This window comes from Mobula birostris, unplaced genomic scaffold, assembly GCF_030028105.1.
Source record: "Mobula birostris isolate sMobBir1 unplaced genomic scaffold, sMobBir1.hap1 scaffold_2407, whole genome shotgun sequence".
Classification (NCBI taxonomy): domain Eukaryota; kingdom Metazoa; phylum Chordata; class Chondrichthyes; order Myliobatiformes; family Myliobatidae; genus Mobula; species Mobula birostris.
Genome location: NW_027275456.1, coordinates 1 through 58441, shown reverse-complemented (window position 1 = coordinate 58441; position 58441 = coordinate 1). Strand labels below are relative to the sequence as shown.

Sequence of the window (58441 nt, the reverse complement as noted above, 5' to 3'; positions counted from 1 at the left end):
AGACGAGATGCAGGAGGGGGGGAAGAATGGGAGAGGCTGGGGTAGGGCAGGGGGGAGAGAGAGGGGAGATGGAGGCGAGAGGTTGAGGAGGAGGGTGTGTGGGTGGAGTGAGGGAAAGGAGGGAGACTTTACGGCGGGAGATTGGCGGGGGCAGAGGGAGGGTGAGAGAGGTGGCGGCTGGGGGACACGGACAGGGAGCCTGGTTTACATTGTTTACGCTGGAGCACTGCCAAATGCATCAGCCGGCACTCCCTCAACAGTCAACGGCTAAACTGCTCAAACCCTTTCACATCTCAGCTCTAGAACTGCTCTCCCATGGGAGGGAGCCTCACCCTGTGCGTCTCACCCCGGGACTGTGTGGAAGGAGATTCACTCTGTGTCTGACCCCGGGAGAGTGTGACGGGACAGTGCGGAGGGAGATTCACTCTGTGTCTGACCCCGGGAGTGTGTGACGGGACGGTGCAGAGGGAGATTCACTCTGTGTCTGACCCCGGGAGTGTGTGATGGGACGGTGCGGGGGGAGATTCACTCTGTGTCTGACCCCGGGAGTGTGTGATGGGACGGTGCGGAGGGAGATTCACTCTGTGTCTGACCCCGGGAGAGTGTGACGGGACGGTGCGGAGGGAGATTCACTCTGTGTCTGACCCCGGGAGTGTGTGATGGGATGGTGTGGAGGGAGATTCACTCTGTGTCTGACCCCGGGAGTGTGTGATGGGACGGTGCGGAGGGAGATTCACTCTGTGTCTGACCCCGGGAGTGTGTGATGGGACGGTGCGGAGGGAGATTCACTCTGTGTCTGACCCCGGGAGTGTGTGATGGGACGGTGCGGAGGGAGATTCACTCTGTGTCTGACCCCGGGAGTGTGTGATGGGACGGTGCGGAGGGAGATTCACTCTGTGTCTGACCCCCGGGAATGTGCGATGGGACGGTGCGGAGGGAGATTCACTCTGTGTCTGACCCCGGGAGTGTGTGATGGGACGGTGTGGAGGGAGATTCACTCTGTGTCTGACCCCTGGGAGTGTGTGACGGGACGGTGTGGAGGGAGATTCACTCTGTGTCTGACCCCGAGAGTGTGTGACGGGACGGTGTGGAGGGAGATTCACTCTGTGTCTGACCCCGGGAGTGTGTGATGGGACGGTGCGGAGGGAGACTCACTCTGTGTCTGACCCCGGGAGTGTGTGATGGGACGGTGCGGAGGGAGGTTCACTCTGTGTCTGACCCCGGGAGTGTGTGACGGGACGGTGTGGAGGGAGATTCACTCTGTGTCTGACCCCGGGGAGTGTGTGATGGGACGGTGCGGAGGGAGACTCACTCTGTGTCTGACCCTCGGGAATGTGTGATGGGACGGTGCGGAGGGAGATTCACTCTGTGTCTGACCCCCGGGAATGTGCGATGGGACGGTGCGGAGGGAGATTCACTCTGTGTCTGACCCCGGGAGTGTGTGACGGGACGGTGCGGAGGGAGATTCACTCTGTGTCTGACCCCGGGAGTGTCTGATGGGACGGTGTGGAGGGAGATTCACTCTGTGTCTGACCCCCGGGAATGTGCGATGGGACGGTGTAGAGGGAGACTCACTCTGTGTCTGACCCCCGGGAGTGTGTGATGGGACGGTGCGGAGGGAGACTCACTCTGTGTCTGACCCTCGGGAATGTGTGATGGGACGGTGCGGAGGGAGATTCACTCTGTGTCTGACCCCGGGAGTGTGTGACGGGACGGTGTGGAGGGAGATTCACTCTGTGTCTGACCACGGGAGTGTGTGATGGGACGGTGTGGAGGGAGATTCACTCTGTGTCTGACCCCGGGAGTGTGTGACGGGACGGTGTGGAGGGAGATTCGCTCTGTGTCTGACCCCGGGGAGTGTGTGATGGGACGGTGCGGAGGGAGATTCACTCTGTGTCTGACCCCGGGAGTGTGTGACGGGACGGTGTGGAGGGAGATTCACTCTGTGTCTGACCACGGGAGTGTGTGATGGGACGGTGCGGAGGGAGATTCACTCTGTGTTTGACCCCGGGAGTGTGTGACGGGACGGTGCGGAGGGAGATTCGCTCGGTGTCTGACCCTGGGAGTGTGTGATGGGACGGCGTGGAGGGAGATTCACTCTGTGTCTGACCCGGGAGTGTGTGATGGGACGGTGTGGAGGGAGATTCACTCTGTGTCTGACCACGGGAGTGTGTGATGGGACGGTGTGGAGGGAGATTCGCTCTGTGTCTGACCCCTGGGAATGTGCGATGGGACGGTGCGGAGGGAGACTCACTCTGTGTCTGACCCCCGGGAGTGTGTGATGGGACGGTGTGGAGCGATGACGACTGTGAGATATTGAGTTAAGGTTGAGCAGTTGAAAAAAAAACTTGTTCAGCCTGAAAGTCCAGCCATCGTTGCCAAATTATCTGACCAAAACTCCCAGTTTCAACTTAAATTTCCAGCATATGAGTCACTCACAGGGATGTGTTACACTTTGCATAACCAGGCAGAGAGCTGGAACGTTCCCAGCCTGCACAGCACTTCCAAACACCAGTCATTCCAAACTACAACACCCTCACACCAAACCCCTGACTGGATTGAGGGATGTAACCCACTCCCAGGGATCTGTTATTCTATATATAACCCCCACCCCGAACCCCCGGATCAGATCTCAGTCTGTAACCCACTCCCGGGGATCTGTTATTCTATATATAAACCCCCCTGAGCCCCTGGATTAGATCCCAGTCTGTAACCCACTCCCGGGGATCTGCTATTCTATATATAAACCCCCCCCCCGAACCCCTGGATTAGATCCCAGTCTGTAACCCACTCCCAGGGATCTGTTATTCTATATATAAACCCCCCGAACCCCTGGATTAGATCCCAGTCTGTAACCCACTCCCGGGGATCTGTTATTCTATATATAAACCCCCCCGAACCCCTGGATTAGATCCCAGCCTGTAACCCACTCCCGGGGATCTGTTATTCTATATATAAACCCCCTCGAACCCCTGGATCAGATCTCAGTCTGTCACCCACTCCCAGGGTCCTGCTATTTTATACACAGTGAATTCCAGTTAACTTGGCCGTCGGTTTATTTGGGACAACTCTTAAAAGAACAAAAACTAATGGAGAAAGTAGCTGGGATTCTCTTCGCTTATTCGGGATGCTGTGCCGCTTAATCGGGTCAGGAGACTGCCGCCAAACAGGTTCCAACGAGCGTTGCTTGTATTTGTGTGATCATCAGAGCGTGCTCTGAACTGTGCTCAGAGCAAACAGTTTTGAAAAAGTCTCAGTTACAGGTATTTGTGTTCAAAAAGCAGTGATTTTTGTCACTGATAGTTGGTGAGAAGTCAGTAGTAAGATAACTTTGCTCACCGCAGTTTCAAATATTCGGGCTTGGTGATGCCAGGAACGACCGGGAGTGAAAATGAAATGATTTCACTAATTCAACAAGTCAGCAACTACGAATAGTTTGAAGGTAACGTCAATCACCTTGAATGTTCCAATGAAAAGGAAGATTTGGAGGGTGCCGTCGTCGAAAGCATTGAAGGGAGGCAGAGCATTATCGGTACAGGGCGCCTGCGCTAATTGAGTTCATTCACAGTCAGTCAAAAGAACACAACGGCGTACTCTGTGTGAATTCCTCTGTCGATAACCGTCAGGAACCAATGCACAGTTTTCTGGTACTGCGGTAGTATTGACAGTGGTCTGATTTGTTCGGTATTTCATCTTAAAATGGGATTTATTCCTCAGCTTGACCTTTCTAACTGTGAAACTTCCACGACCTGGGCAAGCCGCTTAATTGGGCCAATATGTACCAACCCTGTGACCCAATGAACCTGAATCCACGGGGTACATATATAACCCCCGCCCCCCCCCGAACCCCTGGATTAGATCCCAGTCTGTAACCTACTCCCAGGGATCTGTTCGTCTATATAAAAACCCCGAGAACCCCTGGATTAGATCCCAGTTTGTAACCCACTGCCGGGAATCTGTTATTCTATATATAAACCCCCTGAACCCCTGGATCAGATACCAGCCTGTAATGGAGGGCAACAGAACTTCCTGTTCACCCCCACTGTCTGCACTCAGATATGCCCCCACCTGTGGTTTCACTCCCTGTGGGAGCACACACACTCTCCCCACCATTTCCTCTGCTGACTGATCCCAAATCTCTCTGGAACGGTTTTGCGATGAGAATTCACTGAGTCACATCGAGCATGAGAGACAGAGAGAGAGAGAGAGAGGGAGAGAGAGAGAGCGAGAGAGAGTGAGAGAGCGAGAGAGAGAGCGCACACTCAAAGACACACCCGAGATTTAGGATTTGCAAATGTGAACCAGACTCAACACAAGAAAAAGTCCTTCCGCCCCACCAAACTGTGGCAGAACAGCAAAACTGATCTGTCTGTATCCCTCTAAACCTTTCCTATCTGTGTCCCTGTCCAAGTGTCGTTAATGTACCTGCCTTGACCACTTCCTCTGGCAGCTCGGACCACAGACGGACTACCACCTGGGTGAAAAAGATTCCTTCCCCCCCCCCACCCCCCCATCTTAAACCTGTGCCCTCTGGTTCCTGATTCCCCGACCCTGGGGAAAAGTCTGTGCACACTCACCCTATCGGTGCCCCTCGTGGTTTAACACACCTCTGTAAGGTCACCCCTGCACTCCAGGGAATAAAGTCCCAACCTGCCCGACCTCTCTCCGTAACTCAGTCCCTCGAGTCCCGGCGTCATCCTCCTAAATCTCCCTCTGCACTCTTCCCAGCTCGACGGCATCTCTCCCACAGCAGAACAACCAAAACCGAACACAGTACTCCAAGTGCGGCCTCACCGACGTCTTGTACAACTGTGACGTGACCTCCCGTCTCCTGTACTCGGTGCCCTGACCGACGAAGGCCGGCGTGACAAACGTCTTCTTCACCGGCCTGTCTACCTGTGACCCCACTTTCAGAGAACTGTGTCCCCATACCCCTGGGTCCGTCTGTTCTACAACACTCCCCAGGGTCCCTGTCTACCTGTGACCCCACTTTCAGAGAACTGTGTCCCTGTACCCCGAGGTCTCTCTGTTCTACAACACTCCCCAGGGTCCCTGTCTACCTGTGACTCCACTTTCAGAGAACTGTGTCCCTGTACCCCGAGGTCTCTCTGTTCTACAACACTCCTCAGGGTCGCTGTCTACCTGTGACTCCACTTTCAGAGAACTGTGTCCCCGTACCCCGAGGTCTCTCTGTTCTACAACACTCCCCAGGGTCCCTGTCTACCTGTGACTCCACTTTCAGAGAACTGTGTCCCTGTACCCCTGGGTCCCTCTGTTCTACAACACTCCCCAGGGTCGCTGTCTACCTGTGACCCCACTTTCAGAGAACTGTGTCCCTGTACCCCGAGGTCTCTCTGTTCTACAACACTCCCCAGGGTCCTACTGTGCACTGTTAAATTCACATCCTGGATCTGACTTCCCCAAACACAACACCTCACACTCATCTAAATTAAACTGTGTTTGCCGTATCTTGGCCCAGCTGATCGCGGTTCCCCCTCCCCCCCCCAGTAAATCACGATAATCGTCCTCACTGGAAACGACATCAGCTGTTGTGGAGACATCTGCTAACTGATTAATTGCAGCTTCTTTTCCACCCTGTCTACCTCTCGGTAGGACAACCAGGTTTTATGGACAACTCTCACTATTTAACTGCATTTGCCACCTTTCTCCCTGGATCTGCAGCCCACTGTGTCCTTGGGGGGTGGGGGGGGGGAAGAGAGGTACCTGAACTGTCCACAGCACCACCAACCACCGATCTTCCAGTGCATGATAGAGGACTGAGGCCAGACTGCGTACGTGCAAATATCTGCACGAGTCTGTGTGTGTGCACACCTGTGTTCATGAGCACGCGCGTCTGTCTGTGTGCATGAGCACATCTGTGTCTGCATGTGTGCGCGTTTGAGTGCATGCGTGTGCATGTCCGTCTGCGCGCGTGTGCATGCCTGAGTGTGTGGGTCCGTGCGTGCCTCTTTCTGTTTCTGTACTGCACATGGCCTCTGTGAACAAATCCAGTCCGGCGTTTAATAATTAACTGTTATCTCCGAATTGTGTGAGAGTGCCTGTGTGTAAACCGCTGTACGAAAGTCCACTGCTCTCAAACCCCATCGTCAGCTCTTCTTCCCTCCCCCCATCCGGCTCTCCCAGGCTCCAAGTCCACTCTGCCCCCTCCCTGCCTCCTATCCCCCCGCCGGTGAGAGTTTTCTGCCGTCTCAGTGTCACGCCCCCCCCCCCCCCACCGTCTCTGTTTGGAGTGAACCTGGGGCTGGGAGGGACAGAGAGAGACAGATGGGAAGGAGAGAGAGAGGAAAAGGGAGAGACAATCAGATGGGGAAGAGAGGGAGGGAGGGGAGACACATAGAGATGTGGGGGAGAGGCATAGTCATTGTCATACTTAACTGATCCCGGGGGAAATTGGTTAAATTTCCAATTTCCAGAAGCATCAGATGACCAGACAGGGTCACCCTCCCCCCCACCCCTTCCTGGGGCTGGGATCTTTCTGTGTCTAGCCAGACAAGTAGAGTTGGCAAACGCTGACCTCAGCAAAACCTCCACCCTCGCCCCACCGGAAGGGCAACGGACAGGAAATGATTCGGGAAAAAGGCTGCCAAGCGAGGGCATGCCTGGATTTGGGGGACAACGTGGGCAATTGGGACAGGTCCAGGGCGGCCAGCACAGCCAGGTCAGGCTGAGTGGCCTCATTTCCGTGCGGAGTGACCCTTTCTCTGCCCTCCTCCTCCTCCATTTCCCTCTCCCACTCCATTCCTTCCAGGTCACTCACCTCTCCCTCACTCTCCCCTCCAAGTCCTCTTGCCCTCCCTCCCATCCTCCTTCTCCCTTCATCCCGCCCTCCACCTCCTCACTCAACCCCTTCGCCCGTCCACCTCCCTCACCCTCCCTCCCCACTCAGTCACTGCCACCCCTCAATCCCTCTGAACCCCTCCCCATCCCTCTCCCTCCCTCACCTTTCAATCCCCTCCTTAATTCTTCCCCTCTCCCTGTTCTTCACTCCCTCCAGCTTTCTCCTTCCTCTCCACCTCCTCCCACGCTCCCCCTGCCCTCTCTCCCAGTTACCGCACCCCTCACCCGCCCCGACTCCGAGGCAACTTCGCCCCTCTCACCTCCTCGCCGCCCTCCGCCGATGTCCTATCCGGGACGGACCAGCCGCCCTGCCGATGGCTTGCTCCGGCCGGCGTCCACTCGGCCCGTCCTTGCCCTGCAGGCGGAGCCCGAGCGCTCCCTCGGGCGGCGGAGCGGGCACACTCACACACAGACACGGGACGGGGTGGGAGGGGTGGAGGCGCTCCCTCGGCCGGCGGAGCGGACACACACAGACACACGGCGCTCCCTCGGCTGCTGGACGGCGGCGCAACTCCGGGGCTCCGGGACGGGACGGGACGGGACGGGAGCCGCCCCGCCTAGCCGGGGGGGGGGGGCGTGGCCACGCCCTTCATTTGCATAGCACCGCCCACCTCATCTGCATCCTCACCGCCCACCGCTGACGTGCCTCGGCTCCCTTCCCTTGCCCGCCCCCCCCCTATTTGCATGTGCCCGCCCCCCCAACACTTTCACTGGCCACACCCCCTCCGTGGGCCGCGTCACCGACGCCACTCTCCGCCCCGCCCCCATATGACGTCACCGGCGACGCACCGCCCAGCCCGGGGGTGGAAACGTCATCACGCCAGCCAAGCCCCGCCTACCCTGAACCAAAAACAGGTTCTTCTGCACGCAAATATGATTCTCTGCCCAAAGGAACAACAAACACGACAAGGCGCAGGGACGGGGGCCCAAACCCCCGCTGGACAAGGCAGGAAGAGACACTCCTCCCTGCATCCGCCAGCACCCTTCCTGGCGGGGTGCAGATCCGGGAAGGATTAAGAGAATTAAAAAGCCCCCTGAACAAGGCGGCGTGCGTCATTACGTCAGGAGGCGTGCGTCATTCCGTCAGGCGGGCGATGACGTCACCGCCTCCTAACCGGCCCCACCAGGGGTTGGAGAGACAACTAACAGCGAAAAAAAAAACAAACACGCAAAGCTGGCAGCGCAAAGCAAAAAAATATTTTTAAAAAATCACCTCGGATAAAGCGGCTGGAGGGGGGGAAGCGAGCGCCGTGACGTCACGCCCAGCAACGACCCCTGACCCCGCCACCCCAGGATTGGAGGAGGAGGGGGTGTTAACAGAAAAGGAGAGCGGGGCTTTTCCAAAAACGCCCCGTTTTGTGTGTGAAATCGGAGAGAGAGCGGGTGGGCGGGGGGGAAGAAAATCAGAGGTCAAGGCTGTGGCGGGCGGCCGGGCGACGTCACTTCCGGTGGCGGGGGGAGGGACAAGATGGCGGCGGCCGACGTGCTGGAGTACAACGAGGTGTTCCTGGAGCAGAAAGGCAGCCTGGTGCGGCCCGGCCGGGACCCCGCTGGCCCCGGGGCCGTCCGTCCGTCCGTCTGTGTCCGGGTCCCCCTGGGGCCGTCCGTCCGTCTGTGTCCGGGTCCCCCGGGGCCGTCCGTCCGTGTCCGGGGGGGGTCCGTCCGTCCGTCTGTGTCCGGGTCCCCCAGGTCCGTCCGTCTGTGTCCGGGTCCCCCCGGGGCCGTCTGTCTGTGTCCGGGTCCCCCGGGTCCGTCCGTCTGTGTCCGGGTCCCCCGGGGGCCGTCCGTCCGTCCGTGTCTGGGGGGGTCCGTCCGTCCGTCTGTGTCCGGGTCCCCCGGGTCCGTCCGTCTGTGTCCGGGTCCCCCAGGTCCGTCCGTCTGTGTCCGGGTCCCCCAGGTCCGTCCGTCTGTGTCCGGGTCCCCCTGGGGCCGTCCGTCCGTCCGTGTCCGGGGGGGTCCGTCTGTCCGTGTCCGTCCGTCCGGGTCCCCCCCGGGTCCGTCCGTCCGGGTCCCCCCCGGGTCCGTCCGTCTGTGTCCGGGTCCCTCGGGTCCGTCCGTCTGTGTCTGGGTCCCCCCAGGGCCGTCCATCTGGGTCCCCCCGGGGCCGTCTGTCTGTGTCTGGGTCCCCCCCGGGGCCGTCTGTCTGTGTCCGGGTCCCCCGGGTCCGTCCGTCCGTGTCCGGGGGGGTCCGTCTGTCCGTGTCCGTCCGTCCGGGTCCCCCCCGGGTCCGTCCGTCCGGGTCCCCCCCGGGTCCGTCCGTCCGGGTCCCCCCCGGGTCCGTCCGTCTGTGTCCGGGTCCCTCGGGTCCGTCCGTCTGTGTCCGGGTCCCCCGGGTCCGTCCGTCTGTGTCTGGGTCCCCCCAGGGCCGTCCATCTGGGTCCCCCCGGGGCCGTCTGTCTGTGTCTGGGTCCCCCGGGTCCGTCCGTCTGTGTCCGGGTCCCCCGGGTCCGTCCGTCTGTGTCCGGGTCCCCTGGGTCCGTCCGTCTGTCCGTGTCCGGGTCCGTCCGTCTGTGTCTGGGTCCCCCCAGGGCCGTCTGTCTGGGTCCCCCCGGGGCCGTCTGTCTGTGTCTGGGTCCCCCCCGGGGCCGTCTGTCTGTGTCCGGGTCCCCCGGGTCCGTCCGTCTGTGTCCGGGTCCCCTGGGTCCGTCCGTCTGTCCGGGTCCGTCCGTCCGTCTGTGTCTGGGTCCCCCCGGGGCCGTCTGTCTGTGTCTGGGTCCCCCCCCGGGGCCGTCTGTCTGTGTCTGGGTCCCCCCAGGGCCGTCCGTCTGGGTCCCCCCGGGGCCGTCTGTCTGTGTCCGGGTCCCCCGGGTCCGTCCGTCTGTGTCCGGGTCCCCCCGGGTCCGTCCGTCTGTCCGTGTCCGGGTCCGTCCGTCTGTGTCTGGGTCCCCCCAGGGCTGTCCGTCTGGGTCCCCCCCGGGGCCGTCTGTCTGTGTCTGGGTCCCCCCCGGGGCCGTCTGTCTGTGTCTGGGTCCCCCCCCCGGGGCCGTCTGTCCGTCTGTGTCTGGGGGGGGGTGTCTGGGTCTCCATGGCCGGGTTCAGCTCGCCCCAGGGCCGTCAGTCTGTGTCTGGGTCTCCCTCATCACTCAGTCTGTGTCTGGGGGGAGTGGGTCGGTGTCTGGGTTCCCCTGGTGCGGCCCGGCTGGGTTCAGCTCGCCCCGGGGCCGCTCAGTCTGTGTGTGTTGGAAAGACCCCTCTCACCGTGAGGAGGGGTGTCAGTGTTATAGATTTGTGTGTGTGTGTGAGAGACAGGGACTGTTCAGTGTGTGTGACCCCTGTCACTGTGAGGAGGGTGTCTGGGTCACTCTGACAGTGTGTCGTCAGTGTTACAGATCCGTGTGTGAGTGAGTCTGTGTTTCTGGGAGGTGGTGTTCATCGTAGAAACGCCGTTCAGAAACCTGGCGGAGGGGAAGAAGCCATGCCTGAATCGTTGAGTGTGTGTGTGTGTGTATTCAGGCTCCTGAGCCTTCTCCCTGATATTAGCTGTGAGAAGAGGGCATGGCCTGGGTGATGGGGGTCCTTAATGGTGGCACCATGGTGAGGTGGTGTGTGTTTGTTTTCGAGTGTGTCTGGGGACAGGATGTGAATCTGTGCAGTCAGTTTTCTGATGTGTTTCTCTCTCTGTCTCTCTCTCTCTTGCTGCGACGGTTTCTTTGCGTCCCGGTCGTCCCCCCCGCCCCACTGGCTGCGATTCAGGTGGACGGACGTCTGCGTCTCAGCCGCCAGAACATAGTCTTCAAGAACAGCAAGACGGGGAAGGTGGACAGCGTCCCCGCGTCCGAGGTCCGCGACGGGGTCTGGAGGAGGGTGGCCCGCGGGTATGGCCTGAAACTCCAGCTGCACAGCGGAGGCCTCTACAAATACGATGGCTTCCGCGAGTCGGTGAGCAAGGGGAGGGGAGGCCGCCACGGGCGCTGTGGGATGCGGGACGAGTACGGGGAGGGCAGAGCCTTTCTAAGCCAGACCGCACTTGCAGTATCGCGAGCAATTTTGGGCCCCCTTATCGACGAAAGACGGATTTCGGAGTGGAGATGCGTCCCTACCAAAGGAGGTGTGAGGCGCATCCTCCCTCCGCAAGCCGGCAGGCCACCCGCGGGCGAGGTGTGGCTCCTGTTTAGCCGCCCGATCAGGGTCACCAGAAGCCGTGGGAGCAGGTGGTGGACGGTCGTATGAGCGGCCGGCGCAGATCACAAGTCCGGGTTGGGCGACCTCTGACCCCAGGCGAACAATCTCCAAAGAGTATTGACAATGGCTGGGGTCACCCGTCTTGTAAAAAAAAAAGTAACTGCCCAGAGGGAGGCAACGGCAAATCACTTCTGTAGAAAAATGTGCCAAGAACAGTCACAATCATGGAAAGATCGTGATCACTTATGTCATATGACACGGCACATAATGACGATGATGAATTGTGTGTGGGGAGAGGCCTGGGGGGGCCACTCAGTCAAACCCATTGCCTATTGAAAGGATTATATAGAATGGATGTGGAGAGGACGTTTCCTGTAGTGGGGGAGTCCAGGACCAGAGGACACAGATAGAGTGGATGTGGAGAGGATGTTTCCTGTAGTGGGGGAGTCTAGGGCCAGAGGACACAGATAGAGTGGATGTGGAGAGGATGTTTCCTGTAGTGGGGGGGTCTAGGACCAGAGGACACAGATAGAGTGGATGTGGAGAGGATGTTTCCTGTAGTGGGGGAGTCTAGGACCAGAGGACACAGATAGAGTGGATGTGGAGAGGATGTTTCCTGTAGTGGGGGAGTCCAGGACCAGAGGACACAGATAGGGTGGATGTGGAGAGGATGTTTCCTATAGTGGGGGAGTCTAGGATCAGAGGACACAGATAGAGTGGATGTGGAGAGAATGTTTCCTGTAGTGGGGGGGTCTAGGACCAGAGGACACAGATAGAGTGGATGTGGAGAGGATGTTTCCTGTAGTGGGGGAGTCTAGGACCAGAGGACACAGATAGAGTGGATGTGGAGGGGATGTTTCCTACAGTGGGGGAGTCTAGGACCAGAGGACACAGATAGAGTGGATGTGGAGAGGATGTTTCCTGTAGTGGGGGAGTCTAGGACCAGAGGACACAGATAGAGTGGATGTGGAGAGGATGTTTCCTGTAGTGGGGGAGCCTAGGACCAGAGGACACAGATAGAGTGGATGTGGAGAGGATGTTTTCTATCGTGGGGGAGTCTAGGACCAGAGGACACAGATAGAGTGGATGTGGAGAGGATGTTTCCTGTAGTGGGGGAGTCTAGGACCAGAGGACACAGATAGGGTGGGTGTGGAGAGGATGTTAGTGGGGGAGTCTAGGACCAGAGGACACAGATAGAGTGGATGTGGAGAGGATGTTTCCTGTAGTGGGGGAGTCTCGGACCAGAGGACACAGATAGAGTGGATGTGGAGAGGATGTTTCCTATGGTGGGGGAGTCTAGGACCAGAGGACACAGATAGAGTGGATGTGGGGAGGATGTTTCCTATAGTGGGGGAGTCTCGGACCAGAGGACACAGATAGAGTGGATGTGGAGAGGATGTTTCCTGTAGTGGGGGAGTCAGGGACCAGAGGACACAGATAGAGTGGATGTGGAGAGGATGTTTCCTATGGTGGGGGAGTCTAGGACCAGAGGACACAGATAGAGTGGATGTGGAGAGGATGTTTCCTGTAGTGGGGGAGTCAGGGACCAGAGGACACAGATAGAGTGGATGTGGAGAAGATGTTTCCTATGGTGGGGGAGTCTAGGACCAGAGGACACAGCCTCAGAATAGAGAGGACGTCCGATAGTAAGTTATTTCTATAGCCAGATGGTGGTGAATCTGTGGAATTCGTTGCGACAGGTGGCTGTGGGGGACGAGGCATCGGGTAGAAGGGACGAGGTTGATGATAGATTCTCAATTAGGGTGTCAAACGTTCCCTCTAAACTGTGCGCACGCACATTTTTTACCCAGCGCACAAAGTAAACCAATGTGTGCGCAGGAGGTCAGTTACCTAAAATAATGTCGTCGTTAATAATTATACTTATTGAAAATCTTTTAGCTAACTGTTTCTGTTAACTAGTTAGTCGGTTTTTCAAATACCCCACTGCACGTCACTAATTTATGTCACCTCACCTATCCTGTTCCGGTTTGTACAGCTGCATCACGGCAGCGGCCACGTTTGGCGGACAGTGTTCATATCGTACAGTTTACAAAGGTTCATTTCAAATCCTGTAGATAGCTTACTGAGTTTTTACTAGAAAAAATGTTGATTCACTATGTGGAATTTAAAAGATGTGAAGGGCAAAGGAACTGCAAATTTGTTTAAATTTGAATGGCTTAACAAAATGGTAGAAGCTGTTACACGGAAAGCTCATGAGGTCACGAACGTTCAGCTGCGAGAAATATTTACGTATGATTCGGAATCAGGATACTTGGTAGTGTGGAGGAGCAGAGGGATCTCGGGGTACATGTCCACAGATCCCTGAAAGTTGCCTCACAGGTGGATAGGGTAGTTAAGAAAGCTTATGGGGTGTTAGCTTTCATAAGTCGAGGGACAGAGTTTAAGAGTCACGAGGTAATGATGCAGCTCTATAAAACTCTGGTTAGGCCACACTTGGAGTACTGTGTCCAGTTCTGGTCGCCTCACTATAGGAAGGATGTGGAAGCATTGGAAAGGGTGCAGAGGAGATTTACCAGGATGCTGCCTGGTTTAGAGAGTATGGATTATGATCAGAGATGAAGGGAGCTAGGGCTTTACTCTGGAGAGAAGGAGGATGAGAGGAGACATGATAGAGGTTTACAAGATAATAAGAGGAATAGATAGAGTGGACAGCCAGCGCCTCTTCCCCAGGGCACCACTGCTCAATACAAGAGGACATGGCTTTAAGGTAAGGGGTGGGAAGTTCAAGGGGGATATTAGAGGAAGGTTTTTTACTCAGAGAGTGGTTGGTACGTGGAATACACTGCCTGAGTCAGTGGTGGAGGCAGATACACTAGTGAAGTTTAAGAGACTAATAGACAGGTATATGGAGGAATCGAAGGTGGGGGCTTATATGGGAGGCAGGGTTTGAGGGTCGGCAGAACATTGTGGGCCGAAGGGCCTGTACTGGGCTGTACTATTCTATGTTCTGTGTTATCTGTTTGTATTGTCGTGATGCGAAAGTTGCTGGAGAATTTGCTAGCGGAAAGAAGTGGGATGATATTTGGAAACTTGACTTTTTGAAGCGTCATTTGGCAAGTAAATCGCATTTGGACGGCGTGCAAAAGCTCAGGCAACAGAACCCATCATTACCCGTTACAGGAGTGCTGCACATATTACGGTTGAGTGCAGATGAATGACAGCGAAAACTATCAAACTCAGAGGACTTCAAAGTTGAGGTACAAGAATGGTCAGCTTTTTGATTTCTCTGCAATTACAGATTGTGACTTCACATTTGACGATAAACAAGTTAAGTCATAGTCATACTTTTTAGATCCCGGGGGAAATTGGTTTTCGTTACAGTTGCTCCATAAATAATAAATAGTAATAAAACCATAAATAGTTAAATAGTAATATGTAAATACGTAAATTATGCCAGGAAATAAGTCCAGGACCAGCCTATTGGCTCAGGGTGTCTGACCCTCCAAGGGAGGAGTTGTAAAGTTTGATGGCCACAGGCAGGAATGACTTCCTCTGACGCTCTGTGCTGCATCTCGGTGGAATGAGTCTCTGGCTGAATGTACTCCTGTGCCCACCCAGTACATTATGTAGTGGACGGGAGACATTGTCCAAGATGACATGCAACTTGGACAGCACCCTCTTTTCAGACACCACCGTCAGAGAGTCCAGGTCCATCCCCACAACATCACTGGCCTTATGAATGAGTTTGTTGATTCTGTTGGTGTCTGCTACCCTCAGCCTGCTGCCCCAGCACACAACAGCAAACATGATCGCACTGGCCACCACAGACTCGTAGAACATCCTCAGCATCATCCGGCAGATGTTAAAGGACCTCAGTCTCCTCAGGAAATAGAGACGGCTCTGACCCTTCTTGTAGACAGCCTCAGTGTTCTTTGACCACTGAGTTAATGCCTTATAATGATTTTCAAATATTGTAATAGTTAGTTTAATGATTTCAACTTTTCCGTGCAAGAAAAAATTAAATCCAAACCGATTTCAAACTTTGCTCAAATGGTGGCATTTGTACTTCAAAATGAACAGTTTGGCGACCTCGCACAGTTGATGGAGATTGGGGGAACCTTTCTTGGCGTCTCGTGCAGACTGTGAGCGAGGTTTTAGCCTGATGAATCAACTGAAAAACAAGCTGAGAAACCGTTTCGGTGAATGTTATTTGGATATGTTAATGAGAATCAAAAGCTATCAATACGATGGACGTTCTATTAGTTGAGATGGAGTTTACAAAGAACGGGTAAATGCCAAAGACAGGAGAGAGAGAAGATAACTGAGTGACTGAAATATGATAAAAATTAAAATAAATAAATAAATAAATATCTCCAACCTGATGGCATGAACATTGACTTCTCTAACTTCCACTAATGCCTCTTCGTACCCCAACCCTTATTTATTTATGTATTATTATTGTGTTTTTTTTCTTTCCCCTTTTTTTTCTCCCTCTGTCCCTCTCACTATAACTTCTTGCCCATCCTCTGGGCTTCCCCTCCCTCCCCTTTTCTTTCTCCCTAGGCCCTCCCGTCTCATGATCCTCTCCCTTCTCCAGCCCCATATCCCTTTTGCCGATCAACTTTCCTGCTCTTGGCTCTATCCCGTCCCCCTCCTGTCTTCTCCTATCATTTCGGATCTCCCCCTCTCCCTCCTACTTTCAAATCTCTTACTAGCTCTTCTTTCAGTTAGTCCTGACGAAGGGTCTCGGCCCGAAACGTCGACTGTACCTCTTCCTAGAGATGCTGCCTGGCCTGCTGCGTTCACCAGCAACTTTTTTGTGTGTGTGACTTAAATGTGTTATTTTGTTGTTGTTCTGCGCAGTTTATGTCAAGTATTTTGTAAACCTACGTAAACTGTCCCACATGTGCATTCAGTGCGCACATACATTTCTCGCAGGAAAAAAAATTGCACGGCATAAGATTTTTGCGCACACTGACTAAAAATTAGCGGGAGCATTGGTGTCAAAGGTTATGGGGGGGGGCAGGCAGGAGGATGGGGTTGAGAGGGACAGTGAATGAGCCACTGTGGGATCTTGCAGTGAGCTAAATGGGCCGAACGGCTGAGTTAAGTTCCTGTGTCTCATGGTCGTCTCCCGCCGCAGGATTTTGACCGGATGGCAGAGTTTTTCCGGAGCAATTACCAGCTGGAACTGCAGGAGAAGGACATGTGTGTGAAGGGGTGAACTGGGGGACTGCGCGCTTCAGCGGTAAGGCCGGGGACAGGGGACGGGGTCGGGAGAGGGTGGGGGGTGATGGGGAGGAGACAGATGTGTGTGTGTGGTGCGTGAAGGGGTGGAACTGGGGGGGGGGCTCTGCCGTTTCCGGTATCTGACTCTTCCCCCCCCCCCCCGCCCACCACCTCCGCAGGGCAGCTGCTGTCGTTCGACATCGGCGACCAGACCGCCTTCGAGATCCCCCTGACCAACGTCTCGCAGTGCACCACGGGCAAGAACGAGGTGACCCTGGAATTCCACCAGAGCGACGATGCGCAGGTCTCCCTCATGGAGGTCCGCTTCTACGTCCCCCCCTCGCAGGAGGACGGCGTGGACCCCGTCGAGGTGAGGCGGGGCGGGCGGTCTGCGGGGGACAGAGCGTGCGAGGGAGGTAAGGGGGGGGCGGGTGGGAATGAGGGTGAGAGTTGCAGAGCTGAGTGAGGGGGCAGGAGATTAGGAACAACAGAGGAATTGTACTCAGCTGGGCCGACAAGTGGCAAATGCAGTTTAATTCACACAAGTTCTGCAAAGGCAGATCCGATTTCACAGTGAACGGTGGGAGTCACAGGTAGACAGGGACCCTGGGGAGTGTTGTAGGACAGAGGGACCCAGGGGTACAGGGACACAGTTCTCTGAAAGTGGAGTCACAGGCAGACAGGGACCCTGGCGAGTGTTGTAGAACAGAGAGACCTCGAGGTACAGGGACACAGTTCTCTGAAAGTGGTGTCACAGGTAGACAGGGACCCTGGGGAGTGTTGTAGAACAGAGGGATCTCGGGGTACAGGGACACAGTTTTCTGAAAGTGGAGTCACAGGTAGACAGGGACCCTGGGGAGTGTTGTAGAACAGAGAGACCTCGGGGTACAGGGACACAGTTCTCTGAAAGTGGAGTCACAGGTAGACAGGGACCCTGGGGAGTGTTGTAGTACTCGGGGTATGGGGACACAGTTCTCTGCAAGTGGGGTCCACAAGTAGACAGGGACCCTGGGGAGTGTTGTAGAACAGAGAGACCTCGGGGTACAGGGACACAGTTCTCTGAAAGTGGAGTCACAGGTAGACGGACCCTGGCGAGTGTTGTAGAACAGAGAGACCTCGGGGTACAGGGACACAGTTCTCTGAAAGTGGAGTCACAGGTAGACAGGGACCCTGGGGAGTGTTGTAGAACAGAGAGACCTCGGGGTACAGGGACACAGTTCTCTGAAAGTGGAGTCACAGGTAGACAGGGACCCTGGGGAGTGTTGTAGAACAGAGAGACCTCGGGGTACGGGGACACAGTTCTCTGAAAGTGGAGTCACAGGTAGACAGGGACCCTGGGGAGTGTTGTAGTCCTCGGGGTATGGGGACACAGTTCTCTGAAAGTGGGTTCACAGGTAGACAGGGACCCCGGGGAGTGTTGTAGAACAGAGAGATCTCGGGGTACAGGGACACAGTTCTCTGAAAGTGGAGCCACAGGTAGACAGGGACCCTGGGGAGTGTTGTAGTCCTCGGGGTACGGGGACACAGTTCTCTGAAAGTGGGGTCACAGGTAGACAGGGACCCCGGGGAGTGTTGTAGAACAGAGGGACCTTGGGGTACAGGGACACAGTTCTCAGTAAGTGGGGTCACAGGTAGACAGGGACCCTGGGGAGTGTTGTAGTCCTCGGGGTACGGGGACACAGTTCTCTGAAAGTGGGGTCACAGGTAGACAGGGACCCTGGGGAGTGTTGTAGAACAGACGGACCCAGGGGTACGGGGACACAGTTCTCTGAAAGTGGGGTCACAGGTAGACAGGGACCCTGGGGAGTGTTGTAGAACAGACGGACCCAGGGGTATGGGGACACAGTTCTCTGAAAGTGGGGTCACAGGTAGACAGGCCGGTGAAGAAGACGTTTGTCACGCCGGCCTTCGTCGGTCAGGGCACCGAGTACAGGAGGCGGGAGGTCACGTCACAGTTGTACAAGACGTCGGTGAGGCCGCACTTGGAGTACTGTGTTCGGTTTTGGTCGTCCTGCTGTGGGAAAGATGCCGTCGAGCTGGGAAGAGTGCAGAGGGAGATTTAGGAGGATGTCGCCGGGACTCGAGGGACTGAGTTACGGAGAGAGTTCGGGCGGGTTGGGACTTTATTCCCTGGAGTGCAGGGGTGACCTTACAGAGGTGTGTAAAACCACGAGGGGCACAGATAGGGTGAATGTGCACAGACTTTTTCCCCCAGGGTCAGGGAATCAGGAACCAGAGGGCACAGGAGACGGAGAAAGAGATTTGATAGGGGACCAAGAGGAAACTTTTTCACCCAGATGGTAGTTCGTCTATGGAACAAGCTGCCAGAGGAAGTAGTCGAGGCAGGTACATTAACAACACTCGGACAGGGACACGGACAGGGAAGGTTTAGACATAGAGGGGGATATGGGACAGGCTTAGATGGGAATTTACTGTTGCTGGGATACGCTTGGGACAAAGTGTCTGTGTAGTGAGTGAGGGAGACACAGAGAACTGGACCTCTGCAGCGGAGGGAAGGTGAGATCCTCTCACTCACCCCACCCCCTCCTCCTGTGTCACTCTTGGCCTTCTCCTCCCACAGGCCTTCTCCCAGAACGTCCTGTCACAGGCCGACATCATCCAGGCGACGGGAGACGCCCTCTGCATCTTCCGGGAGCTCCAGTGCCTGACCCCTCGTGGCCGGTACGACATCCGAATCTATCCCACCTTCCTGCACCTTCACGGAAAGACCTTCGACTACAAGATCCCCTACACGACCGTCCTTCGCCTCTTCCTGCTCCCACACAAGGACCAGAGGCAGATGTTCTTTGTGGTGAGTCTGGGGTCAGACAGAGTGAGGCTCCCTCCGCATCGTCCCAACACACACTCCCGGGGTCAGACACAGACTGAATCTCCCTCTGCACCGTCCCGTCACACACTCCCGGGGTCAGACACAGAGAGGAGCTGTGCTGACTGAGCTGGGAGAAATCGAGGCAAAACTACTGGATAAAGTTCGTGGAATACTTTGGAGGTGGCTCTAAAAGTCTCTTGAACAACCGAGTGAGTGACGGCGCTGGTGAAGAAACTGGGTGTGCAGTTTTACTGCCGGTTTGGGCTGGGTTTGTTGGCGGCTGCTAACTGCGTAGCTCCCAGCTGCGGCCGCTGGCAACTCGCCAGGAAGCCGGTTCGCTCCAAAACCGGAGGCAAACGCCGTCGTTCCCCCCCATTGACAGCGGGGCAACGTTCCTCCTCCATTGTTTTTCCTGATTTTCGTCCGGTGTTGGTGCCGAAGCATCTGGAAGGACGTTTCGGCCTCTCCCGGCCTGGGTCTCTGCAAGTCCGACGGAGCCTTTCCTGGCGTCGAGCCAGCGAGAACTGTCGATTGCAAACTTTCCCGGCCAGTTATTCGACTCGTTCCAGGACTTCTAACCGGCACCGCTGAAGGATTCTCGGACTGGAAAGAGCGCCAGCATGCCGGACCGGTCTCCGGGGAGTCGCGGGCCTTCGGGGAGTTACGCAAGGGCGGCTGCCTCCCCGGCCTCGGACAACGCCCTTTTTCGGTCGGTGAAGGTGGAACGTGGGGTGCAATGTATTTTGCGCCCTGGAATGACACTAGAAAAGTGTACGGAGGCAATGGAGGACCTTGTTGGGAAAGGTGGTATTCTGGCCACCGAGAAGGAGTTTGGAAAGGCGGTGTTTTATCTGGTGAATGAAGAGCTAGTGCACCGGGCCCTAAGCAGGGGAGTCACGGTAGACAACATCTTTTTACCTATGGAGCTGGTGACGGCCCCCACGCAACGTATCGTGCTTGGGCATGTTAAGCCTTTCATTCCAAATGAGGACTTGCTACCTCCACTGGCCCGTTTAGGGCAAGTAAGGTCGGAGATCACTGCCATCCGACACAAATTTAAGAGACGCACCCTCCGCACCGTAATCTCTTTCCGGCGTCAGGTATTCATGCAGCTGGAAAGGGAGGACGATGTTGAGGGCCGGTTTACTGTCCGGCATGAGGGAGTGGATTATCAGGTGTACTGGAGCTCCGAGCGCCCGCGGTGCCATGCGTGCAGGGGGGTGGGGCACTTTCGGAGGGACTGTCCTGCCGGCCGGAACCCGAGGGAGCCCATTTCGGGCACCAGTGCCCCAGCTACCTCTGCCCCTGATCCTACTCCTGCACGTGCATCTGCGCCTGCATCTGACCCTGCCCCCGCCCGTAATCCTGCCCCAGCCCCTCACCCTGCCCCTGCCCCTACCCCTACCTCTACTCCTACGGTTGGGTCGGTCCCTGCTCCTCTCCCTGTGGTTCGGGTGGGGGACGGGGTGGAGTCTGTGCGGAGTAAGAAGGCAAAGGGGAAATCCAAACACAGTAAGAAGCGGGCCTTTGAGGCTGCAGAGCTCACGCCCATTTCGCCTGAAGTGGAGCGTGGGGCTCGGGGAGGTGCGCTAGCAGACGGGGCGATGGAAACAGAGAGCGCCGCCCCATCGGTGAAGCCTGCACCTGTGTGCTCCTCCGGTGTGAAGAGGAGAAGGGAACGTTCCCGCAAGAGGGCAGGGGATGTAGATGCGGAGGAGTCCCAGGAAGGGGTGGGAATCCGGGTAGGGGTTGGTTCTAAACCTGAGTCCCCAGATGTAGCCACCAGTCCTGGGGAAGATGGTGTGGTTGTGCAAATAGCTTGTGATAGCCCTGTTTGCACCAATGAGGCAGCCCTGGAGGCCTCCACCCAGGACCTACAAGTCAGCGCCTCTCTGGAGGCCAGTGTACCGAATAATGTAAGAGGAGACGAGACAAAGCGCTCTCATTCTCAGCACCAGGCTGCTTGTGAATCCCTTGGACCAAAGGTGCCGGGTTCCCCTCTATGCCTGCCCCCTGGGGAGGGCGTTTTTCTGTGCACGTCGACCCCAGCAATTAATGACTTGCAGGGAGTCCCTGGGGATTGTCCCTCCACTGTCGCAAATGTGGATGGGGCTGATGCGACGGTGGAGCGGGCAGGTAAGAGCGAGGTGCCCGCTGCGCGGTATGGGTCACAAGCGCAGCCATCTTTTGGAACATGCGGGGAGGCCGATGGGGATTCTGTCTGCAGTGACGGGTTGGAGGGGGACTCTTTCGATAGTGAAATAATGGACATCCTCACCCCTCCTGAGAAGTCCCCATTGATACCTGTAGAGGAAATTAAGCATTTTATTCTTACCTCTGAGGGTGCCAAGCACCGGCCTCAACTAGCCTCGCTACGCTGGCCCAGCATGCCGAGGCTGGTGAGGTCCCTGCGAGTCATCCTCGGACGAAAGGGAAAGGGAAAGAGGAATGCGGTGGCGGGGAACGACAGACGGCAACTAAAATCCTTCCTAGATGACCTAGTAAGGGACTTTAGAGGGAGAAGCAGCCTCGCTCCTACGGGGGATGGTGGGTCACAGGGTGTCGCTGGTACCGCTCGAGCCCGGAAGGCAAAAAGTAACCTTGCTTTCTTTCCGGACAGTGTGGTGGAGGGCGCCTCCGCTCTCACCGAAATGGGCACAGCTGCTGAGACCTAGTGTGCTCCCGCCATGAAGCTTACCATAGCCAGTCTCAACGTAAACGGCAGCAGGGGTCCTCTTCGCAGGCATAACAATCTCTCAGCCCTCAGGGATGGGCGGTATACGGTGAGTTTCCTGCAGGAAACCCATACCATCCCTGGGGACGAGTCTGCTTGGCTCCTGGAGTGGCGGGGCGGGGTCTACATGAGTCACCTCAGCTCCATTTCTAGCGGGGTGGCGATCCTGTTGGCCCCGACCTTCCAGCCAGTAATTGAAAGAGTCCAGGACGTTGTGCCCGGCCGTCTGCTCCACCTGGTTGTGCGCCTGGATGGCGTACCATTGCATTTTATCAATGTGTATGCTCCCAGGCGCGGTGTGATGCAGACGTGCCTATTCTGCCAGCTGTCCACCCTGCTGAGCTCCATCGATCCTGGGGATTGCGTCATCCTCGGGGGAGATTTCAATTGTACCCTCGAGGCGGAGGACCGTTCGGGCCTCCAACGCGACCCAGCATCGGCAAAAAAGTTAAAGGAGCTAGTCGGCTCCTTTGACTTGGTGGACAGCTGGCGGAATCTTCACCCCAACTCTAGCGCCTTCTCGAGAAGGTCTAGAGAAGGAGGTTCCAGGATAGACCGCATTTACATCTCTCGGGCCTACGTCTCCCGCGTGTCGGCGTCCTCCATGCGGCCGGTGTCGTGCTCGGATCATCACCTTGTGTGGATGGAATTTATTCCACTACACCCTCGGGTGGGATCCGGGTACTGGCATTTTAACAACCGGCTGCTGGAGGACAGCCGATTCCGGGATTCGTTCCGAGCTTTCTGGGTCTCCTGGAAGGAGAGGCGAAGAGATTTCTGCTCCCTACGGCTATGGTGGGATGTGGGCAAAGCCCACATCCGGTTTTTATGTCGGGAGTACACTAGGGGGTCGACAAAGAGGCGGAGCTCTGAGGTTGAGCGGCTTGAGAGAGCGTTGCTTGACCTGGAGTCCCGCCTCGGTCCGACCGCTGGAGACCAACAGCTGTGGCAGGAATACCAGGAGAAGAAGGACGCACTAAGGAACCTGCAGCTTCAACAGTCCCGAGGTGCGTACGTGAGGTCACGGATCCAAATGCTGCAGGATTTGGACCGTGGCTCACCCTTCTTCTACTCGTTGGAAAGGTGGCGGGGAGTTCAAAAGCAGCTAGTGGAGCTGCTGGCTGCCGATGGCTCCTCCATCACGGACCCTGATGGAATTAACAACGAGGTCCGTTCATTCTATCGGTCCTTATTCTCACCTGATCCGTCAAATGCGGAGGCGTGTAATGAGGTCTGGGAGGATTTGCCGAAGGTCAGCCCAGAGGACGCAGTGCGTCTGGATGCCCCCCTGACTCGGGAGGAGCTGTCCACTGCCCTTCGGCAACTCCGGAGGGGCAAGTCCCCTGGTTTGGATGGACTGAGTGTTGAGTTTTATCAGGCTTTTTGGGATGTCCTGGGGGATGATTACAGCCTTGTCCTAGGGGAGAGCCTAGCCACTGGAGAAATGCCCCTCTCATGGCGGAGAGCTGTTGTGGTCCTACTGCTCAAGAAGGGAGACCTCCGCCTGCTAAAGAACTGGCGGCCGGTCTCCCTCTTGTGCGTGGACTACAAGATCTTCGCCCGGGCAATGGCCAACCGTCTGGGTTCGGTAATTGGACAGGTGGTCCATCCTGACCAATCTTATACAGTCCCGGGCCGCTCCATCCAGGACAATGTCCACCTAGTACGGGACCTGATCCACCTACTCCAGGAGACTGGGACCCCGGCAGCGTTTCTTTCTCTTGACCAGGAGAAGGCTTTTGACCGGGTGGACCACAGTTTCCTGGTGGGCACCCTGCAGGCTTTTGGGCTCGGACCACACTTTGTGGCCCGAGTTCGGCTCCTGTACTCTGCCGCAGAGTGCCTAGTTAAAATTAATGGATCATTGACAGGACCTATCCACTTCCGAAGAGGAGTGCGTCAAGGGTGCCCCATGTCCGGTCAACTGTATGCGATCTGTGTCGAGCCATTCCTCGGCCTTCTTCGGCGAAGGCTGACAGGTCTGGTTCTGCGCGAACCGGACATGGGGGTCGTCCTCTCGGCCTACGCCGATGACGTACTCCTCATGATGACAGACCCCTGTGACCTGCGGAGGATGCGCGAGTGCCAAGATGTTTTCTCGGCGGCATCCTCCGCCAGGATCAACTGGGCGAAATGTTCCGGACTCTTAGTAGGCCAGTGGCAGGTGGACTCCCTGCCGGAGGAGATGAGAGCTTTTGAGTGGAGCACCAGACGTCTTCTCTATCTGGGAGTCTACCTGAGTCCTTCTGGGGAGACCTGGCTGGCGAACTGGCAGGACCTGGAGACAAAGGTCATGGCCCGGCTAGGGCGCTGGTCAGGCCTTCTCAGGGTGCTTTCCTATCGAGGCAGGGTGGTGGTCATAAACCAGCTGGTGGCCTCCATGTTGTGGTACCGGATGGTCACCTTGGCCCCCCCTGCCCCTTTTGTCGCAAGAATGCAGAGGAAGCTAGTGGACTTCTTCTGGGGAAACAGGAAGCACTGGGTCTCTGCAGCGGTTCTGAGTCTCCCAGAAGGAGAGGGCGGACAGTCGCTGGTGTGTGTACGCACACGACTGGCGGCTCTCCGCCTCAGGACGCTGCAGAGATTCCTGTACGCCGAGCACCCTCCCAGGTGGCACGTGTTGGCGACTTTCTTCCTCCGGAGGGGCTGCTGTCTTGCCGAAGATATGCAGCTACCACCGGCGGGCGTCAGCCGTGCTGCTTTGCAGAGGCTGCCCGGCTTCTATCAGGACCTACTGAGAGTCTGGAACATGGTTGCCTCAGGCCGGGAATCCCCTCCTCTGGCAGAGGGCGGGGTCCTGGCCGACCCTTGCCCTGTCTCAACGGATGTCAGTGCGGCTCAGGTGTGTGGAACGACTCGGGCTGAGCTGCTCGTCGGGCCCAGGCCCCGCAGCCTTACCCGAGAGACGAATCCACACAACTTGAGCCGTCTTTCATCAACACCCACAATCCCATTCAGGGATGCAGGCAGGAGGTACCTTTATGGGCTGCTGCTCCACACCCTCCACTTCCTAGCATTTGTCCACCGTCCCGACACGCCATGGCGGTCGGTCTTTCCACCTGGAGGTGAGGGGGGTCCCCAGTGGAAGTCCCTCTACAAGGGAGTCCTTCCCATGCACCTTGGGGATCTCGGCTGGAGGGTGCTGCATAAAGCGGTGCCCTGCAATAAGTTCTTTAGTTTGTACACGGATCTCCCAGCCGCGTGTCACTTCTGCGGGCTGGAGGAGACCGTGTACCATATGTACGTGGAGTGTGTGAGGCTGCAGCCCCTTTTCGCGTATTTGCGTGGGCTGCTTCTCGCCTTCTGGTTGCATTTCAGTCCCACCCTATTCATATATGGTCATCCAGTAAGGAGGGGGGCACAGAGGGATGAGGATGTCCTTGTCAACTTGCTCCTGGGGCTGGCGAAAATTGCCATCCGTGGCTCCTGGAAAAGGGTGGCAGGAGGTTCTCCCCGGGCGGACTGCCTGGCTATGTTTAGGGGGTATGTTCGAGCCCGGGTGAACATTGAAAAGGAATACGCACAGTCCACGGCGACCGTCGAGATGTTCCGGGACCGTTGGGCTCCGCGGGGTGTAAATGCCATCATTGACGAGGATGGCAATATATTGGTTTAACATGTATTGTCTGTTTGTAGTGTAGTAAATGTGTTATTCACTGGGTTTGTAAATATTGTATGGCACCGACATTTGTAATAAAGAATTTTGTAAAAAAAAAAAAAAAAAAAGGGGTCAGACACAGAGTGAATCTCCCCCCGCACCGTCCCGTCACACACTCCCGGGGTCAGACACAGAGCGAATCTCCCTCCACACCGTCCCATCACACACTCCCGGGGTCAGACACAGAGTGAATCTCCCTCCGCACCGTCCCGTCACACACTCCCGGGGTCAGACACAGAGTGAATCTCCCTCCGCACCGTCCCATCACACACTCCCGGGGTCAGACACAGAGCGAATCTCCCCCCGCACCGTCCCATCACACACTCCCGGGGTCAGACACAGAGTGAAGCTCCCTCTACACCGTCCCATCACACACTCCCGGGGTCAGACACACAGTGAATCTCCCTCCGCACCGTCCCATCACACACTCCCGGGGTCAGACACAGAGTGAATCTCCCTCCGCACCGTCCCATCACACACTCCCGGGGTCAAACACAGAGCGAATCTCCCTCCGCACCGTCCCATCACACACTCCCGGGGTCAGACACAGAGCGAATCTCCCTCCGCACCGTCCCATCACACACTCCCGGGGTCAGACACAGAGCGAATCTCCCTCCGCACCGTCCCAACACACACTGCCATCCTGCGATCCAATTGGCTATCTTGCATTACAGATCAGTCTGGATCCTCCAATCAAACAAGGACAGACCCGGTATCACTTCCTGATTCTGCTTTTCTCCAAGGATGATGAGCTGAGCCTGACGTTGAACATGAGCGAGTGAGTGTGGGCGAGAGGGACTGTGGGTGATGGCTGTAACACAGCGTGAACGGTGGGGAGCGTAAAGGGACAGGGGGACCTCGGCGTACGAGGGTAGGACACGCACCGTGAAAGCTGGGGAGTGTTGAGGGATGGAGGGAACTCGGTTTACGGTAGTAGGGGAGATTACGCAAGATGCCATTAAACTGGAAAGAGTGCAGAGTGAGATTCAGTAGGAGATCTGAAGGCAATTTTGTCCACTTGGAGGGTGGTCTGTCTGTGGAACGAGTTGCCAGAGGGAGTGGTCGAGGCAGGTACATTGACGACACTCGGACAGGGACACAGGTAGGAAAGGTTTAGACATGGAGAACACGCGAGCTGAAAGGACTGGCTGAGCTGCCCACTGTCGACTGTAAAGTTGACCCGGGGGGGGGCCTGTTTCTGTGGTGTGGGATGGCTGGGGAGGGGGCTTTGTTTCGGGACCCCTCACGGCCCCACTTCCTTTCCCAGAGAGGAGGTGGCGAAGAAGTTCGACGGGAAGCTGAGCCGGGATATGGCGGGACCCCTGTACGAGGTGGTGAGTCGCATAATGAAGTCGCTGGTCAGCCGCAAGATCACCGTCCCCGGGAACTTCGTGGGGTGAGTGACGGGGTGCCCGGTCGGCGCGGTGGGGGAGTGGAGGGTGGACGCCCGCGAGGGATCGGCCGCAGGCCGACACAACCACCGTAGTCCGCGCTCTGTGGCTGATGTGAGGGGCAGATATCACCCCGGCAGTGAGTCTGTGTCCTCACCGCTCTCTGTTTTAAACAATTCAGTCTCTGTCACCCCGGCAGTGAGTCTGTGTCCTCACCGCTCTCTGTTTTAAACAATTCAGTCTCTCTCACCCCGGCAGTGAGTCTGTGTCCTCACCGCTCTCTGTTTTAAACAATTCAGTCTCTCTCACCCCGGCAGTCAGTCTGTGTCCTCACCGCTCTCTGTTTTAAACAATTCAGTCTCCGTCACCCCGGCAGTGAGTCTGTGTCCTCACCGCTCTCTGTTTTAAACAATTCAGTCTCTCTCACCCCGGCAGTGAGTCTGTGTCCTCACCGCTCTCTGTTTCAAACAATTCAGTCTCCGTCACCCCGGCAGTGAGTCTGTGTCCTCACCGCTCTCTGTTTCAAACAATTCGGTCTTCGTCACCCCGGCAGTGAGTCTGTGTCCTCACCGCTCTCTGTTTTAAACAATTCAGTCTCTCTCACCCCAGCAGTGAGTCTGTGTCCTCACTGCTCTCTGTTTTAAACAATTCAGTCTCTCTCACCCCAGCAGTGAGTCTGTGTCCTCACCGCTCTCTGTTTTAAACAATTCAGTCTCCGTCACCCCGGCAGTGAGTCTGTGTCCTCACCGCTCTCTGTTTTAAACAATTCAGTCTCCGTCACCCCGGCAGTGAGTCTGTGTCCTCACCGCTCTCTGTTTTAAACAATTCAGTCTCTCTCACCCCGGCAGTGAGTCGGTGTCCTCACCGCTCTCTGTTTTAAACAATTCAGTCTCTCTCACCCCGGCAGTGAGTCTGTGTCCTCACCGCTCTCTGTTTTAAACAATTCAGTCTCTCTCACCCCGGCAGTGAGTCTGTGTCCTCACCGCTCTCTGTTTTAAACAATTCAGTCTCTCTCACCCCGGCAGTCAGTCTGTGTCCTCACCGCTCTCTGTTTTAAACAATTCACTCTCTCTCACCCCGGCAGTGAGTCTGTGTCCTCACCGCTCTCTGTTTTAAACAATTCAGTCTCTCTCACCCCAGCAGTGAGTCTGTGTCCTCACCGCTCTCTGTTTTAAACAATTCAGTCTCCGTCACCCCGGCAGTCAGTCTGTGTCCTCACCGCTCTCTGTTTTAAACAATTCAGTCTTCGTCACCCCGGCAGTGAGTCTGTGTCCTCACCGCTCTCTGTTTTAAACAACTCAGTCTCTCTCACCCCGGCAGTGAGTCTGTGTCCTCACCGCTCTCTGTTTTAAACAATTCAGTCTCCGTCACCCCAGCAGTGAGTCTGTGTCCTCACCGCTCTCTGTTTTAAACAATTCAGTCTCCGTCACCCCGGCAGTCAGTCTGTGTCCTCACCGCTCTCTGTTTTAAACAATTCAGTCTCCGTCACCCCGGCAGTGAGTCTGTGTCCTCACCGCTCTCTGTTTTAAACAATTCAGTCTCTCTCACCCCAGCAGTGAGTCTGTGTCCTCACCGCTCTCTGTTTTAAACAATTCAGTCTCCGTCACCCCGGCAGTGAGTCTGTGTCCTCACCGCTCTCTGTTTTAAACAATTCAGTCTCCGTCACCCCGGCAGTGAGTCTGTGTCCTCACCGCTCTCTGTTTTAAACAATTCAGTCTCTCTCACCCCGGCAGTGAGTCTGTGTCCTCACTGCTCTCTGTTTTAAACAATTCAGTCTCTCTCACCCCGGCAGTGAGTCTGTGTCCTCACCGCTCTCTGTTTTAAACAATTCAGTCTCCGTCACCCCGGCAGTGAGTCTGTGTCCTCACCGCTCTCTGTTTTAAACAATTCAGTCTCCGTCACCCCGGCAGTGAGTCTGTGTCCTCACCGCTCTCTTTTTTAAACAATTCAGTCTCCGTCACCCCGGCAGTGAGTCTGTGTCCTCACCGCTCTCTGTTTTAAACAATTCAGTGTCTCTCACCCCGGCAGTCAGTCTGTGTCCTCACCGCTCTCTGTTTTAAACAATTCAGTCTCTCTCACCCCGGCAGTGAGTCTGTGTCCTCACCGCTCTCTGTTTTAAACAATTCAGTCTCCGTCACCCCAGCAGTGAGTCTGTGTCCTCACCGCTCTCTGTTTTAAACAATTCAGTCTCCGTCACCCCGGCAGTAAGTCTGTGTCCTCACCGCTCTCTTTTTTAAACAATTCGGTCTCCGTCACCCCGGCAGTGAGTCTGTGTCCTCACCCCTCTCTGTTTTAAACAATTCAGCCTCTCTCACCCCGGCAGTGAGTCTGTGTCCTCACCGCTCTCTGTTTTAAACAATTCAGTCTCTCTCACCCCGGCAGTGAGTCGGTGTCCTCACCGCTCTCTGTTTTAAACAATTCAGTCTCTCTCACCCCGGCAGTGAGTCTGTGTCCTCACCGCTCTCTGTTTTAAACAATTCAGTCTCCGTCACCCCGGCAGTAAGTCTGTGTCCTCACCGCTCTCTTTTTTAAACAATTCAGTCTCCGTCACCCCGGCAGTGAGTCTGTGTCCTCACCCCTCTCTGTTTTAAACAATTCAGCTTCTCTCACCCCGGCAGTGAGTCTGTGTCCTCACCGCTCTCTGTTTTAAACAATTCAGTCTCTCTCACCCCGGCAGTCAGTCTGTGTCCTCACCGCTCTCTGTTTTAAACAATTCAGTCTCCCTCACCCCGGCAGTGAGTCTGTGTCCTCACCGCTCTCTGTTTTAAACAATTCAGTCTCCGTCACCCCGGCAGTCAGTCTGTGTCCTCACCGCTCTCTGTTTTAAACAATTCAGTCTCCGTCACCCCGGCAGTGAGTCTGTGTCCTCACCGCTCTCTGTTTTAAACAATTCAGTCTCTCTCACCCCGGCAGTCAGTCTGTGTCCTCACTGCTCTCTGTTTTAAACAATTCAGTCTCTCTCACCCCGGCAGTGAGTCTGTGTCCTCACTGCTCTCTGTTTTAAACAATTCAGTCTCCGTCACCCCGGCAGTGAGTCTGTGTCCTCACTGCTCTCTGTTTTAAACAATTCAGTCTCCGTCACCCCGGCAGTGAGTCTGTGTCCTCACCGCTCTCTGTTTTAAACAATTCAGTCTCCGTCACCCCGGCAGTCAGTCTGTGTCCTCACCGCTCTCTGTTTTAAACAATTCAGTCTCTCTCACACCCAGCAGTGAGTCTGTGTCCTCACCGCTCTCTGTTTTAAACAATTCAGTGTCTCTCACCCCGGCAGTCAGTCTGTGTCCTCACCGCTCTCTGTTTTAAACAATTCAGTCTCCGTCACCCCGGCAGTGAGTCTGTGTCCTCACCGCTCTCTGTTTTAAACAATTCAGTCTCTCTCACCCCGGCAGTGAGTCTGTGTCCTCACCGCTCTCTGTTTAAACAATTCAGTCTCTCTCACCCCGGCGACAGTGGTGGAGGGGGATACGACAGGGTCTTTTCAGAGACCTTGGAGAGGTTCATGGAGGTTCGAAAGGCTAGGGAAATTGTAGGCAATCTCCAGAGTAGGTGATGTGGTCGGCACGACACAGTGGGCCATTGGGCCTGTAATGGGCTGTAGATTTTCTATGCTGGGGCAGTCAGGGACAATATCACGGCTGCCCTGGGGTGGTGGCGGGGGGGAGGGGGGACGTAATGGAGAGCTTGTCCACAGAGGCGGCTGCAATGGATTGCAGCCAGCAGGCCATCGAGGAACGGACTGGCTGACGGGTTCCGCCTGTTGTGAGCTGTGACGACCCAGCAACGTGCCGAATTCGACCCTGGAAGACAACGACCGTCGGAGCTGAGCTCAGCTCCCGGGGTGAGCTCGTTTGCCCTGCCCTCCCCGGCCGTCCCTCTGACTCCCTCTCTCTGTCCCCCCCACCCCCCGGCAGGAACTCGGGGGCTCACTGCATCAGCTGCTCGTACAAGGCCAGCTCCGGGCTGCTCTACCCGCTGGAGCGCGGGTTTATCTACGTGCACAAGCCGCCCGTCCACATCCGCTTCGACGAGATCTCCCACGTCAACTTTGCCCCGGCGGCACCACCACCACCCGCTCCTTTGACTTCGAGATCGAGACCAAGCAAGGCGGCTTGTATACCTTCAGCAGCATCGAGAGGTGAGGGGGGCGGGGGGGGGAGACGGGGACGTGGCCGGGGGGTGGGGGGGAGACGGGACCTGGCTTGGGGGCGGGGGGGGTGGGGGGAGAGATGGGGACGTGGCCGGAGGTTGGGAAACGGGGAGGTGGCCGGGTGGGGGTGGGAGATGGGGAGGTGGCGGGGGGTGGGGCGTGGGGAGACGGGGAGGTGACCGGGGGGGAGGGGGGAGACAGGGATGTGACTGGGTGGGGCGTGGGAGAAGGGGATGTGACTGGGTGGGGGCGTGGGAGACGGGGATGTGACTGGGTGGGGGCGTGGGAGACAGGGATGTGACTGGGGTGGGGCGTGGGAGACGGGGATGTGACCAGGGGGAGGGTGGTGGGACGGGGATGTGACCGTGGCTGAGGGGTGGGGGTGGGAGACGGGGAGGGTGACCGGAGGGAGGGGGGGGAAACAAGGATGTGACCGGGGTGGGGGGGGTGGGAGACAGGAACGTGACGGGGGGGGGCGGTGTGGGAGAAGGACGGGCAAGGGGGAGGGGGGGATAGGGGTCTGGCATTGAGAAGTCGGGGGATGGAGGGCGAGAGTGGGTAGATGGGAGGGGGGGAGACCGGGAGGTACGGGAGACGGACAGAGAGGAGTGGGGGGGACTGGGAAAGGAGAGTGGGTCAGGGGGGGGGTGGAGAGGTCAGACTGAGGGTGGGGTGGGTTCAGAAACTCTTCTATACCACCGGGTAAAGAGAAGGAGTGCAGGGGAGCGATGGGACAGGGTGGAGACAGTTCTCCCCCTGGGGTGGGGCTCACTCAGCAATTGGTGATGTTGGTAACCTCTACCCCCCCCCCCCCCCCAGGAGGAGTACGGAAAGCTGTTTGACTTTGTCAACGCCAAAAAGTTGAACATTAAAAACCGAGGCATGAAGGAGGTGAGTGGAGGGAACTGGGTGCGCGTCTCCCCTCACTCCTCCCCCCCTCCTCCCCCCTCACTCCTCCCCCCTCCTCCCTCCCCTCCCCCTCCCCCCTCCCCCCTCCCCCTGGTGAATCTCCTCTGCACCAGCCCTAATCCAGGCAGCGTCCCGGTCAATCTCCTCTGCACCCTCTCTAAAGCTTCCACATCCTTCCTATAATGAGGGGACCAGAAGTGAACACGATACTCCAAGTGTGGGTCTGACCAGGGTTTTATAGATCTGTAACGTTACCTCACAGCTGTTGAACTCAATCCCCCGACTAATGAAGGCCAACACATCAAACGCCTTCTTCACCACCCTATCAACTTTGTGGGATGTGAGGACGTGGACCCCGAGATCTCTCTGTTCGTCCAAACTGCTAAATATTCTGCCATTGACCCTGTACTCTGCCGTCAAGTCCGACCTTTCCGGGCTGAACTGCATCTGCCACCTCTCAGCCCGGCTCTACGTCCTGTCAGCGTCCCGCGGTCACCCACGACAACCCTCCACACCCTCCACAACTCCACCGACCCTCCTGCCGTCTGCAGACTCACTAACCCCCCCCCCCCACTTCCTCATCTAAGTCGCTCGTAAAAACCGCAGAGAGCTGGGCTCCCGGCACACCGCCGGTCGCGGACCTCGGGGCAGAACACGTTTGGTGTCCGGCCACCCTCTGCGTTCTGCGGGCAAGCCAAGTCCGAATCCACACAGCACAGTTTCCCTGGATCCAGGGAACCCCCCATGGGTTCTGAATGAGCCTGCCACGGGGAACCTGATCGAACCGACACTCAGTCATCACCAGGAACCTCTGTGGCACATGGGAGAACTTAGTTTGAAGAAGAATATTAAAGCAAGAGTGTAACGCTGGGGCTTTATAAGGCTCTGGTGAGGCCTCACTTGGAGTACTGTGGGCAGTTTTGGGCCCTTTATCTTAGAAAGGATGTGCTGACACTGGAGAGAGTTCGGAGGAGGTTCACGAAAATGATTCCGGATTTAAACAGCTTGTCACGTGAAGAGGGTTTGATGGCTCTGGGCCTGTACTCACAGCAATTCAGAAGAATGAGGGGAGACCTCATTGAAACCCATGGATTTGGTGAAAGGCCTTGATAGAGTGGATGTGGAGAGGATGTTTCCTGTAGTAGGGGAGTCTAGGACCAGAGGACACAGACAGAGTGGATGTGGAGAGGATGTTTCCTATGGTGGGGGAGTCTAGGACCAGAGGACACAGATAGAGTGGATTTGGAGAGGATGTTTCCTATAGTGGGGGAGTCTAGGACCAGAGGACACAGAGTGGATGTGGAGAGGATGTTTCCTGTAGTGGGGGAGTCTCGGACCAGAGGACACAGATAGAGTGGATGTGGAGAGGATGTTTCCTATAGTGGGGGAGTCTAGGACCAGAGGACACAGATAGAGTGGATGGGGAGAGGATGTTTCCTATAGTGCGGGGCATCTAGGACCAGAGGACACAGATAGAGTGGATGGGGAGAGGATGTTTCCTGTAGTGGGGGAGTCTAGGACCAGAGGACACAGACAGAGTGGATGTGGAGAGGATGTTTCCTGTAGTGGGGGAGTCTCGGACCAGAGGACACAGATAGAGTGGATGTGGAGAGGATGTTTCCTGTAGTGGGGGAGTCTGGGACCAGAGGACACAGATAGAGTGGATGTGGAGAGGATGTTTCCTGTGGTGGGGGAGTCTAGGACCAGAGGACACAGATAGAGTGGATGTGGAGAGGATGTTTCCTGTGGTGGGGGAGTCTAGGACCGGTCTGTTCCTCGCAGCTCGCTAACTGGCACTGTAAGACGTTGCATTGACTGCTGGGCTACTGCGCCCTGCGGCAGTGGGAGCTGAGTTAGGCCATTCGGTCTGATTTATTGCCCCTTCAGCCTCAGTCTCCTGTCTTCTACCTGTAACCTTTGACTGATGGAGACCCCGTTCGCGTCCGCTTTAACCCTCCCGGGTGACTCCGCCTGTGGCCACAGTTTCACCGCCCGCCCCTGCCCCACTCCCCTCGCTAATGGCTGCCCCCCTTCTCTCCTCTCCCTCAGAGCATCAAGCAGACCTACGACGAGTACGCCGACTCTGACGACGACCAACACGACGCCTACCTGGAGCAGGTGAAGGCGGAGGGCCGGATCCGGGAGGAAACGGCAAACGACAGCGACTCTGGCGACGAATCGGGTGAGCGTCTCCCGCCCCGGCCGCCGGGCCTGACGGAATTCCCGCGTCCCATCCCCCCTCGATGGCCCCCCGAGCCTGGACACTGCGCGTGCGAGTCCCACCTCGCGGGCTCCGGCCCGGGAAGACTGGCAGCACCTACGTCCGAGGCCGAAGAGAGCTGGCGTCTCCCTGTCCACCCTCCCCGCGTTCTGCGGGCGATACACCGCACAGGGCATCCCATCCGAAAGCGTCCAACCCCGGGAGGTCGCAGGGGCGGCTCGAAATGCCGTGGGAAGCAGCCCCTCCTCCGCGGACTCCGTCTGCCCCTCCTGCTGCCCAGGGAAGGCGGCCGTCGGCGTGGAAGACCCCAGAGGTTGTCCCTTCTCCCCTCTCTCGGTGACTCTGACACGCCCTCCTGCATTTCAGGCACCACCGTGCGTCCCTCCCTCCACCTCAGTGACGAGGCCTCCGGCCGCCGGGCCCGACTGTGGGAGTTGCGTCCCAGCTGTTGGTGCGATACCCAACCCAGGGCATTTCGACGCGGAGCGCGGCCTGGCGCCCGTGTGGCAGGCTCCCCCCTCTCCACGTGGCCGACGAACCCAGAGGAACAGTGTGGCAATCGTGCCCCGATTCACTTTGTCTCCTCGTGTCCGTCTCCGACGGAAACGAGCTCTCCGAGTCCACGCCGCGTCCGTGAGCCAGTGGGATTTCCCACCCCCCACTCCGTCCCAGTGCGGGCCCAGAGACGTCGAACTCTCCCCACGCTCCCCCCTGCCCCGGCGGGCCGCTCCCGTGACGCCCCGCCCTCTCCCGCTGCCCCGGCACTCACGATTCGCGTCCTCTCTCTTCCAGACGAGTCCTTCAATCCCGGAGAGGAGGACGAGGAGGTTGACGAGGAGTGAGTTTCTCCGGGGCGGGCTGGAGGCAACGCAGTGGGAGACGTGTTAGAGGGAGAGGAGAGAGTGGGGTCTTCTGCATTGGGTATTTCCTGTGTGGGGGGGGGGCTAATTTTTTTTTACTAGATTTAGATTATGAAGACACGCAGTCCTCTTTTATTGTCATTTGGTAATGCATGCATTAAGAAATGATACAATATTCCTCTGGTGTGATATCACAAAACTCAGGACAGACCAAGACTGAAAAAAACTAACAAAACCACATAATTATAACATATAGTGACAACAGTGCAACAATACCATAACTTGATGAAGAAGTCCATGAGCACAGTAAAAAGTTCAAAGTTTCTCAAATGTCCCACATCTCATGCAGACGGGAGAAGGAAGAAAAACTCTCCTTGCCATGCCCGACCACAGTCTGACTCTGAGTCACCCGAAAACTTTGACCCTCCGACACCGAGCACTGAGCGCCATCTCTGCCCGACCGATTCGACCTCAACCTCGGTCGCCAGCAGCAGGCAAGGCCGGGGATTTTCAGGCCTTCCCTCCGGAAGGTTCCCGGCCGCGCAGTCAGGACACCAGCGGACGGGCGTCTCAGAAATTTCTCCGGGTGTTCCTCTGTGCTTCCACGTCCATCTCCATCAAATCAGAATTGTCCACGGCCCCTATTTAACAGATACAATATCATTTTTCACCGGAGGGCAGCGGACGCGTGGCGTGCTGCTCTCTCTCCTCCCGTCTTGGAGGGACGGGATCTGTATGTGTGGGTGGGGCTTTCTGTTGTTATTTGAGCTAGGTTCATTTGGAGGGGCAGGACTGGGTGTGTGAAGAGCCTGTGGGTGCGGGGGGAGTGACTTTCCTGCGGGCGGGGCCAGGCCGAGGTGGGGGTTTGGGGCCTGCCTGCGATGCAGGGGACTGGCCGGCGAATGGCAGTCGGTCTGAACGCACCTCCCTCCCTCCCCAGGTATGACAGCAACGCGGCAGGAAGTTCGTCCAGCAGCCAGGAGGAGCAGAGCGACGACGAGAGGCACAAGAAGGTCCCGGCCAAGAAGCCGAAGATCGTCAAGGAGAAAGCCCCAAAGAAACGGGCTGAGGTAGGTGGCCCCGGGACTGTGTGACAGGACGGTGTGGAGGGAGATTCACTCTGTGTCTGACCCCGGGAGTGTGTGATGGGACGGTGTGGAAGGAGATTCACTCTGTGTCTGACCCCGGGAGTCTGTGACGGGACAGTGTGGGGGGAGATTCACTCTGTGTCTGACCCCGGGAGTGTGTGATGGGATGGTGCGGAGGGAGATTCACTCTGTGTCTGACCCCGGGAGTGTGTGACAGGACGGTGTGGAGGGAGATTCACTCTGTGTCTGACCCCGGGAGTGTGTGATGGGACGGTGCGGAGGGAGATTCACTCTGTGTCTGACCCCGGGAGAGTGTGACGGGACGGTGTGGAGGGAGATTCACTCTGTGTCTGACCCCGGGAGTGTGTGGTGGGACGGTGCGGAGGGAGATTCACTCTGTGTCTGACCCCGGGAGTGTGTGATGGGACGGTGTGGTGGGAGATTCACCCCGTGTCTGACCCCGGGAGTGTGTGATGGGACGGTGCGGAGGGAGATTCACTCTGTGTCTGACCCCGGGAGTGTGTGATGGGACTGTGCGGAGGGAGATTCACCCTGTGTCTGACCCCGGGAGTGTGTGATGGGACGGTGTGGGGGGAGATTCACTCTGTGTGTCTGACCCCGGGAGTGTGTAACGGGACGGTGTGGAGGGAGATTCACTCTGTGTCTGACCCCGGGAGTGTGTGATGGGACGGTGTGGAAGGAGATTCACTCTGTGTCTGACCCCGGGAGTCTGTGACGGGACGGTGTGGGGGGAGATTCACTCTGTGTCTGACCCCGGGAGTGTGTGATGGGATGGTGCGGAGGGAGATTCACTCTGTGTCTGACCCCGGGAGTGTGTGACAGGACGGTGTGGAGGGAGATTCACTCTGTGTCTGACCCCGGGAGTGTGTGATGGGACGGTGCGGAGGGAGATTCACTCTGTGTCTGACCCCGGGAGAGTGTGACGGGACGGTGTGGAGGGAGATTCACTCTGTGTCTGACCCCGGGAGTGTGTGGTGGGACGGTGCGGAGGGAGATTCACTCTGTGTCTGACCCCGGGAGTGTGTGATGGGACGGTGTGGTGGGAGATTCACCCCGTGTCTGACCCCGGGAGTGTGTGATGGGACGGTGCGGAGGGAGATTCACTCTGTGTCTGACCCCGGGAGTGTGTGATGGGACTGTGCGGAGGGAGATTCACCCTGTGTCTGACCCCGGGAGTGTGTGATGGGACGGTGTGGGGGGAGATTCACTCTGTGTGTCTGACCCCGGGAGTGTGTAACGGGACGGTGTGGAGGGAGATTCACTCTGTGTCTGATCCCGGGAGTGTGTGATGGGACGGTGTGGAGGGAGATTCACTCTGTGTCTGACCCCGGGAGTGTGTGACGGGACGGTGCGGAGGGAGATTCACTCTGTGTCTGACCCCGGGAGTGTGTGATGGGACGGTGCGGAGGGAGATTCACTCTGTGTCTGACCCCGGGAGTGTGTGATGGGACGGTGTGGAGGGAGATTCACTCTGTGTTTGACCCCGGGAGTGTGTGATGGGACGGTGTGGAGGGAGATTCACTCTGTGTTTGACCCCGGGAGTGTGTGATGGGACGGTGTGGAGGGAGGTTCACTCTGTGTCTGACCCCGGGAGTGTGTGACGGGACGGTGCGGAGGGAGATTCACTCTGTGTCTGACCCCGGGAGTGTGTGATGGGACGGTGTGGAGGGAGATTCACTCTGTGTCTGACCCCGGGAATGTGCGATGGGACGGTGCGGAGGGAGATTCACTCTGTGTCTGACCCCGGGAGTGTGTGATGGGACGGTGCGGAGGGAGATTCACTCTGTGTCTGACCCCGGGAGTGTGTGATGGGACGGTGCGGAGGGAGATTCACTCTGTGTCTGACCCCGGGAGTGTGTGATGGGACGGTGCGGAGGGAGATTCACTCTGTGTCTGACCCCGGGAGTGTGTGATGGGACGAGGAAGGGTCTGACGCTGTGGATGATCTCACTGACACTCCGCAGGGTAAGAAGGGGAAGGAGAAGGACCCCAGCGCTCCCAAGCGGCCGATGTCTGCCTACATGCTGTGGCTGAATGCTAACCGGGAGAAGATTAAATCGGACAATCCTGGCATTAGTGTGACCGAACTCTCCAAGAAGGCAGGAGAGTTGTGGAAGGCCATGTCCAAGGATAAAAAGGAGGTGAGTGTTTTGGTTAACTGTCACCCCCTCCCTCCCACCCTGTCTCCGTCACCCCCTCCGTCCCCGTCTCCGTCACCCCCTCCCCGTCTCCGTCATCCCCTCCCTCCCCTACACCCCTCCCCGTCTCCGTCACCCCCTCCCTCCCCTACACCCCTCCCCGTCTCCCTCACCCCCTCCCCGTCTCCCTCACCCCCTCCCCGTCTCCCTCACCCCCTCCCTCCCCTACACCCCTCCCCGTCTCCGTCACCCCCTCCCCGTCTCCGTCACCCCCTCCCTCCCCGACACCCTTCCCCGTCTCAGTCGCCCCCTCCCTCACCTACACACCTCCCCGTCTCCGTCACCCCCTCCCTCCCCTACACCCCTCCCCATCTCCGTCACCCCCTCCCTCCCCTACACCCCTCCCCGTCTCCGTCACCCCCTCCTGTATCTGACACGCCCCTGTCTCTGTTGTCCTCTCTCTCCCCTGCGACCCTCCCTGGTTTGTGAGACGTTGGGCTCTGATATTTTCGCCCCCTCTCCCCTCTGCTCCGTCCCCACACGCCCGTCTCTCCCTGCAGGAGTGGGATGGAAAGGCGGCCCTGGCGAAGAAGGACTACGAGAAGAAAATGGACGACTACCGGATCAGCGGGAAGGCAGAGGCCTTCAGGAAGAAGTCAGTGTCTGGAAGGTGGGGATGGGTGTGTCTGTTTTTTTCACACACACAGACCGGTGGGAGTCTGGGATGTGCTGCCCAGGGGTGGGTGGTTCGAGAGGCTGTCCGACAGACACGGGGAGATGCAGGGAATGGAGGGAGACGGAGATTGTACCAGCAGAAGGGATTTCGTTTAATCTGGCACAGAGTTCGTGGGAATGAACCTATCGAATATTGAAAGGCCTCTACACTGGATGTGGAGAGGATGTTTCCTGTAGTGGGAGAGTCTACGACCAGAGGACACAGACAGAGTGGATGTGGAGAGGATGTTTCCTATAGTGGGGGAGTCTGGGACCAGAGGACACAGATAGAGTGGATGTGGAGAGGATGTTTCCTGTAGTGGGGGGAGTCTAGGACCAGAGGACACAGATAGAGTGGATGTGGAGAGGATGTTTCCTATAGTGGGAGAGTCTACGACCAGAGGACACAGATAGAGTGGATGTGGAGAGGATGTTTCCTATAGTGGGAGAGTCTCGGACCAGAGGACACAGATAGAGTGGATGTGGAGAGGATGTTTCCTATAGTGGGAGAGTCTACGACCAGAGGACACAGATAGAGTGGATGTGGAGAGGATGTTTCCTGTAGTGGGGGAGTCTAGGACCAGAGGACACAGATAGAGTGGATGTGGAGAGGATGTTTCCTGTAGTGGGGGAGTCTAGGACCAGAGGACACAGATAGAGTGGATGTGGAGAGGATGTTTCCTATAGTGGGGGAGTCTGGGACCAGAGGACACAGATAGAGTGGATGTGGAGAGGATGTTTCCTGTAGTGGGGGGAGTCTAGGACCAGAGGACACAGATAGAGTGGATGTGGAGAGGATGTTTCCTGTAGTGGGGGAGTCTAGGACCAGAGGACACAGATAGAGTGGATGTGGAGAGGATGTTTCCTATAGTGGGGGAGTCTAGGACCAGAGGACACAGATAGAGTGGATGTGGAGAGGATGTTTCCTGTAGTGGGGGAGTCTAGGACCAGAGGACACAGATAGAGTGGATGTGGAGAGGATGTTTCCTGTGGTGGGGGAGTCTCGGACCAGAGGACACAGATAGAGTGGATGTGGAGAGGATGTTTCCTGTAGTGGGGGAGTCTAGGACCAGAGGACACAGATAGAGTGGATGTGGAGAGGATGTTTCCTGTAGTGGGTGAGTCTAGGACCAGAGGACACAGATAGAGTGGATGTGGAGAGGATGTTTGCTATCGTGGGGGAGTCTCGGACCAGAGGACACAGATAGAGTGGATGTGGAGAGGATGTTTCCTGTAGTGGGGGGAGTCTAGGACCAGAGGACACAGATAGAGTGGATGTGGAGAGGATGTTTCCTGTAGTGGGGGGAGTCTAGGACCAGAGGACACAGATAGAGTGGATGTTCCGATTCAACAGGTAGACCGGGACCCTGGGGAGTATTGTAGTACTCGGGGTACAGGGACACAGTTCTCTGAAAGTGGGGTCACAGGTAGACAGGGACACTGGGGAGTCTTGTAGAGCAGAGGGACCTCGGGGTACGGGGACACAGTTCTCTGTAAGTGGGGTCACCGGTAGACCGGGACCCCGGGGAGTCTTGTAGAGCAGAGGGACCTCGGGGTACGGGGACACAGTTCTCTGAAAGTGGGGTCACCGGTAGCCCGGGACCCCGGGGAGTCTTGTAGAGCAGAGGGACCTCGGGGTACGGGGACACAGTTCTCTGAAAGTGGGGTCACCGGTAGACCGGGACCCCGGGGAGTCTTGTAGAACAGAGGGACCTCGGGGTACGGAGACACAGTTCTCTGTAAGTGGGGTCACCGGTAGACCGGGACCCCGGGGAGTCTTGTAGAACAGAGGGACCTCGGGGTACGGGGACACAGATCTCTGTAAGTGGGGTCACCGGTAGACCGGGACCCCGGGGAGTCTTGGAGAACAGAGGGACCTCGGGGTACGGGGACACAGATCTCTGTAAGTGGGGTCACCGGTAGACCGGGACCCCGGGGAGTCTTGGAGAACAGAGGGACCTCGGGGTACGGGGACACAGATCTCTGTAAGTGGGGTCACCGGTAGACCGGGACCCCGGGGAGTCTTGCAGAACAGAGGGACCTCGGGGTACGGAGACACAGTTCTCTGTAAGTGGGGTCACCGGTAGACCGGGACCCCGGGGAGTCTTGTAGAACAGAGGGACCTCGGGGTACGGGGACACAGATCTCTGTAAGTGGGGTCACCGGTAGACCGGGACCCCGGGGAGTCTTGGAGAACAGAGGGACCTCGGGGTACGGGGACACAGATCTCTGTAAGTGGGGTCACCGGTAGACCGGGACCCCGGGGAGTCTTGGAGAACAGAGGGACCTCGGGGTACGGGGACACAGATCTCTGTAAGTGGGGTCACCGGTAGACCGGGACCCCGGGGAGTCTTGCAGAACAGAGGGACCTCGGGGTACGGGGACACAGTTCTCTGTAAGTGGGGTCACCGGGAGACCGGGACCCCGGGGAGTCTTGTAGAACAGAGGGACCTCGGGGTACGGGGACACAGTTCTCTGAAAGTGGGTCACAGGTAGACAGGCCGGTGAAGAAGACGTTTGTCACGCCGGCCTTCGTCGGTCAGGGCACCGAGTACAGGAGACGGGAGGTCACTTCACAGTTGTACAAGACGTCGGTGAGGCCGCACTTGGAGTACTGTGTTCGGTTTTTGGTCGTCCTGCTGTGGGAGAGATGCCGTCGAGCTGGGAAGAGTGCAGAGGGAGATTTAGGAGGATGTCGCCGGGACTCGAGGGACTGAGTTACGGAGAGAGTTCGGGCAGGTTGGGACTTTATTCCCTGGAGTGTAGGGGTGACCTTACAGAGGTGTGTAAAACCACGAGGGGCACAGATAGGGTGAATGTGCACAGACTTTTCCCCAGGGTCGGGGAATCAGGAACCAGAGGGCACAGGAGACGGAGAAAGAGATTTGATAGGGGACCAAGAGGCAAATTTTCACCCAGAGAGTGGTCCGTCTATGGAATGAGCTGCCAGAGGAAGTAGTCGGGGCAGGTACATTGACGACACTCGGACAGGGACACGGATAGGGAAGGTTTAGAGGGATACGGGTGGTCTGTCTGTGGAATGAGCTGCCAGGGGAAGTGGTCGGGGCAGGTACATTGACGACACTCGGACAGGGACACGGATAGGAAAGGTTTAGAGGGATACGGGTGGTCTGTCTGTGGAACGAGCTGCCAGAGGAAGTGATCGAGGCAGGTACATTGACGACACTCGGACAGGGACACGGATAGGAAAGGTTTAGAGGGATACGGGTGGTCTGTCTGTGGAATGAGCTGCCAGGGGAAGTGATCGGGGCAGGTACATTAACCACACTCGGACAGGGACACGGGTAGGAAAGGTTTAGAGGGATACGGGTGGTCTGTCTGTGGAACGAGCTGCCAGAGGAAGTGGTCGGGGCAGGTACATTGACGACACTCGGACAGGGACACGGATAGGAAAGGTTTAGAGGGATACGGGTGGTCTGTCTGTGGAATGAGCTGCCAGAGGGAGTGGTCAAGGCAGGTACATTGACGACACTCGGACAGGGACACGGATAGGAAAGGTTTAGAGGGATACGGGTGGTCTGTCTGTGGAATGAGCTGCCAGAGGAAGTGGTCGGGGCAGGTACATTGACGACACTCGGACAGGGACACGGATAGGAAAGGTTTAGAGGGATACGGGTGGTCTGTCTGTGGAACGAGCTGCCAGAGGAAGTGATCGAGGCAGGTACATTGACGACACTCTGACAGGGACACGGATAGGAAAGGTTTAGAGGGATACGGGTGGTCTGTCTGTGGAATGAGCTGCCAGGGGAAGTGATCGGGGCAGGTACATTAACCACACTCGGACAGGGACACGGATAGGAAAGGTTTAGAGGGATACGGGTGGTCTGTCTGTGGAACGAGCTGCCAGAGGAAGTAGTCGGGGCAGGTACATTGACGACACTCGGACAGGGACACGGGTAGGAAAGGTTTAGAGGGATACGGGTGGTCTGTCTGTGGAATGAGCTGCCAGAGGAAGTGGTCAAGGCAGGTACATTGACGACACTCGGACAGGGACACGGATAGGGAAGGTTTAGAGGGATACGGGTGGTCCGTCTGTGGAACGAGCTGCCAGGGGAAGTGATCGAGGCAGGTACATTAACAACACTCGGACAGGGACACGGATAGGAAAGGTTTAGAGGGATACGGGTGGTCTGTCTGTGGAACGAGCTGCCAGAGGAAGTAGTCGGGGCAGGTACATTGACGACACTCAGACAGGGACACGGATAGGAAAGGTTTAGAGGGATACGAGTGGTCTGTCTATGGAACGAGTTGCCAGAGGAAGTGACCGAGGCAGGTACATTGACGACACTCGGACAGGGACACGGATAGGAAAGGTTTAGAGGGATACGGGTGGTCTGTTTACAGAACGAGCTGCCAGAGGAAGTGGTCGGGGCAGGTACATTGACGACACTCGGACAGGGACACGGATAGGGAAGGTTTAGAGGGATACGGGTGGTCTGTCTGTGGAACAAGCTGCCAGAGGAAGTGGTCGGGGCAGGTACATTGACGACACTCTGACAGGGACACGGATAGGAAAGGTTTAGAGGGATACGGGTGGTCTGTCTGTGGAACAGGTTGCCAGAGGAAGTGGTCGAGGCAGCTACATTAACGACACTCGGACAGGGACACGGATAGGGAAGGTTTAGAGGGGTACGGGACTGGCTTGGCTGGAGATGCAGCAAAGGGGCCTTAGCTCTGCACCGTGGGACTCTGACACCCGTCTTTCCCCCCTCCCCTTTCAGGGACTCGCCCAAGAAGTCGAAGGGCAAAGGAGAGAAGACGACGAGCTCCCGGACAATGTCCAAGAGCCCTGTCAAAGGTATCAACGACAGTTACAAGAGCAAAGAGTTTGTGTCTAGTGATGAGAGCTCCTCAGGCAGCGAGGTGAGCGTCAGCGTAGGAGGGGGGCGGCTGAGGGTCACGGCGCCGGGGGCATTGGGTGATTGGGTGAGGAGGGGAGACGAGGGGCCCCCGGGAGTGGGGTGGGGGCGAAGAGGGCCTCACGGGGGGGGGGGGGGTTGGAATGGTTTTCTCCAGAAACGTACTGACTGTCTCCCTTTACCTCTCTCCCCCCAACACACACACACCCCCCCGGACCAGGATTCAGATAAAGGTGCCAGCAGTGTGGCCTCCTCCGAGGGTTCGGGATCGGACTAGGCTGTGTGGGCGAGGGTGACGGGGCACAGAAATTTCTGCCCCCCCCAACCCCTTGTTGTCTTCGCTCCGGGGCGGAGTGAAGTGGGGAGGGCCAGGACTGTGGAAACCCTCCCTCCCCCCCTGGCTGAACGGAATAAAGGAAGTCTTTTTTTTTGTAATCTTCTCGTGTCCTGCGTTTTCTGACTTTCGGAAGGTCGAGTGTGACGGTCCTGCGCAGTCTGGAGGGCGGGATTTTTACCGGTGTGGGGGCTCCGGAGGGAGGGGGGAATCTTGGGGTCCTGGTCCATAAATCCCTCAAAAGTCTTTGTGCGAATTGGCGGGGTGCTTTCGATCGTGCACAGGGGGACACAGCCAGCGGACTGTCACTTATTAATCGCATTGTCAGTGGGGCACGTCAACAGCGTTTTGGCCAACCAGGCCTCCTCCCGTCCACGGGCAGTCCTCTGGCGCCAGGGGGACCGGACCCTGGGCACAGGCTGCAGATTCACCGGCTGTCGCGTGATGCCCGGACCGTCGGTATACAACTCCCCTACTTCCCTGACCCTGAGCCCGAGCTGACATGCCTCCATCTCCCCCTCTCCGTCCCCCCGCACGGAGGGGGATAAGCTGTCGACCCTCTGCGTCAGGATGGAAAACGTCGACTGTTTCCTCCCCACTGTGGATGTTGCCCGACCCGCAGAGCTCCCCCGGCATTTTGTGAGCGTCGCTCAGCGTTTCCGGCGTCTGCAGAACCTCGTGCGTCCGCGAGAACCGGCTGTGGAACAAACTGCTGGAGTGGACTGATCAAAGATCGAGAGCCCTCCCAGCGTATATGACTTACTAAACTCTTCTCGGGTTTCCAGCGGGTGCAGGTATGGGTCACAACCGTCATGAGAAACTCTGCCATCTTCATCACCGATGATACCTGAGCCTGTCTAGTCCGATGGTATTTACACCCCCGACGTCCATTCCTCCTGATTGGTTAGTCCTCAGCCAATCAGGTTTCCTCTGCCCCACCTTGTTTACAATCGAATTCCAGTTCTCACTTGGAGTGAGACCTTCGTCCTTGTTAAAATTCTGTTCCTCGAGTTTTATTTCAATGGTCTCCTTCACCAGGCGGTCCCGGAGGCCATTGCCGTGGCCCAGTAGCTGTGTGTCAAAGTCAGTCCTCCGGCCGTTGTGAATACAGTGTTCAGCTGCGGCCGGTGTCTCCCGGATTCACCTCCTGGGCTCCTTGATGGCAGGCTCCTGTCGTGTGTCCCGTCTGGCAGATGTTCCCTGCTCCTCGTGCACAGAGGATCCCGCAAACTGCAACAAGGAGGAATCCGTCACGACTGCCCATATTCCCACTGTTTCTGGAAGGATCACCAGGATCCTGAGGAAATACCAGATTAATACCACCTACAACCCCGTAAGGAGGCTGCAATCCCAGCCCACGTGGGGGCGAAGATGATCTGGGACTGAGGTCGGGTGGCTTTTTACAGGACCCTCTGTGCACGAGGAGCAGGGAACATCTGCCAGACGGGACACACGACAGGAGCCTGCCATCAAGGAGCCCAGGAGGTGAATCCGGGAGACACCGGCCGTAGCTGAACACTGTATTCACAACGGCCGGAGGACTGACTTTGACACAGAACCACTGGGCCACGGCAACGGCCTCCGGGACCGCCTGGTGAAGGGGACCATTGAAATAAAACTCGAGGAACAGAATTTCAACAAAAGACGAAGCTCTCGCTCCAAGATCTGGAATTCCAGTGGAAGCAAGGTGAGAGAGCAGAAACCTGATTGGTTAGGCCTCATCCAATCAGGAGGGATGGACGTCGGGGGTATAAACACCACCGGACTGGACGTGCCCAGGCATCACCCCGGATGAAGATGGCAGAGTTTTCGTCATCAAAGCGTCGGTTACGATAGATTCCTGTATCCGGTTGGAAGCCCGACAAGAGATTAAACTGAGTGAACTTGTACAGGTGATTATACCAACACTCAAGCAGAAACAACCAAAGTGAAACAGGAAGAATAAGTTTGTCCCCTAATCCCGCTGCAGTGAGTCCCCGCTGCCAGATTGCACCCATGCAGACAATTCACCCGACCCAGACATCTCTGCAAAAGCAGAGGAAACCCACGGGGAGACAGCACGCAACTCCTTACGGCCGTGGGAGTCGAACCTGGGTTGCAGGCGCTGTGAGGCAATCTGTTAACCGTCACGCTGCCCAGAGGGTGGTCCGATTACGGAACGAGCTGCCAGAGGAAGTGGTCGGGGCAGGTACATTGACGACACTCGGACAGGGACACGGATAGGAAAGGTTTAGAGGGATACGGGTGGTCTGTCTGTGGAATGAGCTGCCAGAGGGAGAGGTCGGGGCAGGTACATTGACGACACTCGGACAGGGACACGGATAGGAAAGGTTTAGAGGGATACGGGTGGTCCGTCTGTGGGACGAGCTGCCAGAGGAAGTGATCGAGGCAGGTACATTGACGACACTCGGACAGGGACACGGGTAGGAAAGGTTTAGAGGGATACGGGTGGTCTGTCTGTGGAATGAGCTGCCAGAGGAAGTGACCGAGGCAGGTACATTGACGACACTCGGACAGGGACACGGATAGGAAAGGTTTAGAGGGATACGGGTGGTCTGTCTGTGGAACGAGCTGCCAGAGGGAGAGGTCGGGGCAGGTACATTGACGACACTCGGACAGGGACACGGATAGGAAAGGTTTAGAGGGATACGGGTGGTCTGTCTATGGAACGAGCTGCCAGAGGGAGAGGTCGGGGCAGGTACATTGACGACACTCGGACAGGGACACGGATAGGAAAGGTTTAGAGGGATACGGGTGGTCTGTCTGTGGAATGAGCTGCCAGAGGAAGTGATCGAGGCAGGTACATTGACGACACTCGGACAGGGACACGGGTAGGAAAGGTTTAGAGGGATACGGGTGGTCCGTTTATGGAATGAGCTGCCAGAGGAAGTGATCGAGGCAGGTACATTGACGACACTCGGACAGGGACACGGATAGGAAAGGTTTAGAGGGATACGGGTGGTCCATCTGTGGAACGAGCTGCCAGAGGAAGTGGTCAAGGCAGGTACATTGACGACACTCGGACAGGGACACGGATAGGAAAGGTTTAGAGGGATACGGGTGATCTGTCTGTGGAACAGGCTGCCAGAGGAAGTGATCGAGGCAGGTACATTGACGACACTCGGACAGGGACACGGATAGGAAAGGTTTAGAGGGATACGGGTGGTCTGTCTGTGGAACGAGCTGCCAGAGGAAGTGATCGAGGCAGGTACATTGACGACACTCGGACAGGGACACGGATAGGAAAGGTTTAGAGGGATACGGGTGGTCCATCTGTGGAACGAGCTGCCAGAGGAAGTGGTCAAGGCAGGTACATTGACGACACTCGGACAGGGACACGGATAGGAAAGGTTTAGAGGGATACGGGTGGTCCATCTGTGGAACGAGCTGCCAGAGGAAGTGGTCAAGGCAGGTACATTGACGACACTCGGACAGGGACACGGATAGGAAAGGTTTAGAGGGATACGGGTGGTCTGTCTGTGGAACAGGCTGCCAGAGGAAGTGATCGAGGCAGGTACATTGACGACACTCGGACAGGGACACGGATAGGAAAGGTTTAGAGGGATACGGGTGGTCTGTCTGTGGAACAGGCTGCCAGAGGAAGTGGTCAAGGCAGGTACATTGACGACACTCGGACAGGGACACGGATAGGAAAGGTTTGGAGGGATATGCTGGTGAGGGACATTCATCACCATGGCTTCCCTGGGGGGAAAATCAGACCTGAACCATCTGTTGGAAATGTTTGAGGAAATGCCAGGCGGAATGGACAAAGGGGAACCGGTGGATGTGGTACGCTTGGGTTTTCAGAAGATCTTTGGCAAGGTGCCACACGAGGCTGCCTGACAAGCTCCAAGCCCGTGGTATTACAGGAAAGAAACTTGCAATCGCTCAGGATGGAGGAGCAACACCTTGTTTTCCATCTGGTTAGCCTCCGACCTGATGGCGTGGACATCGATTTCTGGGCGTATGGGGGTAGGACACACACCGTGAACGGTGGGGAGTGTCAAGGGACAGGGAGACCTCGGTGTACGAGGGTCGGACACTGACCGTGAATGATTGGGTGTGTCGAGGGACGGGGGGACTCGGCGTACGAGGGTGGGACGTACACCGTGAATGATTGGGTGTGTCGAGGGACAGGGGGACTCGGCGTACGAGGGTAGGACACTGAACGGTGGGGAGTGTCGAGGGACAGGGGGACCTCGGCGTACGAGGGTCGGACACGCACCGTGAATGATTGGGTGTGTCGAGGGACAGGGGGACCTCGGCGTACGGGGGTAGGACACACACCGTGAACGGTGGGGAGTGTCGAGGGACAGGGGAACCTCGGCGTACGAGAGTAGGACACACACTGTGAACAGTGGGTGTGTCGAGGGACGGGGGGACTCGGCGTACGAAGGTGGGACACTGACCGGTGGGGAGTGTCGAGGGACAGGGGAACCTCGGCGTACGAGAGTAGGACACACACTGTGAACAGTGGGTGTGTCGAGGGACAGGGGGACTCGGCGTACGAGGGTAGGACACTGACCGGTGGGGAGTGTCGAGGGACAGGGGGACCTCGGCGTACGAGGGTCAGACACGCACCGTGAATGATTGGGTGTGTCGAGGGACGGGGGGACTCGGCGTACGAGGGTGGGACGTACACCGTGAACAGTGGGGAGTGTCGAGGGACAGGGGGACTCGGCGTACGAGGGTAGGACACTGAACGGTGGGGAGTGTCGAGGGACGGGGACCTCGGCGTACGAGGGTCAGACACGCACCATGAATGATTGGGTGTGTCGAGGGACGGGGGGACTCGGCGTACGAGGGTGGGACACTGACCGGTGGGGAGTGTTGAGGGACGGGGGGACCTCTCACTACCTGAGGCAAACAGCCTCCCCCACGCACACAATCACAGGGGCGAGAGGGTGAGTTGAAGCGTATTTATTGAACAGTCGGAGAGAGAGAGATGAGATCGTTTGGCAATTCCCTCTCTCCTACACCACCCCTCCCACCTCGGAGCAGCCGGGGGGGGCAGGCATGGGACCCCCCCTCCAAAGTTTACCCTTTCCCCTCCTCCCTCATTCCCATTGACCCCTCTTTCCCCATCTCCCTCCCCCTCAAACCTTCTGTTTCCCCCTTCTACCTCTCCGTCTCCTCTCCCTGTCTGCCCTCCCTCCCTTGACCCAGACCCGAAGACACAGGAACACGATTAGGCCATTTGGCCCATCGAGTCCATGCTGCCATTTCATCACAGTCGATCCATTTTCCCCTCACCCTTCACCTTCCCAACCGCTCCCTCTCTCCCTCACCTCCAGGAGGGAGGGGCGGCCGAGGGGCCCCAGGCCTCGCCGAGGCGGAGGTGGGAGAGCCGGAAGCGGGCCTCCAGCTGGGAGGCGAGGCGGCGGAGGGCCAGGAGGGCCAGCAGGGCCTGGGAGAGCAGCAGGGCCAGGTAGAGCAGCGAGGAGGCCCACTCGGCCGGCAGCACCCAGAGGTGGGGGGTCAGCAGCTGGAACAGGAGCATCGGCAGCTGGAGCAGGAGGGTGAGGAGCCACGAGCCGGCCAGCTGGGGCACCTGAGGGATGGAGGGAGGAGGGTGAGTGACAGACAGAGGGGAGGGAGGGGGATGGGGGGACTGTATTTGACTCCCTCCTCCCTCCTCCCCCTCCCCCTCGTCTTATCCCTCCCTCCCAACTCCCCCCTCCTCATCCCTTCCAACTCTCTCCCCTCCCTCCTCCCCCTCCTCCCTCCCCCTCCCCCTCGTCTTATCCCTCCCTCCTCCCTCCCTCCCAACTCCCCCCTCCTCATCCCTTCCAACTCTCTTCCCTCCTCCCCCTCCCTCCTCCCCTCCCCCTCCCATCTTCCCCTCCTCCCATCTTCCCCTCCCTCCCCTCCTCCTATCTTCCCCTCCCTCCCCTCCTCCTATCTTCCCCTCCCTCCATCCTCCTATCTTCCCCTCCCTCCATCCTCCTATCCCCTCCATCCATCCTCCTATCCCCACCATCCATCCATTCTCCTCCCCTCCCCTCCCCTCCCCTCCCCTCTCCTCCCCTCCCCTCCATCCATTCTCCTCCCCTCCCCTCCATCCATTCTCCTCCCCTCCCCTCTCCTCCCCTCCATCCATTCTCCTCCCCTCCCCTCCCCTCCCCTCCCCTCCATCCATTCCCCTCCCCTCCCCTCCCCTCCATCCATTCCCCTCCCCTCCCCTCCATTCTCCTCCCCTCCTCTTCCCCTCCCTCCCCTCCTCCTCTTCCCCCCTCCCCTCCTCCTCTTCCCCCCTCCCCTCCTCCCCTTCCCCCTCCCCTCCTCCCCTTCCCCCTCCCCTCCTCCTCTTCCCCCCCCTCCCCTCCTCCTCTTCCCCCCCTCCCCTCCTCCTCTTCCCCCTCCCCTCCTCCTCTTCCCCCTCCCCTCCTCCTCTTCCCCCCTCCCCTCCTCCTCTTCCCCTCCCTCCCCTCCTCCTCTTCCCCTCCCTCCCCTCCTCCTCTTCCCCTCCCTCCCCTCCTCCTCTTCCCCTCCTCCTCTTCCCCTCCCTCCCCTCCTCCTCTTCCCCTCCCTCCCCTCCTCCTCTTCCCCTCCCTCCCCTCCTCCTCTTCCTCTCCCTCCCCTCCTCTTCCTCTCCCTCCCCTCCTCCTCTTCCCCTCCCTCCATCCTCCTATCTTCCCCTCCCTCCATCCTCCTATCTTCCCCTCCCTTCATCCTCCTATCCCCTCCATCCATCCTCCTCCCCTCCCCTCCCCACCATCCATTCTCCTCCCCTCCCCTCTCCTCCCCTCCATCCATTCTCCTCCCCTCCCCTCTCCTCCCCTCCATCCATTCTCCTCCCCTCCCCTCTCCTCCCCTCTCCTCCCCTCCCCTCCATCCATTCTCCTCCCCTTCCCTTCCCCTCCCCTCCATCCATCCCTTCCCTTCCCCTCCATCCATCCCTTCCCCTCCATCCATCCCCTCCCCTCCCCTCCATCCATCCCCTCCCCTCCCCTCCATCCATCCCCTCCCCTCCCCTCCATCCATCCCCTCCCCTCCCCTCCATCCATCCCTTCCCCTCCCCTCCATCCATCCATTCTATCCTCTCCTCCCCTCCATCTTCCTATCATCCCCTCCCCCTCCCCCCCTCGCTGACCTTCTCCTGCAGATTGCCGACATATCCCAGGTACAGCCGGACGACCTCGACTAGCGTCATCACCAGTATCAGCGCGATCAGCGTGATTTGATAGTACGTGCTCAGGTATTCGTACTGGGGGGGTGAGACCGGAGAGACGCCATCAGACGTCGGAGCAGAATTAGGCCTTTCAGTCCATCGAGTCCGCCCCGCCATTCCATTGGGGTTGATGTATTATCCCTCTCAACCCCCCCCCACTCGCCTGACTTCTCTCTGACTAATGAGGAACCTGTCAAACTCTGCTTTAAATATACCCAGTGACTCGACCCCCACAGCCATCCGAGCAATGAATTCCAGATTCACCCCCCTACCCCCCCCCACTGCTACCGTGGGTACCAAAGTGTTGGAGGGGAGAGTGTGACTCCATCACAGCTGGGGGAGTCTGAGTGAGATCGGGGTTCAACCCCCATCGTCCCTCCGTAAGGAGTTTCTACGTTCCCTCCCCGCGAATGCGTGCGTTTCCTCTGGGTAACACGGTTTCCTCCCGCTGCTCAAAGACGTACCGGTTCGTAGGTCAGCTGGACATTGTGAACAGTCCCGTGAGCAGGTTGGGGTTCAGGAGTGGCTGGGCAACCCAGATGAAAGGGCGTCTTCCACACTGTATCTCAAAATAAATGTTTCTCTTCATCTCCGTTCTAAATGCACATCCCTCCATCCTAGACTCCCCCACTGTAGGAAACATCCTCTCCACATCCACTCTATCTGTGTCCTCTGGTCCCTGACTCCCCCACTACAGGAAACATCCTCTCCACATCCACTCTATCTGTGTCCTCTGGTCCTAGACTCCCCCACTACAGGAAACATCCTCTCCACATCCACTCTATCTGTGTCCTCTGGTCCGAGACTCCCCCACTACAGGAAACATCCTCTCCACATCCACTCTATCTGTGTCCTCTGGTCCTAGACTCCCCCACTATAGGAAGTGTCCTCCCCACATCCACTCTGTCGAGGCCTTTCACCATACGATAGATTTCAATGATATTCGATAACCCCTCATTCTTTTAAACTCTGGTGGCTAAAGGCCCATAAGTCAGAGTATTGAGTACGGGAGACGGGGTGTTATGTTGAAGTTGTATCAGACGTTGGTGAGATCTAATTTGGAGCAACACACATCAAAGTTGCTGGTGAACGCAGCAGGCCAAGCAGCATCTGTAGGAAGAGGTACAGTCAACATTTCGGGCCGAGACCCTTCGTCAGGACTAACTGAAGGAAGAGCGAGTAAGAGATTTGAAAGTGGGAGGGGGAGATCCAAAATGATAGGAGAAGACAGGAGGGGGACGGATGGAGCCAAGAGCTGGACAGGTGATAGGCAAAAGGGATACGAGAGGATCGTGGGACAGGAGGCCTAGAGAGAAAGACAAGGTGGGGGGGGGACCCAGAGGATGGGCAAGAGGTATATTCAGAGGGACAGAGGGAGAAAAAGGAGAGAGAGAGAAAGAATGTGTGTATATAAATAAATAACGGATGGGGTACGAGGGGGAGGTGGGGCATTAGTGGAAGTTAGAGAAGTCAATGTTCATGCCATCAGGTTGGAGGCTACCCAGACGGAATATAAGGTGTTGTTCCTCCAACCTGAGTGTGGCTTCATCTTTACAGTAGAGGAGGCCGTGGATAGACATATCAGAATGGGAATGGGATGTGGAATTAAAATGTGTGGCCACTGGGAGATCCTGCTTTCTCTGGCGGACAGAGCGTAGATGTTCAGCAAAGCGGTCTCCCAGTCTGTGTCGGGTCTCGCCAATATATAAAAGGCCACATCGGGAGCACCGGACGCAGTATATCACCCCAGCTGACTCACAGGTGAAGTGTTGCCTCACCTGGAAGGACTGTCTGGGGCCCTGAATGGTGGTAAGGGAGGAAGTGTAAGGGCATGTGTAGCACTTGTTCCGCTTACACGGATAAGTGCCAGGAGGGAGATCAGTGGGGAGCGATGGGGGGGACGAATGGACAAGGGAGTCGTATAGGGAGCGATCCCTGCGGAAAGCAGAGGGGGGGGGAGAGGAAAAGATGTGCTTAGTGGTGGGATCCCGTTGGAGGTAACTTCCGCCAACTCTGCTCTTAAACGCATCACCCCCATTTCACGTACATCTGCTCTCACTCCATCCTCCCGCCACCCCACTAGGAATAGGGTTCCCCTGGTCCTCACCTACCAACCCACCAGCCTCCGGGTCCAACATATTATTCTCCGTAACTTCCGCCACCTCCAACGAATTGTCAGGATGGAGTTCCTGGGACTGGACGCTATCTCTTCCAGTATGCTCAGGAGGAAAGCGATCAGCATAACCAGAGACACCACACACCCCCGGCCACTCCCTGTTCGAGGAGAACGCAGGGTGACTTGGACAGGCTGGGTGAGTGGGCAGATGCAGTTTAATGTGGATAAATGTGAGATTATCCACTCTGGTGGTAAGAACGGGAAGGCAGATTATTATCTAAATGGAGTGAAGTTAGGAAAAGGGGAAGTACAACGAGATCTAGGTGATCTTGTACATCAGTCACTGAAAGCAAGCATGCAGGTACAGCAGGCAGTGAAGAAAGCTAATGGCATGCTGGCCTTCATAACAAGGGGAATTGAGTATAAGAGCAAAGAGGTCCTTCTGCAGCTGTACAGGGCCCTGGTGAGACCACACCTGGAGTACTGTGTGCAGTTTTGGTCTCCAAATTTGAGGAAGGACACTCTTGCTATTGAGGGAGTGCAGCATAGGTTGTCGAGGTTAATTCCCGGGATGGTGGGACTGTCATATGTTGAAAGATTGGAGCGACTGGGCTTGTATACTCTGGAATTTAGGAGGCTGAGAGGGGATCTTATTGAAACATAATAAGATTATTAAGGGATTGGACACGCTGCAGGCAGGGAGCATGTTCCCGCTGATGGGTGAGTCCAGAACCAGAGGCCACAGTTTAAGAATAAGGGGTAGGCCATTTAGAACGGAGTTGAAAAACTTTTTCACCCAGAGAGTGGTGGATATATGGAATGCTCTGCCCCAGAAGGCTGTGGAGGCCAAGTCTCTGGATGCTTTCAAAAAAGAGATGGATAGAGCTCTTAAAGATAGCGGAGTGAAGGGATACGGGGATAAGACAGGAACTGGATATTGATTGTGGATGATCAGCCATGATCACAGTGAATGGTGGTGCTGGCTCGAAGGGCCGAATGGCCTACTCCTGCACCTACTGTCTATTGAAAGCGATCAGCGTAACCAGAGACACAGCGTGCCCCGGCCACTCCCTGTCTGAGCCGCCGCTGTCCAGCAAAAGGTTCAGGGCACTGAGAGCCAGAACGAATCGACTGAGGAACAGCTTCTATCCCAGAGCTGTGGCCTCGATCACACCAGTCAAGGGCAGAAACTGTGAGCACCCCACAAGGACTCCAATACTTGCACTAACCGCACTTTCTGCATTACTGCAATATTCTGGTATTGCTGCAACTTATTTTCTGCTACGTTATCTATTTAATACTGTTTTTCTATTACTGCCTTGTTTTTATCTACTGCTTTATTTAATTGCCTGAGAGGAAGCCAAACAGAGTTTCAGTGTACCTAGGGGGTCTGGGAATACAGATACAAAATTCCCTAAAAGTGGCGTCACAGGTAGATAGGGTCGTAAAGAGAGCTTTTGGTACATTGGCCTTTATTAATCAAAGTATTGAGTATAAGAGCTGGAATGTTATGATGAGGTTGTATAAGGCATTGGTGAGGCCGAATCTGGAGTATTGTGTTCAGTTTTGGTCACCAAATTACAGGAAGGATATTAATAAGGTTGAAAGAGTGCAGAGAAGGTTTACAAGGATGTTGCCGGGACTTGAGAAACTCAGTTACAGAGAAAGGTTGAATGGGTTAGGACTTTATTCCCTGGAGTGTAGAAGAATGAGGGGAGATTTGATAGAGGTATATAAAATTATGATGGGTATAGATAGAGTGAATGCAAGCAGGCTTTTTCCACTGAGGCAAGGGGAGAAAAAAACCAGAGGACATGGGTTCACGGTGAGGGGGGAAAAGTTTAAAGGGAACATTGAGGGGGCTTCTTCACACAGAGAGTGGTGGGAGTATGGAATGAGCTGCCAGACGAGGTGGTAAATGCGGGTTCTTTTTTAACACTTAAGAATAAATTGGACAGATACATGGATGGGAGGTGTATGGAGGGATATGGTCCGTGTGCAGGTCAGTGGGACTAGGCAGAAAATGGTTCGGCACAGCCAAGAAGGGCCAAAAGGCCTGTTTCTGTGCTGTAGTTTCTATGGTTTCTATGTATAAATGACAATAAAGATCATCCCATCCCATCCCATCCCCTATCTAAGCCTCTCATAATCTTATAAATCCCTTTCGGATCTCCCCTCAGCCTCCAGGGGGAAAAAAAACAACCCAAATTCACCCAGCCTCTCTCTCTCGACAGCACATGCCCTCGAAACCCTGGTGAACCTCTTCTGCACCCTCCACATCGTGTCCCTGTTAACGGGCAGCCCATGGTCGACGGTATCGCGCCCCCCCCCACCCCCCCGACGGAGGCACGGGGCAAGCGAGGCTGAAGTCAGCGAGGACGGCCTCTCCTCCTCTCCCTCTGCAGGAGGGGCGATCGATGCCGACCGGGGCTGATTCAAGACCAGGGGTTCCCCACTATTTCTGTGCTGTGGGACTCTTCCCCCCCCCCCCCGGTTCTAAACACAAGGCAGTGTCCATGACCCCCACCCCCCGTGGACACCATAGAAAATAGGTGCAGGAGTAGGCCATTCGGCCCTTCGAGCCTGCACCGCCATTCAGTACGATCATGGCTGATCATCCAACTCAGAACCCCGCCCCAGCCTTCCCTCCATACCCCCCGATCCCTTTAGCCACAAGGGCCATATCTAACTCCCTCTTAAATATCGCCAATGAACTGGCCTCAACTGCTTCCTGTGGCAGAGAATTCCACAGATTCACCACTCTCTGTGTGAAGAAGTTTTTCCTAATCTCGGTCCTAAAAGGCTTCCCCCTTATCCTCAAACTGTGACCCCTCGTTCTGGACTTCCCCAACATCGGGAACAATCTTCCTGCATCTCGCCTGTCCAATCCCTTTAGGATTTTATACGTTTCAATCAGATCCCCCCTCAATCTTCTAAATTCCAGCGAGTACAAGCCCAGTTCATCCAGTCTTTCTTCATATGAAAGTCCTGCCATCCCAGGAATCAATCTGGTGAACCTTCTCTGTACTCCCCCTATGGCAAGAATGTCTTTCCTCAGATCAGGGGACCAAAACTGCACACAATACTCCAGGTGTGGTCTCACCAAGGCCTTGTACAACTGCAGTAGTACCTCCCTGCTCCTGTACTCGAATCCTCTCGCTATAAATGCCAGCATACCATTCTCCTTTTTCACCGCCTGCTGTACCTGCATGCCCACTTTCAATGACTGGTGTATAATGACACCCAGGTCACGTTGCACCTCCCCTTTTCCTAATCGGCCATCATTCAGATAATAATCTGTTTTCCTGTTTTTGCCACCAAAGTCTTGTTTATTATTTATTGTAATGCCTGCACTTTATGCAGTCCTGGGTAGGTCTGTCGTCTAGTGTAGTTTCTGTGTTTTTTCTTACGTAGTTAGTTCAGTGTAGTTTCATGTCGCACCATGGTCCTGGAAACGACCTGGATGTGGGGGTAGAAGGGAGGGTTGGCAAGTTTGCAGACGACACAAAGGTTGGTGGTGTTGTAGATAGTGTAGAGGATTGTCGAAGATTGCAGAGAGACATTGATAGGATGCAGAAGTGGGCTGAGAAGTGGCAGATGGAGTTCAACCCAGAGAAGTGTGAGGTGGTACACTTTGGAAGGACAAACTCCAAGGCAGACTACAAAGTAAATGGCAGGATACTTGGTAGTGTGGAGGAGCAGAGGGATCTGGGGGTACATGTCCACAGATCCCTGAAAGTTGCCTCACAGGTGGATAGAGTAGTTAAGAAAGCTTATGGGGTGTTAGCTTTCATAAGTCGAGGGATAGAGTTTAAGAGTCACGATGTAATGATGCAGCTCTATAAAACCCTGGTTAGGCCACACTTGGAGTACTGTGTCCAGTTCTGGTCACCTCACTATAGGAAGGATGTGGAAGCATTGGAAAGGGTACAGAGGAGATTTACCAGGATGCTGCCTGGTTTAGAGAGTATGCATTATGATCAGAGATTAAGGGAGCTAGGGCTTTACTCTTTGGAGAGAAGTAGGATGATAGGAGACATGATAGAGGTGTACAAGATAATAAGAGGAATAGATAGAGTGGACAGCCAGCGCCTCTTCCCCAGGGCACCACTGCTCAATACAAGAGGACATGGCTTTAAGGTAAGGGGTGGGAAGTTGAAGGGGGATATTAGAGGAAGATTTTTTACTCAGAGAGTGGTTGGTGCATGGAATGCCCGAGTCAGTGGTGGAGGCAGATACACTAGTAAAATTTAAGAGACGAGCAGAGTACGTACACGTCGGCATGTATGACCCCGAGATGCATCTTCCTGCTGGCATCCGCAGTGAATCGAGGGAGTAATCACTCTAACAGGAGCAATCAAAGACTGGCCAACTCAGGCGTTCAGGCAAATACAAAAAGAAAGAAATAATAATAAATAAATGAGCAATAAATATCCAGAACATGAGATGAAAAGTCCTTGAAAGTGAGTCCATAGGTTGTAGGAACGTGATGGGAGAGTGAGATTCAAGAGCCTGATGGTTGAGGGGTGATAACTGTCCCTGAACCTGGTGGTGTGGGTCCTGAGGCTCCTGTACCTCCTTCCTGATGGTTGAGGGGTGATAACTGTCCCTGAACCTGGTGGTGTGGGTCCTGAGGCTCCTGTACCTCCTTCCTGATGGTTGAGGGGTGATAACTGTCCCTGAACCTGGTGGTGTGGGTCCTGAGGCTCCTGTACCTCCTTCCTGATGGTTGAGGGGTGATAACTGTCCCTGAACCTGGTGGTGTGGGTCCTGAGGCTCCTGTACCTCCTTCCTGATGGTTGAGGGGTGGTAACTGTCCCTGAACCTGGTGGTGTGGGTCCTGAGGCTCCTGTACCTCCTTCCTGATGGTTGAGGGGTGATAACCGTCCCCGAACCTGGTGGTGTGGGTCCTGAGGCTCCTGTACCTCCTTCCTGATGGTTGAGGGGTGATAACCGTCCCTGAACCTGGTGGTGTGGGTCCTGAGGCTCCTGTACCTCCTTCCCGATGGTTGAGGGGTGATAACCGTCCCTGAACCTGGTGGTGTGGGTCCTTAGGCTCCTG

The 58441-nt window shown here is 56.6% G+C and overlaps 1 protein-coding gene and 1 pseudogene across 2 annotated transcripts; one reads left to right on the top strand and one right to left on the bottom strand.

Annotated features, from left to right (window-relative positions):
* The first annotated feature begins 8286 nt into the window (after window positions 1-8286).
* Window positions 8287-44193, top strand: LOC140192739 (FACT complex subunit SSRP1-like; annotated as a pseudogene).
* LOC140192740 (transmembrane protein 17-like) lies at window positions 35021-57966 on the bottom strand. Of its 2 annotated transcripts, XM_072250246.1 has the most exons (5): window positions 57654-57966; window positions 53375-53537; window positions 51186-51299; window positions 49381-49643; window positions 35021-35558 (listed from the first exon to the last, which is right to left on the bottom strand). In XM_072250246.1, exons 1-5 carry the CDS (start codon window positions 57680-57682, stop codon window positions 35540-35542), a joined length of 588 nt encoding a protein of 195 aa, XP_072106347.1. In that variant the 5' UTR covers window positions 57683-57966; the 3' UTR covers window positions 35021-35539. The 2 variants fall into 2 exon arrangements, with proteins under 2 accessions (XP_072106347.1, XP_072106348.1); XM_072250247.1 differs by lacking the exon at window positions 57654-57966 and having other exon boundaries at window positions 53383-53533.
* Window positions 57967-58441: the final 475 nt, after the last annotated feature.

What these genes read in the sequence shown, in the direction of transcription:
- LOC140192740 (XM_072250246.1), bottom strand. Translation starts at nt 57,682, where the DNA reads ATGCATCTCGGGGTCATACATGCCGACGT. An exon ending in GGGGTCATACATGCCGACGT is followed by an intron (nt 53,538 to 57,653) that starts GTACGTACTCTG and finishes CTCCTCGAACAG; the next exon opens with GGAGTGGCCGGGGGTGTGTG. An exon ending in TCGGCAATCTGCAGGAGAAG is followed by an intron (nt 49,644 to 51,185) that starts GTCAGCGAGGGG and finishes TCCATCCCTCAG; the next exon opens with GTGCCCCAGCTGGCCGGCTC.